Genomic DNA, 72,089 nt, shown 5'->3' on the forward strand with positions numbered 1-72,089 from the left:
GATCACTGAGAGTTCGAGGCCACCCTGAGACTACATAGTGAATTCCAGGTCAGCCTGAGCCAGAGTGAGACCCTAAGTCGAAAAAAAAAAAATTGAGTTGAGGGGGTTGTCTTCTCTCACCTCTGCTTTTTAATATAGTACTGGAAGTCCTAGCTCAAGCAATAAGATGGGAGAAGGAAATAAAAGTGATACAATTTGCAAAGGAAGAAGTTAAGTTAGCTCTATTCGCTGATGACATGATTGTATATGTAAGAGACCCGGAGACTCCATCCTAAACCTCCTGAAGGTGATTAACTCCTATGGCAAAGTAGCAAGATACAAAATCAATGCACAAAAATCAGTAGCATTTCTATATGCAAATGACAAAGATACATAGAAAGAAAGAAGGGACATAGTCCCATTTTCAATAGCAACAAAAAAATAAAATACCTTGGAATAACGTTAACCAAGGAAGTGAAAGATCTATACAACAAAAACACAAAAACACTTAAAAAAGAAATTGAGGAGGACTTGAGAAAATGGAAAGACCACCCATGCTTCTGGATAGGCAGTATTAACGTCGTGAAGATGACAATCCTACCAAAGGCAATATATAGATTTAATGCCATTCCAGTTAAAATCCCTACAGTGTTCTTCACAGAGATAGAAAAAATGATCTCAAATTTCATATGGAAAGGCAGAAGGCCTCACATATCCAAACATATCCCCGGCAAAACAAATACCTCTGGTGGCATCACCATACCTGATCTAAAGCTATGTTACAAAGCCATAGTAATAAAAACATCACGGTACTGGCAAAAAAACAGGAGTATAGACCAATGGAATAGACATGAGGACCCAGACTTTGGGTCAAGCAACTATAGCTACTTGATATTCGACAAAGGCATGAACAATATAGGCTGGAAAAAAGACAGCATCTTCAACAAATGGTGCTGGACAAACAGGATAACCACATGCAGGAATCTGAAAGGTGATCCACACATTTCACCATGCACTACACTCAAATCCAAATGGATTAAAGACCACAATATAAGACCAGAAACTCGAATACCACTGGAAGAAAATTTAAGAAGTACTTTCCATGATATAGGAATAGAGAAAGTCTTCCTGAACAAAACCCCAGTAGCTCAGGATCTTAAACAGTCACTCAACCAATGGGATCATGTGAAGCTGAAGAGTTTCTTTACAGACAAGCATACAGTAAGCAAAGCCAATGGATTACCTACAGAATGGGAGAAAATATTTGCACGTTATCCAACTGATAGAGGCGTAATCTCTAGAATCTACAAAGAACACAAAAATCTAAACAGTAAGAAGTCAAACACCCCACTCACAAAACGGGGCAAAGAGCTGAACAGGCAGTTCACAGAGGAAGAAATACAAATGGCAAACACACACTTAAGAAAATGTTCATCATCCCTAATCATCAGAGAAATGCAAATTAAAACAATTATGAGATTCCACCTTACCCCAATAAGGATAGCAAACATCAAAAAATCAAACAAAAATAGATGCTGGCAAGGATGTGGAAAAGTAGGAACACTCATTCACTGTTGGTGGGAATGTAATATGGTACAACCACTTTGGAAAGCAATAGGGAGACTCCTGAAAAAGCTGACTATAGAAATACCAACAGACCCAGTTATTCCCTTACTGGGCATCTACCCTAAAACCTTCAAACCACAGGCCAGAGAGATTTCCTCAACCATCTTTGTAGCGGCTCAATTCGTAATAGCTAAGAGCTGGAATCAACCCAGATGTCCATGACTAGAAGAATGGATAACTAAGATGTGGTATATATACACAATGGAATTGCATACAGCAGTAAGAAAAAATGACACAAAGAAATTTGAGAAAAAATAGTTGGACCTGGAACAGATCATTCTCAGTGAACTTACCCAATCCCACAGAAAAAAATCACCACATAGTCTCACTCATCTACAGCACCTAATCTGAATCTACCCAAGATACCTTACCTACCCAGCAAGCATCTCATGGACTAGACACTAGGAGGAATGGGGAGGAAGGTGAGGGCATCGAAGGGGTGGGAAACACTAATCTAGACCCAAACGGCAATGGTACCATAAAATTCTACTTCCTAAAAGGCAGACCAAATGGCTGAACCTTCACCAGGCCCTTTAAGGAAACACCTGAACCACAAGACACTGGAGAGGGTAGGATCAAGTCTAACCTAAATCCTCTACATCTTCCCTCCCTCCCTCTCCCTCTCCCTTTCTCTCTCTCTCTCCTCTCTAACTACTATATATTAGTTACTTTTTTTTCCTCATTTTCTTACAGGGCACTGACCTGTAACTCCCAGTACCAGCATGGGGCTATCACACACAATGAGCTTTTGATCAGAGCAACCTACAAGGTTTCCTAAAAGAATGACAGATCTCTGTCAGAGTACTTGATGACCCACCAAAGGTTAGTGGTAAGACCCTATTGCTGAAGACACCATATGCAGCTGACACGTAAAATGGAACAGCATGGCTGGAAGCCAGGAGAGAGTCAGTCCCCACATAGTCAGCGTGTCTAGTGCCAGAAGGTGCTACATGGGCGAATGGGGGAAATGACCAATATCTGTCTGAGAAATTCATGGTCTAGCCTACTTAGCAGCAAATAACCTGTTGTGATGCCCACACAAGTGCAATAGTGTCATACAGCCATGGTGGGACACCAACTGCTCTTGATTCGGCTAACTGATCCCCTCAGTGGTACGAGACCCATAGCTGGAGCTGGGAAACAAGTCAGAACCATACCCAAACATAAGTCCACTCTCTAATACCAAGCTACCATCAATCATGGGCTACAAGAGGGCCTACACCTATTAAACTCTCTACAAAAAAAGTAAGGGCTATCTCATTTGTCCTGGTGCTAACTTACTCTCCATTGGAGAATCTGCTTCTCCTTTTCAGATAGATGTAGATCCTAAGGAGAGAGCCTCCATCATACCTCAAAAGGGCCCTGGCTGAAACTAAGGAAAATTGGTGAAACAAGCAAGGGTGCTGTTTTCCTGATGAACCAGATACCAGCACAAGAGGGAAGGAGACCAACAAAGAGAAAAATCAACTCCTACCAAATCAGAGAGCCAGAGCCTCAGAGGCCCCCAAAACACCTCATCACTGAAGTAGACCAAAAATGAACCCAACATGGCTCAGGGAAATTTTGTGGAAGAGGGGGCGGAAAGAACGTCAGAGCCACATGTTGGGTCACAATATGCAGAGACATTTATCTTACACATAACTGTGGGCTAACTCCACAATGCACGACCCATATACCTCAACAAGGGGGGACCAATGGGGAGGGAGTAGGTCATGGATGAGACTAATAATGGTACCAAACTGCCTGTATTTGCTGAATAGAAAACTAATAACACATATATAGAGATATATAGATAGATAGATATAGATAGATAGATAGATATAGATATGTGTGTATATAAAATTTAAAATAAGTAATAAAATAGCCTGTAATATATGAAATAATTATCAATGATCATAAATATATAAAATAAAGACATGTTAGAGTAAAAATTACACATAAAACCCAACCATAAAATGGAGAGTTTCTGTGTGTGAAAATATTGTCTTGCAAGATGTTCATTTACTTTTATGCTTATCTTCTGATTCTCATTCCTTTTTTATAAAAACTTCCCAAAATTAATGACAGGTATCAAACCATAGTTCTAACAAGCTCAGAAGATTAATATAAATTAAGTCATAATAAATAAATAATTAGGCTGGATGTGGGGCCATACACCTTTAATCCCGGCACTCAGGAGGCAGAGCTAGGAGGATCGATGAGATTTGAGGCCTCTCTGAGACTACATAGTGAGTTCCAGGTCAGCGTGAGCTACAGTGAGACCCTATCTTGAAAATCAACATGATAATAATAATAATAATAGAATATAAAATAAATTCTTATTTTTTAACTTTAATTAATCTCATATAATGTAAGTTGAAAAAATAATGTTAACAATAACGAGGTTTTTGGTAACGATAGTACATAGAAAAGTGAAACAAATTTCAAGAAAATGATAAGGTAGAGGAGAGAGGAATTGAGAACACACTGTAATAAAGTGCCTGCAGTACCAGTAAACCCATACAATGTAATTTGAAAGTGGACTTTAATTAGACATAGCTATATATTTCAAGCACTAGGGAAACCTTCTTTTTTACAAGAAAGCAATTGTAAAGAGGAGAGAAAGAAAAAAAAAACAACAGAATGACATAAAACAATAAACCACAAAACAGGAAGGTAAAAAAGAAACAACGAACAAATGGATTTAATAATAAAATAAAGAACCACAAATATGGGAGAAATTAACCCAACAATGTTTGTAATCAGCTTAATGTGAATTGTATAAACATATGAATTAAAACATGAAGACTCTTAGAATGCATTAAAATGGAAGATTAAACTATGTGTTACTTATAAGAAGACAAATTTAAATGTACAGCTACAGCTTGGATAATACTAAGAGATGTAAGAATGCCATGCTAACAATCAAAAGAATGCTGGGCTGCCTATATTTATCTCAGACAAAGAAGACAGAATAAGAAAGATTGCCAGTGATCAAGATTATTACATGATGCTAATGGAGACAAGATTTTAAGAAGACATAAATACAGTAAAAGTGTATGAATCTAACAACAGAGTGCCATGTGGAGATTCCAACAAGCCTCTGTCAGTAACTGATACATGTAGCTGTCAAAATCAGTAAAGACATAATTGAACTAAACAAACTCAATAAATTGATTTGATCTGGTTAAATCCATAGACTACTTCACCCAGTAATAACAGCATACACATTCTTCATAAGCTGACTTGGAATCTTCATCAAGACAGGCCACATTATAGTTTGCAAAATACACCTTCAGAATCAAAAGAATAGAAATTTTCCTGGGCACTCTACTTAGGAAACATGAAAAAAATGGTATACTTTGGAACTGGAGAGATGGCTCAGCAGTTAAGGTGCTTGTGTGCAAAGCCAAACAACCCAAATCCAATTCCCCAGTACTCATGGAAAACCAGGTGCACAAAGTGGCACATGCATCTGGAGTCTGTAGTGGCTGGAGTCCCTGATGTGCTCTATCTCTCTTTTATTTCTCTTTGCTTGCAAATAAATAAATATACTAGTAAAAAGAAAAGAAAAGAAACATATGAGTATGTCTGTATCTTTCCACAATGTTAGAATTTATTGTTCAACATCAGTTTACTAGTTATGTCAGTTTTCTTGATTTGAATTCAGCAAGTATTCTTCATTTCATTGAGATTGGGTCATTGACAAACACAGGTTCTTTTATTAAAGACATAATTATGGATGTTGACTCTCAAGTCACATTTTCTTCTTCACAGGATGATATACAGATTTTAAAAATGAGCAAGTGAGGTTTAAAGCTGCTATGGGGTTCAAAGGAACCTTACTGAGGACAAGGACAGAAAGCTGATATGGATTTAAAAAAAGAGTCACTGCAGATGCTTAGATAAGATATTAACATAAGGAGCCCTGTCACAGAACTGTTCAGGTTCAGCGCTGTCAAAGTGTGAAGTTCCTTCCAGGCAGAGTTGGTTGCAGGTACAGGGCTAGGTGAAAGCAGTGGGTCTGGCTCCCTAGTTTGAGTAGGCCACTGAGCTGAGGCCAAGGTCCAAGGACAGAGCTGGGAGTTTGTTGTCTAATGATCCCATGAGGCATACTCCAGATGGCTGGTGGCAGCCAGTAAGCTCTGCCATGCCACAGTGTTAGGTGTCCCTCCTTTTGATATGATCCAGATGAAGAGTGTTGCATAATTTGTTGGTTTCATATGCTTGATAACTCACAGACCTGGTTCCTTGGGGAGGGCTTTGATACATCTATGTGGCCATGTGTTTCAGATTTAATTTGATAGGTTCATAGGCAGTGTGTTTTTATTTTTATAAATATGTTCTGTATCACTCTGTCGGGAACTGAGATGGACAGAAGGACAGATAGTGACTGTTTACTTACACACACAAGATGTAGAGTCATTGGACCCCAGCACTCAAAATAGAGCAAATTGGTGCTTTGTAAAATGGAGTCACTTAGGTCATGGAACAGCCTAAAAGCTGCTGCTCTATGCAACAGAGTGACTCTGAGTGGGTTACAGCCTGGTCTCCACAAAGTCAACCAAACTATTTTTTTTTTATTTTTTTGGTGGGGGTTTCAAGATAGGGTCACACTCTAGCCCAGGCTGATCTGAAATTCACTATGTAGTCTCAGGCTGGCCTCAAACTCATAGCAATCCTCCTACCTTTGCCTCCCAAGTGCTGGCATTAAAGGTGTGCACCATCACGTTTGGCTAAATTATTTATTTTTTAAAAAAATTATATTTTTTGCACCGCAAAGGACACAGTGAAAAAAGCAAAGAGGCAACCTACAGAATGGGAAAAAATCTTCGCCAGCTATATATCTGATAGAGGATTAATATCTAGGATATACAAAGAACTCAAAAAGTTAAATAATAAGGAATCAAACAAGCCAATCAAAAAATGGGCTATGGAGCTAAATAGAGAGTTCTCAAAGGAAGAAATACGAATGGCATATAAGCATCTAACAAAATGTTCTACGTCACTAGTCATCAGGGAAATGCAGATTAAAACTACATTGAGATTCCATCTCACTCCTGTCAGATTGGCCACCATCATGAAAACAAATGATCATAAATGTTGGTGGGGATGTGGAAAAAAAGGAACCCTTCTGCACTGCTGGTGGGAATGCAATCTGGTCCAGCCATTGTGGAAAACAGTGTGGAGGTTCCTAAAGCAGCTAGAGATTGATCTACCATATGACCCAGCTATAGCGCTCCTAGGCATATATCCAAAGGACTCATCTCATTTCCTTAGAAGTACATGCTCAACCATGTTTATTGCTGCTCAATTTATAATAGCTGGGAAATGGAACCAGCCTAGATGTCCCTCAACAGATGAGTGGATAATGAAGATGTGGTACATTTATACAATGGAGTTCTACTCAGCGGTAAAGAAAAATGAAGTTATGAAATTTGCAGAAAAATGGATGGACCTGGAAAGTATTATACTAAGTGAGGTAACCCAGGCCCAGAAAGCCAAGCGCCACATGTTCTCTCTCATATGTGGATCCTAGCTACAGATGACTGGGCTTCTGCGTGAGAATGAAAATACTTAGTAGCAGAGGCCAGTAAGTTGAAAAGGAGACATAAAGGGTGGAGAAAGGAAATGGCAATCTTACCTAAAGCAATCTACACATTTAATGCAATCCCTATCAAAATTCCAAAGGCTTTCTTCATGGAAATAGAAAAAACAATCCAAAAATTCATTTGGAATCACAAAAAACCTCGAATATCTAAAATAATACTGAGCAACAAAAAAAATTATATTTATTTTATTTATTTGTAATCAGGGAGAGATAGAAAAAGAATGGGTACACCACGTACTCTAACTGCTGCAAATGAACTCCAGATGCATGTGCTACTTTGTGCGTCTGGCTTTATGTGGTACTAAGGAATCAAACTCACATCCTTAGGTTTTCCAGGCAAATGCCCTTAACTACCTAGCCATCTCTCCAGCCCCAATCAAACTATTTCTATATAACACAAAGAAATCAAACTACAAAGTAAAATATACAAAAATATAACTAGAAGCTGGGCGTGGTGGCACACTCCTTTAATCCCAGCACTCATTTGGCAGAGGTACGAGGATGGCTGTGAGTTCGAGGCCACCCTCAGCCTGGGCTAGAGTGAGACTCTACTTCAAAAAAAAATGTGTATATGTGTATGCATACATATACATATATATATATATATATATATATATATATATGATTAGAAAAATCTACCCCAATCTTAGAATATTAAAGAATAAAGTTATAAATTATGGGTCAAGTGAGAATTTTTAAGAAACATTAAATTTGTTTGAACAAAATGAGAAAATAAAGCTCATCAAAACTTTTTCGTTCTTTCTTTTTTTTTTTTTTTTTTTTTGGTTTTTCAAGGTAGGGTCTCACTGTAGCCCAGATTGACCTGGAATTCACTATGTAGTCTCAGGGTGGCCTCAAACTCACAACTATCCTCCTACCTCTGCCACCTGAGCACTGGGATGAAAGGCGTGCACTACAGCAGCCAATTTAAACCCATCAAAATTTATATGATATAAACAGGTGCTGTGGTATACGCCTTTCATCCCAGTATTCAGGAGGTAGTGGTAGAAGGATCAGATGAGTCTGAGGCCACCCTGAAACTACATAGTGAATTCCAGGTCAGCCTGGGCTACAGTGAGACCCTACCTCAAAAATTAAAAAGGAAATTTTTATATGATGCAATAAAATCAGCAGATACACAGATTTTTATATTAGTAGAATGAGAATTTGAGGTTACAGGCATAACACTACTTACATCTGTACCAAACCCTAAAATACCTATGCATAAATCTCAAAAAATATGTACTCTATGTGAGGAAAGTACAAAATCTTGATGAAAGAAATAAAAGATCTAAATAAATGAAGTGATAATTGGTGCTCCAAATAAGAAGACTCAATATTATTGAAGACTTTACTTTATACCCTCATCTGTACATTCACTATAGTCCAACTGAAATTCAGTGTGTTATTTAGTGAATATTGACAAACTAGATTGTAAAGCTTAGGTAGAAAGTCAAAATTACCAGAATAGCTGTGATAGTTTGAATAAATGTCCCTCCCCCCCAGTGGATTTAAGAATTTATTAAAACTTCTTTGATTTCCAGCCACTTGGCTGGAGGCAGTGTCACTAGGTAGATTTTAAGGTCCACCCCTAAGGTATTGTGGTGGATTTGAAATTCCAATCTAAAAATATGCCTAGTTCTACCAGGAGTTCCTAAAGTGTGCTGTGGGGTGTGGCTATTTTGTTTTTGTTTTGTTTCATTTGTAATATTTTATCCTTATTATTTATTTATTTGACAGAGAAATAGGGAGAGAGAGAGGGAGACAGTGGGTGTGCCAGGACCTCTAGCCACTGCAAATGAACTCCAGATGCATGCGCCTCTTGTTCATTTGGCTAACATGGGTCCTGGGGAATCGAACAGGGTTCTTGGGCTTTGCAGGCAAATGCCTTAACTGCTAAGCCATCCATCCAGCCCTTTTATTTTTTTATTTTCATTTTTGGTTTTTAGAGGTATTGTCTCACTCTCACTCAGGCTGACCTGGAATTTACTATGTAGTCTCAGGGTGACCTCAAATTCACAGCGACACTTCTATCTCTGCCTCCCCAATGTTGGGATAAAAAGGTGTGCGCCACCATGCCTGGCCCATGGTGTGGCTTTTTTTTTTTCTCTTTATCTCTGCTTGGAACTGTGAAAGCAGGCTTCAATAAATCCCTTCCTCCATAACTGTGTTGGGAAGTTCATCTCAGCAACCTGAAACTGTCTAGTACAATAGCCAACAAAATATTATAGGAATACATCAAAATTGGAGGGCAAACACTGGGTGAGCTCATCATTTCCTCTAAAGCCATAATGATAAAGGCAATATGGAGTTCACTGGAGAATGGACACTTGGATTCATAGAACAGAACATGGCCAAAAGAACAGACAACCCAGTGGAGAAACTATGGTCTTTCCAACAATGGTTTAGTATGATTAGATATCTATAGGCAAACAAAGCTGAACCAAGATACAGACTACATATAATCCATAAATAGTATTCAAAGTCAACCATAGGTCAAAATGTAAAATAGAAAGCTATAAAACTCTAGAAGACAATATAGAAGAAAATCTAGGTGAATCTTAGTTTAGCAATGGTACGATGGTACAAGCATAATCCATGAGAGAAAAAGCAGATCTCTACCTTCCTTCCTTCCTTCCTTTCTTTCCTTCTTTCTTTCTTTATTTTGATTTTTGAGGTAGGGTCTCACTGTTGCCCAGGCTGACCTGGAATTCACTATGTTTTCTCAGGGTGGCCCCAAACTTGCAGCAATTCTCTTACCTCTGCTTTCTGAGTGCTGGGATTAAAGGCACGTGCCACCACACCAGTCATTTTAACATTTTTGACAGTACTAAGGATTGAACCCAGTGCTTTTCACACTAAGCAAGTGCTATACCATTGGGCTATACCCCCAGCCCAGATTACCATTTTTTTTCCAAAGAAAAACCTCTACTCTGTGAAAGGTGTTATGACTTGGATGGGGGAAAAGCCACTGACTAAGGAAAAAAATTACAAACATATCTGATGAAGTGCTAGCATCCAAAATATATGAAAAACTGTTAAAACTCATCAAAAAGAGGACAATCTAATGAACATGAGAAAATATTTTAGTGTATACCTTACAAAAATAGATATATAGGTAGCAATTGCACATGTGGAAAATGATATTAATGAATAGTAAATTAAAACATTTGAAAATTGGGCATGATAACTTATACCTGTATTCCCTGCACATACTCAAGAGGCTAAGATAGGAAGATTACTTGAGTTCAAAGCTAGCCTGGGCTACAGAGTGAGTTCCAGGTCAGACTGGGCTAGAGTGATAACCTGCCTTAGAAAAATACAAAAACAAGATTTACATCATACCTCTTAAGAATATGTGGTGGCTTGTATGTCAAATGCCATTACCCTAGTAGCCTCAATGTTTGTGATTAATCCTCTGACCTGCTCCCCAGCTCGTGGGGCATTTGGGAGGTGAAGCCTTGCTGGAGGTGATTTATCACAGTTGATAGACCTTGAGTCTAGCTACTGGGTGATGGAATGGTTCACTCAGTTGTTTTTCTTCCTGCTCTGTTACAAGATGTGAGTCAGCTTTCTGCTCATGCCATGCTTTCCCTACCATGATGAAACTGCCTCTCAAAACTACAGATCTAGCGGGGCATGGTGGCACACGCCTTTAATCCCAGCACTCGGGAGGCAGAGGTAGGAGGATTGCCATGAGTTCAAGGCCACCCTGAGATGACAGAGTTAATTCCAGGTCAGCCTGGACCAGAGTGAGACCCTACCTCGAAAAAAAACAACAACAACAACAAAAAAAAAACCCTACAGATCTGAAGTAAACCCTATCCTCCCACAAGCTGCTTCTGGTTGGATGTTTTGTCTCAGCAACATGAAAGAAATTACTACAGACTGGCCTAAAGTCAACACACTGGCAATCCCAAATGCTGACAAGGTTGTGGAATAATGGGAATAAAGTCTAATTTATTGCTTCTGAGAATACAGAATATAGATACTTTGGATGAGTGTTTGGCAATCAATACAAACTCAGATGTTGTTTTGCCATATAATGCAGCAGTCATGTTCCTGGTAGCCATCCAAATGGCTTGAAAGCTAATCCCCCCCAAAATAAAATAAAAATAAAATAAACCTACACAAGAAAGTTCATAGCTGTAATCAAACTGAAAGCAACTAGGGTGCCTTTCAATAGTCACATCAATAATCAAATTGTAGTGTATCTATACAATAGAAGATTATTTCTGAATAGAAAGAGACAATCTATAAAACAACATAAAAGGATATTAAATACATGTTACTAATAAAAAAATCCAAAAAAATCAAAAAAATAAATAAATAAATAGATAAATAAATAAATAAAAATCCATGTAAAGGCTATATATATATATCCACAACTACATGAAATTCTGGAAGTAGTATAACAGGTTAAAAATTTAGGGCTGAGCAGGGCGTGATGGTGCACACCTTTGGAGTTCAAGGCCATCCTGAGACTACATTGTGAATTCCAGGTCAGTCTGGGCTACAAAGAGACTTTACCTCGAAAAAGAAAAAAAAAAAATAGGGCTGGAGAGATTGCTCAGTGGTTAAGGCCCTTGCCTGAAAAACCTAATGAATGCAGTTTGACTCCTCAGTACCCATGTAAAACCAGATGCAAAAAGTGGCACAGGCATCTGGAGTTTCTTTACTGCGGCTGGAGGCCCTGGCAGGCCCATTCTCTGTGTGTGTCTCTCCTACTTGCAAACAAATAAATAAAATACTAAAAAAGGGTAGTTTTGAATGGATGGGGGTAGTGCAGATGACTAACATGGGAGACAAACAAAACAGTTCATGGGTCTTCAGTTAGCGAGCAATGGCAAGAGGACCTGTGGTACTCATGTTTTTTTTCTCTCTCTCTCAAATATTTTTTTGAGATATTATCTCTCAAAATTTCAAAAGAGGGCAAGGCAAAGTGAATTTTTCAGAGAGGTTGGTGTGAAGAAGTACAATTTTAGCAGAGTCCTAAAGGGCACATAACAGTTCCAGTGGTGGACAAGGCAAACACATTTCATCTGTGATTGAGGCATGAAGAAGGCTTGGAGGGTTCAGGTTTCAAAGGACCTGGAACTATCACAGAATGGGTCAATGAAGACAACAGACAGTTAGTTAATGGAAGGTAGGGGCCAAAGCAGGGCTAGGAATGCTGAAACACCATTCCAAATTTAAATAACTAGAGGCACAGAATAGGCTAGCATTCATGTCCTTTGTTCCAGACACTGTGATAAGCACTTGTGACAAGCAGTAAATAATTTAAAAATATTCTCTTCTTACTAAATTTATATTCTAGTGTGGGAAAAGGGAAAAACAAGTAATATTTGCTTTGTCTTTTCAAAGAGAGTAAAGAAACTACTGTGACTGGATGCAAAGAATGGGGAAGGAAGACCATGAGGCAGAAGAGAGGATTGAAGCCAGAATGTGACAGGCATTCAGGACAGAATAACTTAGAAAACCAGAGGATGACGTTCAATAAAATAGTGATAGAGTGACACCTAAACAGGATCATTCTTTTTTTTTTTTTGGTTTTTCGAGGTAGGGTCTCACTCTGGTCCAGGCTGACCTGGAATTCACTCTGTCATCTCAGGGTGGCCTTGAACTCACGGTGATCCTCCTACCTCTGCCTCCCGAGTGCTGGGATTAAAGGCGTGCGCCACCACGCCCGGCATAGGATCATTCTTTTTTAACTAATTAATTTATGTATATTTGAGAGAGAGAAAGAGAGAGAGAGAGAATGGGCACGTCAGGGCCTCCAGCCACTGCAAACAAACTCCAGATGCATGCGCCCCTTTGTGCATCTGGCTAACGTGGGTCCTGGAGAATCGAACCTGGGTCCTTTTGCTTCGCAAGGCAAATGCCTTAACCACTAAGCCATCTCTCCAGCCCCAACAAGGTCATTCTTTTGTGCTGGGAGTTGACTGAGAGCAGGACACAAATGGCTATAGGTAAACCATAATCCAGAAAGAGTGTCTGGACACTTAGATCATGGCTTGAAGCAGGACAAGTGGTAAGAAATAAATTCTAGATTCTGAAAGGATTTGCAATTGGATTAGATGTCTGAGAAAATAAAAGACAAAATGAGGGCTGGAGAGATGGCTTAGCGGTTAAGCGCTTGCCTGTGAAGCCTAAGGACCCCGGTTCGAGGCTCAGTTCCCCAGGTCCCACGTTAGCCAGATGCACAAGGGGGCGCACGCGTCTGGAGTTCGTTTGCAGTGGCTGGAAGCCCTGGCGTGCCCATTCTCTCTCTCTCCCTCTATCTGCCTTTCTCTCTATGTCTGTTGCTCTCAAATAAATAAATAAAAAATGAACAAAAAAAAAATTTTAAAAAAAAAAAAGAAAAGACAAAATGACTCCTTTTGGGCAATAAGGGAGCAAAAAGATTTTAGTCCCTGCCATGCAAGCCACATCAGGCAGAAACAGGAAGTATATATGGAACTGTGAAATTGTAATCATATGGAACAAATTCTTGAAGAGATACATGAAGACATTCACAAGGGTTTTCACTGCAGTGTGACATCAGGGTGTATATGTCTCATACTTAGGGATATGTAACTGTGATGTCTATGGCATATGCAGCAGTTATAATCAAAAAAGGTGTCCACAAAAATGGGAACAAAGGTTAAAAAATAAGTCAAATTGAAGCAATGGGAGAAAGCATTACAGTCCTGAAGACCTCTCTCTCTCTCTCTCTCTCTCCCCCCCACCATATGTGTGTGTGTAAATGATTTCATGTATGGAAGAATGGGAAGATGAGGTCAAACATCAGTGAATAGTAAACAAGAGAAGGGACTTATAATAACAATGTGCTGAGAATTGAGGGCAAAGTTATCTCTGCACCTAAAGTGAAGTAAGAATGAACTGAGAATCCCCTTAAAAACCTTAAGGAGAAGGTATTATGGGATCCAGAAAGTGTGCGCAGGACATGAAGTCATGAAAGAGTATCTTAGGACAGACGGCAACAGTTGTGAAACACTGACATACTTGAATGCTGTAGACGAACCACATGTCTTACCATGGAAGATATAATCTTGCTAATCAAGGGGACCTCTTTTATTCTTAGGAGGTAAAGATAAGGTTATGCTCCGTGGTAGTCAGCTCCACATTGTTGGGCAAACATCCAAGCATACACAGTTATGGGAGGAACAGGTTTCTTTCAGGTTTACAGGTCCAGGGGATATTTCATCAACTGTGGAAGAAGCCAGCTCACTTCCATAGATCTAAGCAAAGAGAAACCACCAAATAGTCAGCAGCACCAGCAAGCACAAACCTCAGAGCTCAAACTGCTCTATCCATACCTTTGGATTAGAAGTCAGACCACCTACAGTGCCATCACCTCCAGCCAGTTGCTTGTAGGAAGCTTGGCCTTAATTAAAAATACCTGATGGGGGAGGAGAGGAAATTACCATATCTTATTTTCTGTAAGAATGGAAGCTGTCAAGAAAAAGGTAAAAAAAAAAAAATACCTGAGGCTATGGGGGGAATATATATTCACATTCAAACCACAACACACTCCCATCCAGCCTGGTGGGATTCCCTTTGAGCCCTTAATAGGGCTTAATAGGGTTTTCACTTATTGCAGCTATACTAAGTCCTACTCCAATGGGTCATTTCCACTGAGTAGAACGTCAAGGACAGTGGCCCTTTGTTCACTGACTTAAGCCATTAATATTGCTGCAGGGATGAGAAGAGACTTGGAGACCCAACATGCCTCTCATAAGACATCTGCCTTGGGCAATTCACCATGCCTCCAACTTCTGTAGCCAACTAGCTTTTGCCTGTAAGTGTGTGCCTGGAACCAGCTCTCTTCTCTGGCTTCCCTCTCACACCCCAGACTTGTTCATTTCATACAATCACAGGTGTCCAACCCTTCACAGCCCTTATCACAGTTGTCTCTCCATATTTACTTTTTATACATTTTTTCGGGGTAGGGTTTCACTCTAGCCGTGGCTGACTTGGAATTCACTCTGTTCTCTCCGGTTGACCTCAAACTCACTGTGATCCACCTACCTCTGCCTCCCAAGTGCTAGGATTAAAGTCATGCACCACTACACCTGACCATATTTTCTTTGTTTTTATTTTCTTTCTCAGGGCAGGGTCTCCCTCTAGCCTGGGCTGACCTGGAATTCACTATATAGTCTCAGGGTGGCCTCAAACTCATAGCAGTCCTACCTCTGCCTCCCAAGTGCTGGGACAAAAGGCATGTGCCACCATACCCGGCTATATTATTTTTTTTCTTTTTTGGTTTTTTGAGGTAGGGTATCACTGTACCTCAGGCTGACCTGGAATTCACTATTTAGCTTCAGGGTGGTCTCGAGCTTGTGGTGATCCTACCGCTGCCTCCCGAATGCTGGGATTAAAGGTGTGTACCACCATGCCCAGCTATATTTAATTTTTTGATGGCTTATTTCCCTCGACTCCTGTAAGCTCCAAATTTAATGTTGTTTGTTTTTTCTCACGACTCTATCAAGGTAAAGCACATAGCACAGGATTTGGCACATGGTGGAAGTCATTGAACTTGTTTGGATGCAGCCCTGTAGTCAAAGAGAGTAAGGGTCAAAGTAGATACAAGGGTCAGTACAGAAGGTGGGATAAGAAAGTTGATTCTACTCTAGAGTGAAGGGGGAGAGCTGCAACAAAAAAAGAACAATGGTGTGTATGCACAGGCTTCATGAAAACTGTTATACACATGCTTACCCTTTGGTACAGAGTGCAGGAGAAAACAGGAAACAGAAGTGAACTGTAAAGAAACTAACATAGTTCAACACATCCCCCCCCCGCAATAATGCTAAGTAAAAGTATGAAATTGAATTGAAGAGAGTCAAGTGTGTTGGGTCTGAGGAAGGCTCCTGGTGCCAGACCCACCCAACCCACATTCCAAGACAGGTATGAATGAATTTTGTGTCCAACACAAAATTGTAAACTTACTTAAAACATTTTGAGATTTTTCTCTTTTGTACTTTTTTCTAACTTTTGCCATTTTGGAGCGTGAACTTTGTAGAAAGAGAGAAATGACAATGTCTGTAGCGATGTCAAATGGTCAGCCACGCCAGGAACATTTCCAGAGGTTGGAGACGCCGCATTATTCCTCCAAGGGCACAAGATGTATCCACAGGACCACCCCAAATCCCTTGGGGTCGGGTAGGGATTTACTCTGCCCTCTAAGGGTCTTAGAAATCTGGTTCACCAAGGATTCCCTGTTCCTAGTTCAGTCCTCTGCGATGGAAGTGATCAGTTTTCTCCCCCCATGTCCACCTCTGCTCAACCAGGCTCTGCACTACTTCGGAGAAAAATCAAAGCCCTTCCAGACCTAGCCCCGGCCGCTGGTGGACCACTGGTTACCACCGATCGCCCCAGGAGGCCCTTTCCCACGTCCTGGTTCCCACCTCTACCGCTATGCAGTCGCGTCCCAGCCGGGCGACCTGTCACCGCCCTTTGAGCCTTCGCGCTCTTCCAGCTCAGCCCGCGCCCGCCCAGCCCGCTTGCCCTGAGTCTGACCAGTCCCGCTGGGCAGGTTCCCAGGACAGCGCATGCGTGCGCTCCTGGGGCCGTAAGGAGGGCGGAGGGAGAGGGCGGGGCCGGGGGCCGAGCCCGCGGGGGGGAGGGGCGGCGGTCACGTGACGTGGCCTCACTGTTTACACGAGGAGCGGGCCGAGCCCTCGGCCTCAGTCAGGCGCTCGGCACCGTTTCGGTTTCACTTCCGGTGAGGCGGCGAGCGCGGACGGCGCGGGGCCGGGGACGGGGACGGCGGCGCCGCTGCCGGGGGGCGTGCAGCGGCGGCGGCGGCTTCGGCGGGCCTCGAGCGCCTGCAGCCCACCTCTCGGGGGCGGACTCCCGGCGCCAGGCAGCGCCTAGACGAGAAGATGGAGGAGCTGGTGGTGGAAGTGCGGGGCTCCAATGGCGCTTTCTATAAGGTACAGGTTTTCCCCGGCAGGCCCCGCTCGCCTTCGTCCGCTCATCGCCGTGGGCGGCCCGCAGGCCGGCGGTGGGCTGCTCCGAGCCGCGCCCGGGAGGGATGCTGTCGGGGAGGGCGCCCCGGGCCCGGGCCTGCGGGCAGCCGCAGCTGCTGGGCTCTGGCTCCCGCTCCCGCTCCCGCCTGAGGCCGGCGCCCCGCGGCATGGGCTGGGCGAGGCGCGGGCAGCGCGGGGCCCTTGCGCGGCCGAGCTCCGCCGGCGACCGCGCCGCGCCGAGCCGTGCTGTGCCGGGGCCAGGCGCCCCGGACATCCTCCACGGAGGCTGTCGGGCCTGATGTGGGGGCTCTGGAGCGAGGAGCCCGGGCGCTCAGCTTCGCCACCAGGCTCCTGGCGCCCGCCGTGGGCTCCCGGCTTCCGGGCCAGCAGAGACTTTGGAGAGCTCCTCTGCTCTGGGCCAGGGATGTGGAGGGACGCTAGGAAGAAGCGGTAGTCACAATGGCAACTGAGGTTGAGTCGTCTCTCTTTGTGGATTTCATAGGAGATGTTTAGACCCAAAAGTTTCGGGAAGACCCTAGCAGACAGATCCAGGGGATGCACGAAAGAAGTTGGCCATTGGCAATCTTAATGGCCCCTTCCCTTTCGATAAATGGGGTACATTCAGGAATACAGACGGCTCAGCGTTTGAAAACATGAGCCGGTCTGCTGCTTAAAATAATTCTTTGTGCTTAAGTCCTCAAAGACCTGAATATGTGCCACGAACTTCAGGAAATTAATGGGGACTATATGATTACTAAGGGGACTTTTCTAGGGAGTGTTTAAATTTGTTTTGTGCCCTTAAGAACTTGAATGTATTCACTTTGACTTCTGAGTGTTTCAGTAGACCATTGTTGGGGTTTTAAATAGGCTTTTATGGAGTCACTGAAGTTTTTGTCGTTGTGCTACACCATCCGATCTCAGCTGCTATCTTTATTTTAAAATGAAGATTAAAATATTCACATGTAGCAGGGGTGAAGTTCTTGCTACTATTTACTATGAGTATAGCAACCATTAATTCTCTCTTGAATGTCTCTAACCACTGCAATACCCCACCTCACTACCAATATTTCAGCAACAGAAGGTACACGTGGAAGCAAGGATGGCAATACCTATTACCATTACCCAATATTTCTTTTATTTATTGCAGAATAGCATGGAAGTTTCAAATGGGACGTGTTTGGTTAGAGGAAAGTGACTTTAATTATACTGTGCTTTACAGATAGATATATTTCATAAATGAGTAAGTATCTGAATGATTTTCTACTTAATAGCAAAAGATAAAAACCTCTTGTAAAAATAAATGAAGTAACTCGGCCATTCTTGATCTTATCTAAAATTGTTTTAGGTTCCTTCAGTTTGTGTAGAACCATTAGAATTAGAAACTTTCGGTTACTATAGTTGGGGTAATAAGATGCATTTGAGCTAGGGATAATAGTTAAATAATATCTTAGTTGATCTGTAATACTGGCGTAGATTGGAGGCCACTGTTAGTGACTTTTAATGAAGTTGGCTGGCCATAGAGGGCAAGTAGCACATCCCAGTCTTGAAGGATTTATTGGTGCCAGTAATTGTGCTTGCAAACCAACTGGGATACAAGAAAGCCTTCTCTTAGCTGTTACTTCCCTCCACTGTGTTTTGACTGTTTTCTAGCAAGTTGCAAAGTTTGAAGATGAATAAAATGAATAGATTGTGGATTATCTTTTGAATCCACAAGGGAACAGTTAATACTTAAACAAATGTATTTTGAGGAACCACTGATATGTTTCAGATTGTTTTAAATAAAATCTCAAGTAGTTTGTATTATTGAGAAAATATTGTCTATAATGAAATGGTTTGAATTTTACATAACAGACAATAAAACAGAGTGATAAAAATAAAGCAGAAGTAAAAACTGAGTGACTTTCTGGTATAATGGATGTCAGGATGAGAAACAATAACCAACAAGAAAAGAGCATCGGTGGAGAAATGTTACATTTATGGAGAAATAGGACCCTTGTTCATCAAATTTATAGAAATGCATTTAAAAACTAAACACGTTAAATGGAATTGCATTAACTTCAGACTTTGGTGTGCTTACTAGAGCCGCTCTGTTCTGAAGGCTAATTCTCCATCTCCCAAGCACATTGTTAAAGTTTGCACTTACACTGTGTAAAATGTATGCTAGGAATACTTTGATTCTTTCTAAGCACCAGATTCAGAATTAACAAAACCATAACACCTTCTGTGCTTGGAGGTTGAATCAGTTCTCTACTAAGCCCCCCCCCACACACACACACCTTGGTGTTTATCCTTAAAAACTTGCAAGTTATGTATAGTAACCACTAGAGTCTATACTTGTATGTGTAGGTATTTTTATTTAACTTGGGAGAAGCTGATCACATGTGTCACTTACTGTGCACTATGTGTGTGCTATTTAAAATATGAAGACATTGGTTTGTATCTCATAGTCTTTACAAAGCATTGCATACACCAGTAATGTTGAAATAGGCTTTTATTGTAGGGTCCTCAGCTCCAAGTATACTTTTCTTTGGATAAGAGTTTTGATTTGTTGAAAATTATAATTATCACTTTAGATCTAGAATGGGTACCATTCCAATATGAAAGTATTCTATATCCTGTGATTTCTAGTTATGTACAAGTATGAAAATAGTCATATGTTGGAGACATAAAATACAAAACTTGTGTTTTTCTCAAGTATTATGGCTTATATCAATACATGATCATAATTGTAGTTTTATTAATTCCCATTTTTGTTGTCATATTATACTTGACTACTGGGGTTTGGTAACATTTTTAAAATATTTATTTGTGCATGTGTGTATGGACACACCAGAGTTGTCTTGTTGCAGTTGAACACCAGACTGATTTGCTTTACTTTTTGCATTCAGGTTTATGTGGGTATCTAGGGATCTGAACCCTGGACCAGCAGGCTTTTTGTAGCAAGTGCCTAGCCCCACTAAACCATCTCCCTAGCTGCAAATATCTTTAGTTTTTAAGTTTGGCATCTGAACAATGATTTTGTTTGTGAAGTTTTGTTACCATAGATATTAGGTAATCAATGTAGAATGTACAGAGGTTTTTTTGAATGAAGATAATAGTGACATAACACGTTATTTTAGCTGTCCTGCCTGTATTACATGCAAATGCATACGTTTCTTCAATTTATAAACTTCTGTGTGATACAAGTAAACACACTCATGTTTTTTATGCATTTCAGAAAACTTTTCATAAGGGGATAATTTTGCCCAATGAAACAGTGAATTAGTAAAGCCAACCACATTTATCTTCTAGAATCTTCATACTTTTTTAAGATTTAGTATATTTGTGGATGCATGATATTTTCCCTTTTGAACTATGTCTTTGACAATCCCATACTCAAGAAATCTGAGAACCCCCATTTCATTAAGTGCGGAATTCAGTGGTGTAGTTTTTAGGGTTGTGATTCTGACTTGCTCTAGGCATGTGCTTCCTGAGATAATGAGGGTCATGGCATGGTACTAGTTACCATGTGTTGTGCTTTCAGGGAACCAGGCGTGGTTTTAGGTGCTTGGCCTCTGTGATGTCCTTTAATCTCCCCAACAATGATAAAAATATTGATTTTCTCATTTGTAGAATAAGGATGTAGATTCATGGGAAGTTTAGATGAGTAATTTGCTAATAAGTGTCAGAGCACTGAAATTTAGGATTTGAGGTTAGAAACCTGGCATCTGACTTTCTAAAGTGATGTGCTTTACCTTGAAGACATTAAGTAAATTTTATTTCCTGCTTAGTTTCCAATGTCATCATGATTCTTGTTTGTAGTTGTTACCAGGACACCGCCTTAGCATCCCATAACTACAGCTCTACAACCAATTTTTACTATTGACACAAAGATGCCGCAAACCATACAGCTTTTTTTTTTTATCAGTTTCCTTTTATTAAGCTTTTGCATTTGAAGTGCTATCCTATAATTCTTCCTGTGAGTACTTACTAGACAGTTTGCCTTTTCACTTAGCTTTGGAGCTACTGAAAAGCTGCAGTATGTGGTCACAAAGTGGGGGGGGGATCTCACTTGAACTGTTCTCCTGCTCTTGTTGTCTTGGGTGAATTGTATTTTCTCAGTCATGTGATAATGAACCTTCTATACATGTACTGTGGTTGGAAGGTCTTGGGTTTGAATCCTATTACGCATTATCTCTAGGAAAGGTATTTTGCAAGTCTGTGAGCTTTCTCTAGTGAGCCATGGGTTCTACTGTATTTAATGAAGTTGCCGCTGACCTGTTGTCCTCAAGAACCGTTCTGGGAAAAGTAGCTCCCTATTTTAAGAAACTTTGCTATATTAAGCTAAGAGGTGGAAGGTTGGAGTGGGGGATTCAAGTTTAGGGGTGGATTTTCTGTCACTGGTATACAAGTTCTATAAGGATTGAATTAGATAGCTGTGTTGCATGCTCTTGTGAGTATTATCTTGTGATTGCCTCTGACCCAGTTGTCATGAATAGGGTATCCCATAATGACTCAAATTTTCTGTTTCTTGCCCTGGTGAAAATTACCCTGCATATGCTTTTAACTGTATTTTATCCCTTTTCTCAAAACCCAAGGTGTTTCATCCCTTTGTTTTTTGTTGTTGTTATTTTATTGTTTTTTTTTTTTTAAGAATTTATTTGAGAGCAACTGAGAGAGGAAGATGCAGATAGATAGAGAGGGAATGGGCGCTCCAGGGCTTCCAGCCATGGCAAATGAACTCCAGATGCATGTGTCACCTTGTACAGCTGGCTTACGTGGGTCCTGAGTAATCGAGCCTCAAACTGAGGTCCTTAGGCTTCACAGGCAAGTGCTTAACCACTAAGCCTTTTGTTTTTTTGAGGTAGGATTTCACTCTAGCCCAGGCTGGCCTCAAACTCATGGTGATCCTCTCAGAGTCTAAATTAGCTCTTAATGTTCAACATCTTTGTAGAAATACCCTTTTCATTTTCTAACCTTTTTTTCTGGTTTTTCAAGGTATTATGTCACTCTAGCCAAGGCTGACCTATGTAGTCTCAGGCCAGCCTCAAGCTCACAGTGATCCTCCTACCTCTGCCTCCCAGTGCTAGGATTAAAGGATTAAATTAGGCATGTGCCACTGTGCCCAGCTTTTCCATCCTAATTTTTTTTTTTTTTTTTTGGCTTTTCGAGGTAGGGTCTCACTCTGGCTCAGGCTGACCTGGAATTCACTATGTAGTCTCAGGGTGGCCTCGAACTCACTGCGATCCTCCTACCTCTGCCTCCCGAGTGCTGGGATTAAAGGCGTGCGCCACCACGCCCAGCTCATCCTAATTTTTAAAGACATTATTAGACTCTGAGATATCTGTAGTCATGGCTTATGTCATTATAAAGAGTGGCTCACTCTTCTGTCTCCTCAGGGAAATATTAGCCATATTGAGTGAATGGAGAACTTCAACCTTTGGTCATAGCCTTAAGAGTTCTTACTTTCCCAGCTCCATTAGAGATATTTTGTTTTGTTTTTTCAAGGTAGGGTCTCATTCTAGCTGAGGCTGACCTGGAATTCACTATGTCGTCTCAGGGTGGCCTCAAACTCATGGTGATCCTCCTACCTCTGCCTCCTGAGTGCTGGGATTAAAGGCATTTGTCACCATGCCTGGCTTTCCATTAGAGATTTTAAAGTGTGGAGAGGGTTAGTTAACCATTCCTAACTGCAGGAGCATTTGTGGTTTATGAAACTACCCTCCATGTAAAATTCCATTACAGTTAGGAAAGATGTCAATCACATTTTATGTTCCAGACTGCATATCCAAACATATCCAGTGTCTTCCTTCCAAATAACAGAGTCTGAAGTCCTAATACCATTTCTTGGGGACTCCAGAAACTATTTTGTAGAAGAGACAAGTTTCAAAACCTAAACTTGTCTCATATCAAACTCCCCAATCTGTTAAGTTCACTGGTCCCAGTACTTGTCTTACCTTAGATTCACTGAAGCTTTCTTTAAGATTTTATTTTTATTTATTTATTTATTTATTTGAGACAGAGAGAGGGAGCGACAATGGGCACACTAGGGCCTCTAACCACTGCAAGTGAACTCTAGATGCATGTGCCACCATGTGCATCTGGCTTATGTGGGACGTGGAGAATTGAACCTGGGTCCTTAGGTTTCACAGCCATGTGCCCTAACCACTAAGCCATCTCTCCAGCCCTCACTAAAGCTTTCGTCACACTGCCATCCAGTGGGCTGCTTTGAAAACATGGCAGGAATCATCTTAGCCTACCTTCTGTATAAACACCAACTTGGCTTTATGGGAAAGTTTACTGAAAGTCTAGTTTTCAAGTAGGTAGATGCAATCCTGGCTCTCTGGAAGTGTCTGGAGAATGAAGATAGGATTGTATTAGGGTCAGGGAGGGGCAGGGGCTTTAAAAGGAAAGTTATTGGAAACATGAAACATGGAAAGATACAGGACCCTTGAGGTGAATTTTTGGTAAAAGGCCTTGGAAATGATTGGACATATTTGCCCCTAGTGCCTGTAGGCTAGCACCAGTGATGAGGTACTTTGATGTCACTTAGTAATATAGCAGCAAGAACGTATTTTATGTCTGCTGTATTCACTTAATAGGCAAACAGTGAGTAAAAATGACTGATTTTGAAACAATCATGCAAATTATGTATAAAATAAACACCATTAACTCAAATGCAGTGGCCCTGTTGGATTGTGATGATTACTCAAACATTTCTGACACTATATTCAGAATTACATTCAAAGCCCATGAAAGCATACCTTGCTGGTTTTTCTCTTTTTATACTAACACTTGCAAATCTTGCTCCTTTATGGGAATGTGGGATGTTTAACAAATAGGTAAATATATTGGATAAGTACAATTAACTGGGCAATGATTTTTAGGTAAATAGAGAAAAGTAAGGATATAGCAATAGTTGTAATGCTGAGGCCAATTTGTAGAGTGCTTTGGTGGTTGGTCTGGAAGAAATCTAGCTGTTGCAAATGGTTTAAATCATCATTATCTGCTGTGGCAGTCACTGAGCATATGGGGCTCTTGAGCACTTGGAAGATGGCAAGAGTGAATGCGAGACAAGTAGTATAAGTAACCACACATAGCCTGTAGTTACCAGTCCACAATGCAGTGTTAGGCACGCATCATCATTGGAAGATACTGCTTCACCTTTGGCAAGAACAATTCTCCACATAGTTGTAACATTCTCTTATGTGACTTTAGAGCTTGACACTTTCTGTAGGCCCAGTACTGAATGCACAGGAAAAAAAAAACTAACGTTACTGCCCAGGTATGCAAACATTACACACACATGTACAAGGATGAAGACAGAGCATTACCTTTGTTGGTGAATAAGGGACCAGTCATCTAGTGGAAGTCTTGACTGTGTGTTTATGTGGTGGTCTGATACCATTCCCCAAAAGTAGATGATTAATTTGTGGCTTTTTGTTTTGTTTTCTTTTTTTTCCAGTTACAGTCTCACTCTAGCCAAGATTGAGCTGGAAATTCACTATGTAGTCTCAGGGTGGCCTTGAACTCACGATGATCCTCCTATCTCTACCTCCCCACTGCTGGGATTAAAGGTGTTTGCCACCACACCTGGCAATAGATGATTAATTTGGTATTAGCTAGCATGTAAGGATGTGAGAAATGGAAATGAGATATAAACTTCTACTGTTCCATAATTTTATTTCTTAACTGATGAAATTAAGCTGAATGACAAAGTCCAAAAACTTTTTGTTCAAAACCAGACCCCTTTGTCATTGCAATAATAGTGAGGCAAGCAATTCCTTAGTACACTTAGAAATTTAGTATGTTGTAAAACATTATGACTAGTGCTAAACCAGAGTTGGTAAAACACGCTGCGGAGGGCCTGAGAAGAGAGTTCAGTGGTTAAAGGTACTGCTTTCAAAGCCTGATGGTCTGAGTTCAATCCTGAGTAACCACATGCAGCCAAATGCATAAAGTGATGCATGCATCTGGAGTTGATCTGCAGTGGCTAGATGCCTTGGTGTGCTCATATTCATTCTCTTCCTTTCTGTTTCTCTCTCGCTCTCTCCCTCATCCCTCCTCCCTCTCTCTCCCTCTCCTTGCAAATAAATAAATTTTGGGGTTTTTTGTTTTGTTTTGGTTTGGTTTTGGTTTTTCGAGTAGGGTCTCACTCTAGCCCAGGCTGACCTGGAATTCACTATGGAGTCTCAGGGTGGCTTCAAACTCATGGCGATCCTCCTACCTCTGCCTCCCGGGTGCTGGGATTAAAGGCATGTGCCACCACGCCCAGCGAATTTTTAAAAGTACGTGCTGTAGAAATACAAGATCAGAATGAGAAAGAAAATATAGATTCCTCAGCCTCTAATCCAATAACTATAAGATGTACATACCTAACTTAACCAAAATAAATAATTTAGCTACCATAATTTGTTGTGTCCATTTTTTCTTGTCTGTGACAAATACTCAAGAGCACAACTTAAAAGGAGGACAGATGTATTTTCACAGCTTTAGCTCATGGTCTGCTTACTTCTCCTTTGCAGTGGCCTGTAGTGGTCAGAAGTCAATGGCTGCAGTGGATGAGTGACTCTGTTCATCCTGTTGTTCAGGAAAAGGGGTGTGGGCAGCATTAGGTGGCCAAGGTGTAAGGTATAGCTCCTAAGCACAAGTCCCTGGTAGCCTACTTCCTCCAATGAGGCCCTACTAATTAAAGTTTGTAGCACTTCCCAAAATAGCGCTACAGGATGGGGGCCAAGTATTGAACAACACTTGAGCCTGTGAGAAAAGTTTAAACCATAAAATTCTATCCTTGTACCCCAAATTTCGTGTCCATCTAATAATGCAGCATGCATTTAGGCAGTCTCCAAGAGTTCCCCATGTCTTAATAGTTCCAGTGTTGCTCACAGATCCAAATCCAAGCTAAAAGAAAATCACATATTCCCAACCTATGGAATGGTAAAAATGCATTCCCAAAGTGAAAAATAAGACATAGAAAGGAAGGATAGAGCACATGACTGAAAACATCTTCAGTCCAGGATCTGTGTGATGTGAGGACCAAAGGGCTTAGGTGCCTAAAGCTCCCACTGCCTTTCTCTTGACAGATAGTCCACATTTCTGGACTCTCCAACTTGCAGGGAGCTCTGCTGCATCCTAAGTTTCACCAGTCCAGGTTCCACCCCCACACAAGAGCTCCCTACAGATACCCTGGTCCTGCGCCACAGGCTTCCTGGGCTCCAGAGTTCTCTTTGCACACAAGCTTCCATAGCTGCATGGCACTTCCACCTGTGTGCCTGGGGAAGCAGCGGCACAAGGATGCTCTGAGGGTGCTGCCCAACCTGCAGCGCTTTGTTTAAGCCTATGGCTGTAGCCCGGTCGGCCTGGGCTGCAGAGCATGGAGAAATGAACCCTGGGAGGCAACTGTCTCTCTTGATGGCACTGCATGAGCAGCATTCCCTGCCTTCTCAAGGGATAGCCTTTCAAAGCAGTTTCACCGTTTGCACCCTGGAGCCCAGGATTTTTTTTGGGGGGTGCCCAATTTCTGAGATGCCCCTAAGTATTGTTTCCTTTTTTTTTTTTTTTTTGGTTCAAAGCATTTGACTTCTATTTAATGGTGCTAATAATCTCTTGAGAAACCATATTTTAAATCTCATTTTAAACATGCTGTCTTTTTTCCCCTTCAAATCTTCCCAATACTGTCTTTGCTCCCAATTTTCACCATACACTTAGCTAAAAGCAGCCAGCAATACCCATGCTGAAGCCTGAATTAGGGGCTGCCTTGAAATTTCTTTCACCAGATTAGACAGCTTGTTATGTTTAAATTCATCATCCTACAAGGTCACAGAGACAAAATGTTGCAAAGTTCTTTTCCACAATGTAGCTTGGGTGACCTCTAGTTCAATTGTCAATATAATTCTTACTGCTTTATGAAACCTGAATAGCCTTGACCACACTGTCCACATACCTTTGGGCTTTCTGGTTTTCTGAACTCCCATAGGAATCACCCATTAATCTCTGCTGGTGGCCGCCTGTGGCTTCTCTATTCCACATGTCCTAGTTTTTCCAAATTCTTCCCACAAGCCAGTTCTGCATGGTGAGGTAGCTGCAGTAGCAGGTCAACTTCTCTGGTACTGGTGTTTTGTGATGGTGTTTTCACTGCTGTGCTAAGTACCTGCAAGAGCATCCTAAGAGGCAAGAGTTCACTTTAGTTCTTGTTTGCGGAGATCTCAGCCCGTGGTTGGCTTGCCCCATTGCAGTGGACCTGTAGTGAGTAAGACTATCATGTTGGGAGAATGGATGTGAAGTGGCCTTGCCCAGTTACTGAGAGCTAGGAAGCCGAGAAAGACAAGCGGGAGCTGCAGACAAGGCACAGCCCCACAGGACACCCCTGTGACCCGCCAGCTATAAGATCCGCCCTGGGAGTTTGTGACTAAGCCTTCAACCTTTGAGGCTGTGGGAATATGTTTAGATTTAAAGCATCGCATCCCTCTCACAAGGTAGTTTCTTTCTTTTAGCTTCCCTTTATTTTTGTTCATTAAGAATCATCTGTTAAGTTACTTCCATGGTAGTGTTTTCCAGGATGCTGCTGTTGCCAGAGTAATTCATGCCAGGGCCTGAGCCCCATAACTAGGCTTGGCCACCCACTAAATAAAGAGACAAGTAATACTGAAAAGCAGAGGGTGATTTTTCAATGTGACCACATTTAGAAGAGGAAGAAATAAAAAGGTCCAGTGACCACCACCCTCAGTCCATGTTCCGTTTCCTGATAGTAGGTTCCGGTTTCCATATAGGCCAAGAAGTATGCCAAAGTATGCAGTCCTGGTCAAGGTGTAGTCCTACCCATTACTGATATATCATTGTCTGGGCTCCAGTCTCTCTAGTAAGGTGGTCTGACAAATTGTCTGAACTGTTTGACATCTGTTCCTGGGATACAGGTTCCTCCTCTGGCTGGCACCAGGCTTCAGTCTTTCACTTCTTCCAGCATGAGACTCCTTGTGAATTTTCAGTTTTGGAGGGAACATTGTTCAACAGTCTCATAGCCAAAGGGAGAGGCAGACATGTCTCTCTTGATTATTGCCTGCTACTATAAGGGTGGTATTGCCTTGGCTTATATAGTTTTGTTTTCAATAGGAACAGTTAAAACAGTCCTTTACATCAGATTTTTTGTTTGTTTGTTTGTTTTTTGTTTTTCGAGGTAGAGTCTCACTCTGGTCCAGGCTGAACTGGAATTAACTATGTAGTCTCAGGGTGGCCTCGAACTCACGGTGATCCTCCCACCTCTGCCTCCCTCCCAAGTGAATGCTGGGATTAAAGGCTTGCTCCACCATGCCCAGTAGCCTCAAACTTTTAAAAATGTATATTTACTACTGTAATTTGTTTGTTGAAAACATTTATTAGATGCCAACCGTATAGCTCAAATTTTGCTAATTAATAAGGATCTATATGTCAAAGATTAGTCTTAATCCATACTTCCTTTCCAGCAACTGATATAAATATCCAACAGTATGAAGACTTCCTATGTTTTACCCTAAGAGTTTTATAATTTTAGCACTTAAGTTTAGCGTTCTGGTGCATGGTAATTAATTTTTCTATGTGATATAAACTAAATGTCTTGACATTTTTTATTGACTTCTTTAATTTTTTATATCTTTCCTTCCTTCATCTGTTTTCTTTGTAAGCAGGGTCCCATCTAGCCCAGGGTGACCTGGAATTCACCATGTAGTCTCAGAGTTGCTCGAGCTCCCTGGGCTCCTCCTACCTCTGCCTCCCAAGTGCTGGGATTAAAGGCGTGTGCTGCCACAACCAGTTCTAAGTGACTTTCTTGCTTCCCTTGTAGTTCTGGTGGGATGTTTCTCTATCATCCACTGTCTTTTGTTTGGTTTATTATTCTTTATATTTTAAGGTCCGATCAAAACCTTACCTACTTTAGTGAATCTCCTTTTATCCATGTACCACCACTACCCATCATGGACTTTTCCACGGGAGTGCAACATCTCAGACGGTAATACACTTAGTAACTCTTCATTTAATTCATATGAAGTACTCAGGAGATCACAGTAAAAGTACTACCACCTCAAGAAGCATACATACTCTTGTCAATGAGGAAAAGTAATAGAGTGGTGGAGTTTATAGTAGGGATAAGTAGGCAACTATGATCAAGCAAAACAAGAATTTCACTTAGACTTACGATGTTTTCCATATTAGGTAACATCAGAATGGAAACCTAAAAAAACAGTAGGAGAGAAAGAGAGATGGATGGATGTAGAAAGACCAAGGACAATGGGCAGGGCAGCATTTGTGGGGAAGTTTCCGCTCTGGAACACACTTTTAACTTTCTAGCATTCATCCTCAGCACTGCATTGTCATTTTCATTTGCCTGCCTCTAAGACACTATCTTCTGATACAGTTCTTGTTTAGGATGACTGTGTGCTCCAAGGGTTTAGCATGTAGTACAAGGCAATATCAATATGGTGGATGAGTGAACATCGGAAACCGATTTTTCAACTGTCCGTTTTATTTATGTATTTATTTATTTATTCATTTATTTATTTATGTATTTATTATTTCTTTGGTTTTTCGAAGTAGGGTCTCACTCTAGCCCAGGCTGACCTGGAATTCACTATGTAGTCTCAGCCTCAAACTCATGGTGATCCTCCTACCTCTGCCTCCCCAGTGCTGGGATTAAAGATGTAAGCCACCATGCCCGGCCATTTTATTCTTAAGCAGTGTTTTATATCTCTAAAGTGTATCTTAAAAACGGTCTTTTATTTTAAACATTAAATTGTCTTGTTTTTCTTACAGGCATTTGTAAAAGATGTTCATGAAGATTCTATAACAGTTGCATTTGAAAACAAGTAAGTGTCTTAGAATATCACTTCAATGTCCAGGTATTTTGTATTAGTGTCTTTGTTGCTCTTTATGATTTTCAAATTTAGTTTGATCATAAAATAAAGAACATTAGCTGGGTGAAAACACAATAGTACACATTGGAGGGCACAGTGTTTTCACTAAGTTTGTCAAGTACTATTAAGGGCTGTTTTAATAGTAGCCATTCAAGATACTAATGTGTATATGAATTCTCACCAAAGGGGAGGTGTGGCCCAATTTAGGGTTTTGCTGGACTGTGGTAAATGAGTGCCTGTTAGATATGAGTTTTTATGTACCAAGAGAATTAATAGAACATCCTAAGCAGGGTGAAAATCTGTAGAGAAGAAAAGTAGATCAGTGGTTGATTACTTGATAGTGGTACTTTTAGGAGCTGGGCAAGAGGACACAGCTAAAGAATACAGAAATTTTTGTGGTGATAAAATGTTTTAAAATTCACTAATAATGAGTCAGGCATGGTGGCACATGCCTTTAATCCCAGCACTCAGGAGGCAGATGATGTAGGAGGATAGCTGTGAGTTCAAGACTACCCTGAGTCTACATAGTGATTCCAGGTGAGCCTGGGCTAGAGTGAGACCTTACCTCTAAATAAATAAATAAATATTCCCTGATAATGATTGCAAATATGTGTAAACTTACCACATACCATTCAATTGTACATTTGAGCAGGTGCATTATATGCTTTGTAAATTGTATCTCAGTAATGTGCTAAAATGTAGTATGGGATCCATCTGTCCTAAACAGCAAACAAAAACATCTTGCTTGTAAAAAAAATTTAAGAGCAGGCCTCCATTTCAGTGTCCAGCAAATCTTCAGAGCAAACTGTCAGTGTCAGTGTATTGAGCTAACAGCAGGACCAAGTAGTGCCTTTAGATGGCGGAAGACACGGTCAGGACTGATATACAAGGATGAGAGTTTTAAACCCAGCTTCCTATTCTAGACTAATCATATTAGTCCATAAGACGTTTGAGTAATTGAATTCCTTTATCTGAATCTATAAAGCCAAACTAGAGTTTGACTCTTTGCTATTTCAAGTGTCTGTAGTTGTATAAGACACAGCAGCACTACATTTCTACTGTAAGAGGCTTTGATAACTTGGAGAGTATTTTTTCTTATAATTACACACTATCTGCTGCTATCCTTCTTCATAAAGGAAACATGGTTTCTTTCTTTCTTTCTTTTTTTCCTTCAAGGTAAGATTTCACCCTAGCCCAGGCTGACCTGGAATTCACTATGGAGATTCAGGGTGGTCTCGAACTCAGAGCAATCCTCTTATTTCTTCCTCCAGACTACTGGAATTAAAGGCGTGTATCACCATGCCCGACGAAACATGGTTTCTTTTTTTTTTTTTTTTTTTTTTTGGTTTTTCGAGGTAGGGTCTCACTCTGGTCCAGGCTGACCTGGAATTAACTCTGTAGTCTTAGGGTGGCCTTGAACTCATGGCGATCCTCCTACCTCTGCCTCCCGAGTGCTAGGATTAAAGACGTGTGCCACCACGCTCGGCTGGTTTCTTGATATAGGAGAGTTACCTAGCTTTGCTACTCTTAGTTTCTCCTGCTGACCTTTAATGTATGAAGCCAACACTCATTTATTTTCTCTTATTTATTTGAGAGAGAGAGAAAAAGGTAGACAGACAATGTGTGTGCAAGGGCCTGTACCACTGCAAACAAATTCTAGATGCATGTGCCCCCCTTGTGCATCTGGCTTTATATGGATACTTGGGAATAAAACTTGGGTCCTTAGGCTTTGCAGGCAAATGCCTTAACCAGTTGAGCCATCTTTCCAGCCCGGCATTCATTTTTGTATGCATAGAAGGTGTCTAGTTTATACTTTGATTTCTCAGATCATTTCTGCGATTATAAACCTGGGATTATTTCACCTGTTGGTCCTTTATTTATTTAATCTGCATGAGGATTTTCTCTTCAAGCTATCATCCTGAAAGTTTGATATAGAGCAACTGGGTTCCAAGGCTGATGGTGAGCACATCACCAGGGAAGGCACTACTTTTTCCTTTGCAGGATTCCTTTCTGGCCTTTCTTTAGATGGGGAGGGAGGGAGCACATGACAATGGGAGGGGGTGACAAAATTAAGGAAGGAAAGAGCTAGCAAAAATAGTTGCTTGTTTTGGGTGCTTTCTGTTGACCTTCCATACCTCATAATTTTTGAATAATATATTTGAATTTCTGTATATTTAAAGAATTAAAATAATTTCCCTTTGAAGCCAAGAAAATTATATTTTGAATTACATGCCTTACAAGTGAAATTTACCAATAAATAAATATTCAAAGCCACAAATTCTTAATATATGTAAAAAGGATTTTCTGAAGTAAAGACATTTTTGAAAAAAAAAACACATGGTTTTCAAGTGTGTATCATAAGGTCATAGGAAATGTCCAGCCTAATTTTAGCCCTCACTAGATTTTCACAAATTCTAAAGTGTTTTTCCTCTTATATAATTGCTCTTCTTTAAAGAAAAAAAAAACAGCATTCCAAATTAGGATTTTCTAAATTACAGGCATTGATATTTTAGCTGGAAGTGTGGCTTAGCAGTTAAGGTACTTGCCTGCAAAGCCAAAGGATCCAGGTTCAATCCCCAGGACCCACTTAAGCCAGATGCACACAGTGATGGATGTATCTGGAGTACCTTTTGCAGTGGCTGGAGGCCCTGGCAGGCCCATTTTCTCTCTCTCTCTAGCAAATAAAAATTTTAAAAATATTAAAAAGTACTTTACATCTTTAAGAGTATAGAGAGTAATATGGTATCTTTTAAAGCTGTTCCATGTTATTTGAACTTAAGAAGCATAGAGGACCTAATTGAGTTCCTGTAGGTTGTCTCCATGGGTTTCTGTGGTTTAGGAGGCCCACCAGTTCCGTGCATGCTGATGCGTCATACTGACCAGCATCCAGCTGCCCATGGCAAGAGTTGACCACCTCGTGGGATCTAAAATGTAAAGGGGAAAGTGAGTTGTGAGTCGCTAACATGTGGACTGCCCTGTTTGAGGCTTGAAGGGCAGTTTCTGTGGTTGGTGGAATGTGATCAAAATTTCTTCACAAGTAGAAATACGCTGATGATGTAACTAACAATTAATGATAACTAACATTTAAGCATCAAAGAAATTTCAGTCATGGACTTTTGGTTTTAAACTCTTAGAAGTTGAAATTATTACAAAAAGACTAAAAACTCAATTTGGATCTGTTATGTTTAGAAAATATTCTCCCCAGAAGTGCAAGCTGCTATGCTGCATGTTGTAGATTTGGTTGAGATGTCTGTATGTTGCCATTATGCCCACTCAGCAAAAAGTGGTCATAGCAAAGCATTTGCATCTGTAACCAGAAAGAGTCACACTTAACCAGAAGTTGATTGCAGCATGGTCGCTGTTTCATTTAAACACAAAAGCATGTTGACTAATTATATGTTTCCTCATTTGCAGCTGGCAGCCAGAGAGGCAGATTCCATTCCATGATGTGAGATTCCCACCACCTGTAGGTTATAACAAAGATATAAATGAAAGTGATGAAGTTGAGGTGAGTTCCTTCGGCCACATAGGAATTAGTTTTGAAGGAGTTGATTCATTTAATTTGCCTGGGATTTTTAAATATGCCTTGCCTAGAATGCTGTTTAAACTCTTGAGTATTAGAGGTGGAGTGTGCTCATCTAGATGATAATTGGAAATGATACATGGTACTTACCTTTGGCCATTTCCACAGCACTCAGGATATGTCTTTAAAATTCACTGTCTGAAGTGTATTTTCCACCCTTTCCTTCAATCTCTGAATCTTTGTTTTAAAGTTGTGTTTACTGAAACTGTTCCATGTATTGAAAATGGATTCAGAAGGTAAATTTTGCAAAGGAAAGAATTCTAGCCAGGCATAATGGACCGCTCCTATAACTCCAGCACTGGAGGTGGAAGCAGGAGGAGGAGGAGTTCAAGGTTTTGCTTCAGTTTATACACTGTCTTTTCTTTCTTACCTACCATTTCACACACTCCACACAAGTTATGTTGCTGTCTTCTCCAAAGTATTTAGCATCTTTTTTTAATAAAGTTGAAACTCCATGCATTATTTGTAGTATGAAGAAAGGAAATAATTACTTGTTAGAGGTAAGAAAAATGAAACTAGCTTCTTAAATGCTGCTTTTCTGCTTTGGTAACCTAAGGTGTATCAAAAGCGGACAGTGTCTCAAATCTCATTCTAGATAGAATCATGTCATGATAAGTAAAAGTCACATGAAGGGGGAAAGGATAAATGCAAGATCATATATAGATAGGAATGTTATTTTAGAGACTATAGTCAGAGCAGGTCTCTGAATGGCCAAGTCTATGTTATTCTCTCTACAGTTTAAATCAAAACATGAAATAAGGTGGGGGGGGGGTTGTCAGAAGTGTGCCAGATGTCTACTAGATACAAGGAAGTGGTCTTGGCTTTGTAAGAGATCTTAATAGGAAATAGAAATGTCTGTCCTTCAAGATCTTGAGCTGGCAGCTTCCCTGGGAGACAACAGGCTGTCTCAAAGCAAAGATCAGATTTGCTTTATGTATCTGTCATGAATATTCATGATACTATTTGATAGAAAGGTAAAGAAGATCTATTTTATTTTTCAACTTAGTCAAGCTCAATATGATGGCCCCACAGAGTGGTATAACAATAGCTAAGGTTCTTTCTGTGGTTAAAGCAAAGCTGAGAGTGATGATGGAAGCAAAAAGGGAAGGTAGGTTAAGTTGTACTTAGTCACCATGTTCTGTAACTATTAGGTTCAATTTTAAGAGGGAGATGAGCTGAAGTCTTGACTTGCTTAGATTCTGCCTCTCTTCTCTCTTTCATTTCCACCCTTTTATCACCCCTACTTCTTCTTCTGTGTAGTTCTTTTTCCATATATGTGTATATATATATATGGAAATATATATATATAGTATTGTCTCTTCCTATTAACTTCATTTGCTAGTGTCTTAACAAAAGGTTCCATGTTCCACCTAGGAACTTTGAAGTGGTCACCAGAGAGACTGGGTGAAGAACTGCTCCATAGTATGGAAGAGAGCAGGAAGGTGGTATCCAGAAGATTGACAGCATTGATTTTGTCCTTTTTAGTGGAAATGGAGCAGGAGGCTGAAGAGTAATCTCCAGGAGACATGAGCGGAAGGCCAGGGCGGAATCCTGAGTGAACATTCAGTGACTGTGTAGTAGGCCAGGGTCAGGAACTTCTGATTCATTTTTGCTTATTAGGATACATTTTATATGTAGTTTTTGTTGCTAAGTCCTAAGGAAAATATATCCATATTTATGAAGGGTAGCTTTTCCTAAGTATCCATGTTCCAACTACTAATTATTACTTAAGAACAGAGAAGTAAGACAACTGCATTTAACAGGGAGCTCCCAGACATTTTCAGGTACTTTCTAAGTATGTATCTTTGTCTACCTCAGGCACATAGGCACAGGTACAGTTTGGTTAAAGGCATGTAACATAATCACTTGAAAGATACTTGGGTTATTTAATTTTTTTCTCAGTACTTGATATCTACAGATATGTAAATTATGCTAATCATAAAAATTCTGTTTTGTAATTTTTATATAGGTTTATTCCAGAGCCAATGAAAAAGAACCTTGCTGTTGGTGGTTAGCTAAAGTGAGGATGATAAAGGGTGAGGTAGGAAAATGCATATTTAATTTTTTTCTCATATTATTTCCTTCTTGTAAACCCAGGTACTACATTTTTTTAAATTGCTACCTAATTTTAATCATATTTTCACTATATGTATTTTAGTTGATTAAAGTTTGTTCTTCATAGAAAATTTATGTTTAAAATAACAGTAGGAGCCTGGTTTGGTGGCACCCACCTGTAAGTCCCAGCATTTGGGAGATTCAGACAGGAGGAGTAGGAGTTCAAGGTCATTTTCAACTACATAACAAGTTCAAGGCTAGCCTGGGCTATATGAAACCCTATATCAAAACATTGTGTCTATGTTAGGTATAACTTTTTATGCTTGCTTTAAAGACTGAAAAGGAATGAAGTTTGTGTATTTCTCTCAGTTCTATGTAATAGAATATGCAGCATGTGATGCTACATACAATGAAATTGTCACAATTGAACGTCTACGATCAGTTAATCCCAACAAACCTGCCACAAAAGATACTTTCCATAAGATCAAACTGGAGGTGCCGGAAGATTTACGACAAATGTGAGTCAGTGTACCATAAATACTGAGAAATAGAGCTGATGAGCAATTAATTTCAAAAGAATATAAGGTTGAAAATAGTACAGGTTGGTGTTTACATTCAGTAAACTTTGGCAAAACACAGAAAAAAATGGTTTGATTGCAAAAGTAGTGGGGCAAAACCATGTGTCTTTTCCTAGTTCCATAATAAAGCCAGCCATGTGCTTTTTCTACTTAGTTGACTAATTAGGTGCATAAATAATGTGTGTAGTGTACATTTTGTTCTCTAAGGTACTTTTTCAGAAACTTAAAATTTTTGTAACTGATGGAGCTTGATCCTTCAAAAGTTAGGTTCTAAATTGTAAAGAGTTTTTCTTACTTCTCCCTTTTAGCTAAAATATTTTCAAATAATTAATATTAAGTTAAAGCTTCAGAAGTGTGGCATTATCCTCTCTGTTTTATAATCCTTGCTTTGCAATGATGGTTGAAGATTTTTTTGAAAAAAGAAAGATTTCATCAAGGGGATTTTTTGATTTAAATTGTAGCTCAAACAGAATACATGGATTTCATCTTTTTGGATTCTAGAGGTTTCCATATGCAAGCATTTGCCCCTTCTCATTAATATAACTCCCTTCTCTGTCAAATGGCTGTTTGTTTTTTGTATGAAAGAAATGCTGTCAGGCATGATGGCACACACCTTTAATCCCAGAACCTTGCAGAGGTAGGAGGATTGCTATGAGTTTGAGGCTACTCCTGAGACTGAATAATGAATTCCAGGTCAGCCTGAGCTAGAATGAGGCTCCACCTTGAAAATAAATAAACAAATAAATACCAAAACAAAGCCTAGCCTGTTGGTACATGCCTGTAATCACAGCATTTGGGGGTAGAAGCAGGAAGGTCTGGAGTTCAAGTTCATTCTCTAATACATATGAGTTCTCATCAACTCTGGGCTACATGGACTTTATCTCAATAAAAATAAATGCTGAAACAAAGTCACACACCCTGTAGCTATCTCTCTGTTTTCAAAGGTTGTATCAAGAAAACTACTGAGTTATTACATGTACTCACAGTTGGGACATCTACAGAAGAGATTGGATCCCCTTGGTATGTTGTGTATGGTAGTCTAAGATGAACAGTAAGCCTTAAAGAGGCTAATTGTTGAGCCAGGCATGGTGGATCCACTCAACTGTAATCCCATCACTTGCAAGATGAAGGCAGGGGGAACTGGAGTTCAAGTCCAGCCTCAGCTACATAGTAAGTTTGAGGCCAGTCTGGGTTATATGTTGAGTTCTTGTCTCAAAGAACTCAAAACACAGCATAACTGTTTTCCCTTTATTGTATCAAGTACTTAATTTGATTATTTCAAAGCTGGGTAGAAGAACTAAACTTTTAAGTGGATGTATTACATAAGTGAAATTTAATATAAGTCCATGAATCTTCTAAATGTAAATCTGTCGGCATATATTTCTGAAGTGATTGATAATCATTTATCTTAATGGATATTTTTATTTCTAGGTGTGCCAAGGAATCAGCACATAAGGATTTTAAAAAGGCAGTTGGTGCCTTTTCTGTAACATATGATCCAGAAAATTACCAGCTTGTCATTTTGGTAAGTGTTGGTTGAGTTGTCCAGTTTTGATTTTTTTCCACATTGGGGATGTACAGTAATATTTTTAATTTGAATCACATAGTCCATCAATGAAGTCACCTCAAAGCGAGCACATATGTTAATTGACATGCACTTTCGGAGTCTGCGCACCAAGTTGTCTCTTATGCTGAGAAATGAAGAAGCCAGTAAGCAACTGGAGGTATGTCCTCTTTCCCTGCAGCATTAGTGATGCTGTCCCAGAATGATAACTAGCTTGTCACTTACTTACTACTGCATAATTTTCTGTAGTGTCGAAAATTAAATTGTACAAAGTTTACTCGTACTAAAATCTTCATGTCTGATGTTTGAAAATTAAATCACAGTCATGTATTTCCAAGAACTTCAGGCAATTTATTAATTATTACTACCCTTATAAAGGTTTCATAAAGCCTGGCAATGCTTCTTTGTAACAGGATATCACTAAAGCAGTGGAGAATATTTCATATGTAATCATATTCCTTTCATTAAGTTTATCTCCGTTTAAAGGCTATAGAACTTTTTCATTCTAATTAGTTGTCACTCTAAACTTCTGTCTTCAGATTCCAGAGGCTATTTCCAAGACTTACTGTTTTGTCTCCTAAGATGCATTTTATCTGCTTTAAAAATATATATATGTAGCCGGGTGTGGTGCTGCACGCCTTTAATCCCAGCACTTGGGAGGCAGAGGTAGGAGGATCGCCATGAGTTCGAGGCCACCCTGCGAATGCAGGGTAAATGCCAGGTCAGCCTGAGCAGGAGTGAGACCCTACCTTGAAAAAACAAACAAACAAACAAAAAAACAAAAATATATATATATATTTATTTATTTATTTATTTATTTATTTGAGAGAGATATAAAGAGGCAGAAAAAGAGAGAATGGGTGTGCCAGGGCCTCTAGCCACTGCAAATGTACTCTCGACTCATGTGCACCTTTGTGCATCTGGCTTATGCTAGTCTTGGGGAATTGAACCTGGGTCTTTTGGCTTTGTAAGAAAGTGACATAACCGCTAAGCCATCTATGCAGCCTCTTTATTTGCATTTTATTAATCCTCCAATAATTTCCATCACCATATATTTCTTTTTACTGATAACTACTACTGCTATCCATTACCATAGAAACTAAATGGTTTTCATTGTAATGTACCAACTCAAGCATATTACCATCAAGTTGCAGAGTTAATCATCATTAGTTTCATTAGAGGAAAAACATCAGTTGATGAGGCAAAGAAAAAGAGCTTCAAAGCAGTTGAAGAGAGAAGGCAATCAAGGCCATGCTCTTAGAAAGCCCTGTGAAATTTGCTAGTGTTCAACTTGGTGTGGGATTGCTGAACTCAGATGGACAAGGAGACGTTCCTTTGTTTTCCTTGTAATGGCCACCAAGATTTATTCTTGATGATTCCATGTTCACAATTTTGTGGTTTCCTTAGTTATTTTCTCACAACATTTAGGTCACAGTGGCCTTCTTAATTTCATTGTATTTTGTAAATATACTCACGCGCCTTTTCTTAAACATCTCATTCTTCTGAAATACTCTTTACTTCACCTTTGGTTTACTATGTGTCAGTGAGTTGCCCCTGAGTGCAACAAGCTAGACTCAGGAATGCAGACAAATAATGGCTTCTTATAAAGTCCTAGGAAGACTTTATTTTTGACTACTGTAATAGTTAGAAATGGCTGTTGTGCTCCTCAAATTGCTTACTGTAGAATACTCATTCAGATAATCAGGTGTTTTGACTAATGAGAAACTAGTATGTATTCCTGTTTTTCTTACTATTAATAATTAATAAAGTTCACATGTCCCTATAAGAAATTTTCATGTTTAACTTAAGCAACTACTATGTTTGGTTTTCATTAACGGCATGGTAGAGCTATACATCACATGTTGATGTGCTACTTAAACCCAGTATTATCTACAAGTTTCAAGAATTCATCATACTTCTGGATCTAGATCACAAAGTCTAACAGACTGTGACCTCATCTGTAAATAAATTTTAGATCTTGTATACTCTATAATAATTCATTTACTATATCAGCAGGTTTTGTGGCTCCTTTCCTTAGATTTAAATAACTTGAAGCCTGTCAGCTTGTGTGAGATGGTTTGGATTGGGGGCATTTGATCTGCTTCTTAATTATTACATTACAGATATCATTGATCAGCCAAGACAGCCATGCAAATAGGCTTTCTAGTGTCAACAAGCTCTTTTCTGTTAAACAAAAATTGTATTAAACAAGATAGACCTTCAATAGCTTAAAAAGTACTTCTGTGAATTCCAAAATTAGTTATCAACAGATCTAATTATAGGCCCATGTTACACAGGGTCAAGATAATTTACATGGATGACTTAAATATAGTTGGTCCTAAGAGTTGATAAAGCTTACTCATCAGATGTGCATTTCTCTTCAGAGTTCAAGGCAGCTTGCCTCAAGGTTTCATGAACAGTTTATTGTACGAGAAGATCTGATGGGTCTAGCTATTGGTACTCATGGTGCTAATATTCAGCAAGCTAGAAAAGTACCTGGGGTTACTGCTATTGATCTCGATGAAGATACCTGCACATTTCATATTTATGGAGAGGTAAATATTTTTCCAGATAGTCCCACCCCCCAAAAAATCTAAATTTCAGCTAGCTAATCTTTTGTCTTGAAATTTCCCACCTTCTTTAAAATTAGGATCAGGATGCAGTAAAAAAGGCTAGAAGCTTTCTGGAATTTGCTGAAGATGTCATACAAGTTCCAAGGAACTTAGTAGGTGAGTCATATTATATACACTACATATATCAGCCGTGTATATACTGCAAAAATGAAATTCAGGTAAACTGTTACTGACAAGTTTTATAAATGATATAATGTGTTTTGATCATAATCCCTTCCCATTATCTTTTCTTGCCCTTTTTTCCCATATCCCTTCCACTTAACCTCTTCTTCACAGCTACTCCCTCTTGTACTTTGAGGTCCTTTTTTCTGTTGTGTATTTGTGTGCCCCTTTCAGTTTAGTTAGGGTTTACTGCTCATATAAGCATAGATGAAAGATTTTTTTTTTTTTCGAGGTAGGGTCTCACTCTAGCCCAGGCTGACCTGGAATTCACTGTGGAGTCTCAGGGTGGCCTCCAACTCATGGTGATCCTCCTATCTCTGCCTCCCATGTGCTGGGATTAAAGGCATGTGCCACCACGCCCGGAGTAGATGAAAGATATTTTACCAAAGCTAGTACAGATTGCCAGTGGTTATACCACTGCAGCAAATGTCTCCCTTTTCCCCAGAAACCATTAACAGCCAATAACTCCTCAGGGAGGGATGGAAGCCTCATGCCCTCCTCCATCATCCATAACAGACTTTTTTTTATATCAATATGACTTTTTTTTCCTATTGCTAAAGATTATTGCTTAGTTGAATCATAATCTTTGAAATACAGTCTTCTACTGTTGTGTCCAGAAAGTATTTTAAGTAGCATTTTAAGTTAAGTACTTAAAGATTACATTTTCAGAAGATACAAGAGATAATGATTGTGATGGGGAGGTAATATGATGGAGAATGGAATTTCAAAGCGGAAAACGTGGGGGGTGGGGAGGGAGGGAATTACCATGGGATTTTTTTAATAATCATGGAAAATGCTAATAAAAACATTAAAAAAAAAGAAGATACAAGAGAAATTGCTTTGCTAGTTCATACCTACCAAGTCTTAAAGGATATATTTTATCCAGTTCCCCCACAGTATGTATGAAACTTTTAAATATTTTTACTTATTTATTTATACATGTTTAGGAGGAGATGCCAGGGTCTCTTGCCACTGTAACTGGATGCATGCACCACTTTTCCATCTGCCTTTATGTGGGCACTGAGGAGTTGAATCATAACATTGAATATGTTAATATTAACTTTTAATTGTTCTGGGTAGAAGACCTAAATGTTGGTTACTTTAGTAAGTTGGAAAACTATCATGGAGTCAATGGTAACTCCTTTTTACTTGACTCCTGTTGTTTCCTAACTATCACCATAATGAGTGCCAACAGATAACTAGGATTTTTTTCACGAGCACTTGCTTTGTTGTGTGTGTAGCTACTAAAATGAGCTCTATGAGAGCTCCCCTGTGATGCTGGGAATGTGGCGAGTTTATAGAAAGCATTTTCATGTTATGTTTAGCAAGGTAGGTCTTTAGTGATGTCATCAGTATTAAATGCACTTTCTAGGAGTTTCTTAGTATGGTTTATGAAAGCTATTTTTCACAAATACTCTTCTGTAAATACTGATTTATTTTTTCTTATAATTTTCTTATGCTTCACCCACTATGAAATTATTTAGCTACTTAATCGGCAAAGCTGAGGATTGTCAAGATCTTATCTTAACAGAAATATGATACAAATACTACTTTTTGGTAACCTAGTTATGCCCTTAATTTAAAATAAAAATCATCATTCATGAAAATATAATGATTATAAATGAGAAACAGACTGCAGCAAGAATGTCTTAAGTTGTGCTCCATTACAACAGTCATGGAACTGTCTATAAGAAAGCTTCTTACTGGATTCCTATGTAGGATTAGCTCAAAGCCGCTTTTGAACTGCAGTTTTCCCAAGTCACACCTTAGTAGAGGTGATAGAGCACATACATGGACGTGGTGGAGATGGCCACTGGCAGTGTATTAGTCCTTTGGTTGAGTCCTTGGTGTCAGGTATGGATCATGCCAAGATTTATAGACTTAGTGATTTTTGATTTGTAAAATCTTGCTTTATACTACGGTGTGATGGTTGTAAAAGCAGTCATGTCTCAGTTTTGTTTGTGATTGCGATTTCTAAAATGACCAGAGAATCATTTTTCTTACTACTACTACTTAATGTCTTATTAAAAAGTACTTCTAAGCTTTTTGTTCTGTTTTTCGAGGTAGGGTCTCACTCTAGCCCAGGCTGACTTACAGCTCACTATGTAGTCTCGGAGTGGCCTCGAACTCATGGTGATCCTCCTACCTCTGCCTCCCAAGTGCTGGGATTAAAGACATGAGCCACCATGCCCAGCTAACTTCTAAGCTTTTTCCTTGTGGTTTTGACTTATCAGAAGGTACGATTTCTTAATCTTTTGTTCCCTTTACCCATCAATATACTACTACAAGTTGTAACTAATGCACAGAAATACACTGGCCTGAAGAAATTGTATTCCATTTAGATACATGGCTAGCTTCTTTGAAACCTGCGTATCTTTGACCAGGTGTCATACAGAATTCTAAAAATAATTATTATAGATAAATAAGGAGATTTGAGTCAGGTAAAGATAACAATTGAAAAATTAGCAAATATATCTATTATCTATCTTATTATTCCTTTTGTAGAGCAATACAAAGTGAGAAATACCACAGCGCCAGTTAAAACATACTCTTATGTGAAGTAGTCATCTTGGAATTGCTTTAAAAATTCAAAATTACCCAATCAGTTCACAGGTATTAATCAACTGTAGTACTTGACCAGTGGAGTTTGAAGGATAACCTAATCAAGGAGACTAATTTAACTCTGTATTCTTAAAGGTTTCTGCTTTGAATCTTATAATTTAATCTGTATTTATGAATGTATAAGAGCTTTCAGTGGAGTGTACTTGTAGGGTTGTGAGATGTGAGTTTTCTTTTTTCTTGGTTTTCTAGCCCAGACTGACCTGGAATTCACTATGTAGTCTCAGGCTGGCATCAAACTCATAGCAATCCTCCTACCTCAGCCCCTTGAGCACTGGAATTAAAGGCATGCTCCACCACTCCTGGCTACTTTTCTCAAGCATTTTATTGACAACCTCCATACATACAACCAATATACTATGATCCACTCCCACTACCCTCCCTTTTCCTCCACCTCTAAATCCCCTCCACTGAATCCCTTCTTTTCAACCATAGTCTGTCTTCTATTTTGGTGTCATTTTTTTTCCTCTCCTATTACAAATGTCTTGTGTAGGTAGCATCAGCCAGTGAGGTCATGAATGTCATGGCCACTTGTATCTGGAAGCAAAGCACGTCTACCTTCCTTTTACTCTTAACATTCTTTCCGCTACCTCTTCTGCAATGGTCTTTGGGCTTCGAAGTGTATGATGGAGATGTTGCATAATACATTTTTAAAGCCAAACATGAATTATTTATTTCACAGGCAAAGTAATAGGAAAAAATGGAAAACTGATTCAAGAGATTGTGGACAAGTCAGGAGTTGTAAGGGTGAGGATTGAGGCCGAAAATGAGAAAAATGTTCCACAAGAAGAGGTATGTTACAGTGCCTGTATTCCTGGCTTGTCTAAGAAAAGTAGGCTTCGTGCCTTTTAGTCATGTGATCTACCACTGAGCTATGCCCCTAGACCATGAATGTATTCTGGTTATCAGACATGCCTCTCATACAACTAATGGCCTAACTAAAGACAGAGCTTGTATCTGTTCTCTAATGCTAGTCTTTGGATTACTTGCTTTAAGTTATTTAAGCTTATTTTGTGATGTTGAAGTGGACAGTCATTAAGTTTGCTAGTATAAAGCAGACCTCACTGAGTCAGGCATTAATGATAATTTAATGGAATAGTGTATGCTTTTGTTTGGGGATTATGTGATAGGTGTGTTCATTCCGTGTGCTTCAGTTTTTTCTCTAAACAAATGATCACAACTTTTTCATCTGTAAATTTTATAGCCCTCACTTATTTTCCTTGATATATGCTTACTGGTAGCAGCCTTTGAAGTGCTTGTATTAGGTTTGTGAAGTGAGGACATGCCCTCTGCATAGCACTCTCCGTACTGCCCTTGCACCATGCCGTTTTCTCATGTCTTCTTGCCCTTTTTTGAGAAAGGTCATTTTAGTTGAAGTTTTGGTTTCTGATTGCATAATTTTTATATCCTGTGATTTTAATAGAAAAATTTTAGTGATTCACATTTTTAAATAATTAATAGAAAGAGGTGAGTTTTAGATATTCTGTTTTTTCTAATGTTTAACTATAAGTTACTTTTAAAATATTGAATGGATGTGTTTAACAAGAAATAATCATTGGTGCTGGGCGTGGTGGCACACACCTTTAATCCCAGCACTTGGGAGGCAGAGGTAGGAGGATCGCCATGAGTTCAAGGCCACCCTGGGATGACAGAGTTAATTCCAGGTCAGCCTGGACCAGAGTGAGACCCTACCTCGAAAAACCAAAAAAAGAAAAAAGAAATAATCACTGGTGTAATAATGTAATTTAATCTTAAAATGGTACTTTTATCTTTTGTCTTTTTTTTTAATCAAGGAAATTATGGCACCAAATTCCCTGCCTTCTAATAATTCAAGGGTTGGATCTAATTCTTCTGAAGAAAAAAAACATTTAGATATAAAGGAAAACAGCACCCATTTTTCTCAGCCTAACAGTACAAAAGTCCAGAGGGTAAGAATTAATTTGTTACCTTGAATTACAAAGAAAGTATTTCTTTGACTCAGGTGCTGCATTGGTATTTGGGGTGTTTTCTCTGGTTAGATTTGTAGGCTACTGATATTATGTGTTTTCACATGTGACTGCTACCTTATGAGATACTATAAACCACAGTAATACATATTTTTCAATTTACTCACAGTGACAGAGATCTTATGCTGTAAACATAACGGGGTTGTGTTTTTCTGTTGAGGGTGGACTTTCTTTTCTCCATGCTAAAACTCCTTAAATTTTTGCAGGTGTTGTAAGTGAAAATGTACCTTCTGTTAGATATGTTAGTTGCTACTTAAAAACTGGTTTTCACTATTTAACCTAACCTAACTATTTAGAAGTGGGTTTAGAAATCCTGCAGTGAAAGTCCTGCGTTCAGGCTTCTGTGTATCATTTGTTATAGTTAATGACATCACTTGCATTCCTTATACTGCTTTAGGTGTTAGTGGTTTCATCAATTGTAGCAGGGGAATCCCAGAAACCTGAACTCAAGGCTTGGCAGGTAGGAAACCATTCCTTGAAAAATACATTTTAAGTTTCTATTTTATATATACGTTTATATTCCCCTTGTTAAAAAAGACTGCAAATGAGCATCATGGTTGGGGGCTGGTGGAGAACAATTTGTGGGTACTTGGGAAAAATCTCACAAACCCTCATTGTTACTTACGTGGCTTTCTCTTCCTTGCCCAGTGTCAGCTCTCCCTAGTCTGCCCCTTTGTGCTGTAGAGGAGTATGTGGAATTCTTGGGATGGTGGTGTACTCAATTGTTTCTGGACGTATACATTAGAAACCTGAGTTTGGGCTTGTTCTGCCCGGAGTGCTCTTTTTCCTGCATTTGCCAACTTGTTATGATCTTGTTCTGTGTGAAGCTTTCCTGTGTACCTGCCACAGGCCCCTCCCATTCTGTTCTCCTGTGTGCTCCCCAAGTGTCATATTTGTAGATGCCTGTTTGTTGATCTCTTCAGCCACACTGTAGCTCCTTGAGGTCATGGCCCTACCCGACATGCAAGAGCCATTCATGAAAACCATGTTATGGCTCTGAAGAGGTGAAAAGCAAATGTGCCATTTTACACAGAGCTATAACTGCAAGTGGAATGGGTATTGCACTCTACTTGGCAGTGTAGTTCTTATGCTAGAATAGGAATCATTTTGTCCTGTGGTCAGTATTTTCTCTTTATTTCACTGTAATTTATTCAGGCCCCTTGACCAGGTGCCTAAATTAGAATAGCCCTTGGATATGTTGTAAGAAAAATAGTTTAAAATGATATTCTTGAAATCCAGCCTAATTAAATCTGTGAACAAAACTTAAAGCTTACTCATGTAATTATTGGGAAGCAAGTACCATTTCATAATACAGTGTTTTGGGAAATAACATGGTTAATGGTTTTGTCATGAGGTCAGGGAAAACGCATTACAGCCAAAGATATTTGGGGGGAACAACTAGTTTCTCTGCGTGTTTTCATACTTTATTATTTAATGAAAAAAAAATCCTTATGAAGCTTTCATTGGCACCTGATTCTCCAGGCAGCCATTGCTACTGTAGGTAGCTGGGAGTGCCTTGCCTGTTGAGTGAAGGGCAGTCTGCAAGCACCATGTTCTGATAGTTGAGTCTTGCTCTCCATCAATAGCTACTTTCATGTACAGGTAAAAAAGAAGGTATTCCCACCCCTTCTTCCCATCAAGCTGCTGTATATTGAATGCATCCCAGCAGTAGCCATTATGCACAAGAGAACGTTCTTAGGAAAGAGTGAAACTTGGCTTAAGTGACACAGAGCTTCTTGGCTTCTCACACCCTTTAATTTTGCCAAATACTTGTAAATATACGTACATCAAAGCTACTATAGTACTTTTTGTTAATTATTTGTGAATATGAATAATAATGTATGTTTTGTAATAGCAAAATACTAAACTATTGTCAAGTTTTAATACCTGTCATAATTTTACTTTCTTTGTAAAACTGGATAGACTTCCCTATTGCATGTGAAAAGAGATAGTTGTTTGGTTTTTTTTTTTTCCCCCTCTTTTATTCCAATGAGAAGTACAAATAAAAATCTACCCCAAGCCAGGCATGGTAGCATATGCCTTTAATCCCAGCACCCAGGAGGCTGAGGTAGGATGATCATCATGAGTTTGAGGCCAACCTGGGGTAAAGAGTGAGTTCTAGGTCAGCCTAGGCAAGAATGAGACCCTGCCTCAAACAAACAAATCTATCCCTAAGTTAAATTCATATATAGAGATCAAATTTTTCTTATAATTGAGCTTTTTTAAGATTTTCAGAATACCTTACTTAAAATTGTTATCTTGTTAAGTTTTATGCTCATAGATGTGCCTAGAATTTTGTCATGCAGAGTACTTACATTTTAATTTATTCTATTTTTTTTTTGTTCCTGATTTGAAATCTGTTGATTTGGTTAGCAAAACTGAGTCTTTTCTTTTTTAACTTTTTTATCTCTGATACCTAATTTTGAACTTTTTAATGCATTTGATTTAGGCAAAACTTGTAATAAGCAAATTAGAGTTTAAAGTATTTATCTTTTCTGTGCATCTCATGGTAAAACCTGTGTCATTTTGAATTAGATCTCTGTGATTTTGCCAAAATTAAGTAGTAGTCTTTAAGACATCATCTGATGTATTAAAGGAGTTGGAGTATTAATCCTTCCTTATTCACAGTAGATGTATAAAATAAACCAACTACTTTTGTGTTTGCACATTGATTTCTACAGTAAGCAGACGTGTGTGCTTATTGTTCACCAGGCCCTTTTGCTAGGGAATTAGTCATAACTTGTGTTTTTCAGATGAATCCCCAGTAAGTTTTAGGCTCATTGTTAGAATTTCTTTTTCAGGGTATGGTACCATTTGTTTTTGTGGGAACAAAAGATAGCATCGCCAATGCCACTGTTCTTTTGGACTATCACCTGAACTACTTAAAGGTAAGAATAAGATGACTTTCAACTCTAATCTTTTTGTAATAAAGTATAAAAACTTTCCAAAACTAGAATTCATTCTCAAATCTGCATAACAATGAATGTCCTTATAGAAATAATAAAATACTTCAGCTTATATTTCTCTTAAAAATATAAGTCATTTTTTCATTATAAATTTTAGGACTAATATCCCAATTTTGAATAAATTTCTGTATTTCTGCTGCTTCTGTTAAACACTTAGAATCAATTTAGATAATCCTACACATAGTTTCTTAATCCAGTTGATGCTTTTTAGCATTTGTGGATGTTTTCCAGGTTAAATTTTGTGTCTGTAACATATGCCTGTGTTGTCTCTTTCATGTCATTTATCAAGGAAATCCTGGCATTTCATGAAGATATGTTTAAGTGTTTACCCTTCATATTTTTCTATAGTGTGTTATTCAAAATATAAACTACTTGTGTCTTCTTGTAAATACTGCCTCTACCTTGTAAGCTAGGAAGTAGAAGCCAGGAGGCCACAAGGTATAGAGGAGAAAACAGTGGATTGACAGTGAACTACTTGCATAACTTGAGGCAAGTCACTACCATACACTAAGTGTTCTTGTGAATTCCTTTTGGCCCAACTATTTTATAACTGAATAAAATAAAAACTGTTTCAATTTTTTAAATTTCTTTGTTGTATATGTATCAAAATAATAATATAGCAGTTATTAAAAAATGCAAAAACCAAAAAAAAGTACATTTAGATTTGTTTGCTGGCTTATAAAGTGAATAACTACTAGTATATATATGCTGGGCATTTCATTCTTTCTTAATGGTGGTCAGTAAGAAAAACGTGAAGGTTTCATCCAGCAAGGTTTGCATGGATAGGATGCCACTTTGATTTGCTTTTTTCTTTTTGTTGGACAGTGTGTTTTATGTTTAATATGTTGTTTGTGTTCTTTGTAGTCTTAGCATAAGTAATTGTGAAGAGATAAACAATTGCCTTGTATACATCCCTCATTCTTTCAATTAATGTTCTTAATTCTTTTGATTTATACATCTGTATTGAATATCTTGTTTGGCTATCACCAGCTGTCCTGTTGCCATTCCTTCCATCACCAAATCATCCCTTGTTTGGGCCTGGCATCTCACCAAATCATGATGGCTTGGCCTAAATGGAGTAATCCTGGAATACTGTTCTATTTTGCAAGATCTGTGCACACAGTCCATGAGCTGGTTTTGTCATAATTTTGGAGGAAGCCACTCTCTTGGCTCCAGTCCTTACTTGCTCCCATCCAGTATATTACAGATTCTGGTTTAAAACACAGGAGGAAACTACAGATCCTTCACCTGACCTTCCTTTCCAGATGCCAGAACCAAGATTTTAAGAATATGGGTTGTCAGGGGTATCTACAGTAACCATTTCGTGTAGAACAGTCTCAATGACAGCGTCCTCCTGACTGACACATCCAGTATTTGATGAAGTTGCAAATCTGATTCCCTATAGCTATGTTCATAGGTAGATTGGAAAAGCAAAGTGTAAAATGAGATTTTTTTTTTATCTTGATTTGAGAGAACCCAAGTTATGGGCAACCCTGTGTGTAAGATAAGAGTCTGTTAGTGGATCCTGGGATTACATTTTATTTAACTCAGTTTATACTGTTTGTTCTACTTGATTTAGCAGAGTTGTAGTATTTAAAGGGTTTTTCAAGGCATGACATGAGACTGAGGAGGTGTTTGATCAGTTACTAGTTCTTTTCCCCTTCATATAAAGTATGTTAGTAATTTTAATTCATGGAAAGTAATTGGTCCTTAATTGTATAATCACATCCAAAAAGAATTTGTTCTCTTACAACTCAATGCTTTGTAAATTAAAATATTAACTGGAAAAGTAATTTCATTGAGACCCTTTGTAATGCATGATTTTGTTGTTGTTTTTTCGAGGTAGGGTCTCACTCTAGCCCAGGCTGACCTGGAATTCACTATGTAGTCTCAGGGTGGCCTTGAACTCATGGTGATCCCCTACCTCTGCCTTCCAAGTGCTGGGATTAAAGGCATGCACCACCATGACTGGTTAACTGTTATTTGGGTTTTGGGGTTTTTTTTTGTTGTTGGTGGTGGTGGTTTATAAGGTATGATTTTTAAGGTTAGCTGCTTAAATCCTAAATGTCATTTATCCTTATTCATACATTTTTGTATTATTTTATTCAATATTCTATCAAGAAGTCTCCAAATGAGCATATCTCAACCTTAGCCATAGAATGATGGGATAGTAGTGCCAAGTCACTCAACCTTAAAATTTATTCATAGTAATTTTTAATGCTGAGTGTTTTTATGTCTAATTCTGGACATCAATAACTGTTATCAATAGTAACTTTCTTTTCAGGAGACCTTTCAATTTTCTGATGATTCTGTATTAACAGTATTTACTGTAAATTTAGAACTGAAATTGAAATATTTACAGTATACCTTTTTATCTGATGAAAAGGAGAAGGATATTATTAAGTAAAATGTCAAATTATTTGTACTGTTATCTTGTATATTTTAAATAGGAAGTAGACCAGTTGCGTTTGGAGAGATTACAGATTGATGAGCAGTTGCGACAGATTGGAGCTAGTTCTAGACCACCACCAAACCGTACAGATAAGGAGAAAGGCTATGTGACTGATGATGGTCAAGGAATGGGTCGAGGTAGTAGACCTTACAGAAATAGGGGGCACGGCAGACGCGGTCCTGGATATACTTCAGGTACAAACTAAGCCTTTTCCTCAGTAACTTTTTCTGTTCCTAGACTTACTAGCTGCTAACCTCTAATACTCATTAGAAGCCCATTGTAACAATTTCTCACTACATGGTTTCCAACTCAGCACTGGGTCATCTTGTGTTTTACTAGACATACAGAGTAAAGTCCTGACCATGACTCACTTAGTGCACAGGGCAGTTGAGTTCTGTCCATGTTCTAATTGAAGATAAATCTGCTTGAGCACTTGTGTGTTGATGACTTAAGACCTCTCCTGATTTTATTACTGTATAGCCGAAACTTTTTTCATTTGTGTATTGTGGCTCATTTTTTGTCAGGCATGTGCTGGTCATACTTGCTGGATGGACTGTGTAAATCAGGGGTCTGCATCCTGTGAGCTCAGAAGGTGATTTTGAGTGGCTTGGCCAAAGTCAGCCCTAGGCACAGTCAAGAAGTAGGCGAAGTGTCTCTTTGCCTTCCCAGCTCTTCTGTCCTGCTTCTTTCTTCTCTCTCAATAACTTGCAGTGAACCCAGCCCCCACTTACCAGTGCCCACTGTCTTTTCTTGCTCAACTGTGTATCGACTATGTAACTTGCTAATGATGGTGTAAGGTATAATCCATCTCACAAATATTTGCATTTCAAAAGGGAACTCTTTAAGATGGAAAAGCCTTCAAGATCCACAGGAATGAAGCTATAATGGTGAAGCTATAAATTGGTCATTAGCTCCAACAGAGGAAGAGAGAGAGGTAGTAGAGTTGATATTCTAGAGTGGGGAGAGACACCCACTTCTAAGGCCAACCTTGAACCTAACCCGTAACCCCTCTCCCAACAGTTTGTTCTTTTTTTGACCAGTGAATGTCCACCTCACTGTGGAGCACTTTCCCCCACTCCCATGTCATTAACCCCCTCAGACATAAAAAGTATTTTTACAGTAATCCTTTATTAATGATTAATAATCCAAGTGGGAAATGGGAGGGAAGATTTTGGACCATACACCAGTGCATATCCTCCTTCATTGGACATAATTCTACAAGGAACCCTATCCCAAGACAGATGCCTTCATTGGTCCTTTTCTGAGGGGGCCAAAATGTGTACATCTACCACTGTCTGTGGGTCAAGTGGTGTTAAAAACTCTATAGTAAAGATTTTATTATCAAAATATTGGATTATTGCAGACAGCTTTTCCTCCAGGGACTGCAGTTATTTAAAATATGACATACTCAGGACTGAACTATAGAGAGCTATAATTTTTTCTAATATGAACCAAATTTGCTTATAGCCAAAATAACTTCAGTTATTTTAAAGCCCTTCATCTTGAATTTAAAATCATTGGTTTTACTAAATAGAAGATGACTATACTCTATGGTGGGCTTCTAAATTGGGAATAATATTGAATTACCCCTGAAACCATCTCTGGAAGCTTCTATTAAGTTTTTAAAGTCAGACAATGGTATATAACTTTTAACTCTCGATAGGAACTAATTCTGAAGCATCAAATGCTTCTGAAACAGAATCTGACCACAGAGACGAACTCAGTGATTGGTCATTAGCTCCAACAGAGGAAGAGAGGGAGAGTTTCCTGCGCAGAGGAGACGGTCGGCGGCGTGGAGGGGGAGGAAGAGGACAGGGAGGAAGAGGACGAGGAGGAGGCTTCAAAGGTACTGTGGTTTTCATTATTGAGAAATCAAGGGTACGGGGGGATTGTTCACAATGACAAGTCTTATGGATACAGGGGCATCTATCAGCCCCCCATGTGCCCTGATCTGTGTTGATCATCAAAGGAGGAGAGGATTGCCCTTTCATTTATGGAGTGGCAAAGTGTTGGCCTGCCTCACAGTTTATGTAGAATATAGAAATAAACACTGATAACTTTTAGGATATTTCTGATTCTTAGTAGTAAGATAGATTATAAAACTGCAATTGATGAGCTCTTAATTACATTTTAGTTTCTATGCAGGGGTAAATAAGGATCTAACAATATAAAGCTTCCAGTAAATATTTAGAGTCAGTAACTGTTAATCCCTTTTTTGTTGTTTGTTGGTTTTCTTTTTTAAAAAAATTTTATTTATTTATTTGAGAGCAACAGACACAGAGAGGAAGACAGATAGAGGGAGAGAGAGAGAATGGGCGTGCCAGGGCTTCCAGCCTCTGCAAATGAACTCCAGACGCATGCGCCCCTTGTGCATCTGGCTAACGTGGGACCTGGGGAACCGAGCCTCGAACCGGGGTCCTTAGGCTTCACATGCAAGTGCTTAACCGCTAAGCCATCTCTCCAGCCCTGTTTGTTGGTTTTCTGAGGTAGGGTCTCACTCTAGCTCAGGCTGACCTGGAATTCACTATGTAGTCTCAGGGTGGCCTCGAACTTACCGCACTCCTCCTACCTCTGCCTCCCGAGTGCTGGGATTAAAGGTGTGCTCCACCATGCCCAGCTGTTATTCCATTTTATATATATATATATATCTCCCTATAGGAAATGACGATCACTCCCGAACAGATAATCGTCCACGTAATCCAAGAGAGGCTAAAGGAAGAACAGCTGATGGATCCCTTCAGGTAACACTTATTGCTTCTTTCCAGCTAAATTGGTTTAATATGGTAGCTTGTTTATATGTTCAAAGAGTGCAGATTTGCTGTATATGAAATATTTTCTCTTCAACATAATTGTCAGCAGTCTTTACTTCTTTGGAATAGATATACAAGTATAAGGATTTCTCTAAGTATCTTGAAGATTTTGACAGCCAGAGTATGACTTTTATATGGTATTAGTGGTTCCCTGACATGCTAGGAAAAGTGATATTCTGGATATACTAAGTGGCTTGAACAAATCCTGTAAGTCCCTTAAAAATGCCAGGGATAGGGTGTTGTTTTTGAGTAAATAGTAAGGAATAGAAGGTGTCTGTACATAGGGCTTGTGGTATTCAGTTAGTATCCATGTTCATTCAGCTGTTTATTTACAGAAGACATTGTCTCTTCTGAGGATCCCTTCTCAAGTAGCCACTACCAGTGCTGAGCTAGTTGTTTAGTAAGTTTAAGTTGCTGAGGCCTTCATGCACCCTTTGTTCTCACCAGATCTCCCAGTAACTCACTGAGGTCAAAAGCTTTATTGTCCAGCTTATTGGTGAGTTGACTGCAGTTCATTCCATCGGCCTCATTCCTTTGGCTAACAGATATATGATGCTCAATCCTGTTATCAGAATCTTAGAATGTGTTTTCTTTTACTTCATCTTTAACTTTTAACTAAATTTTTAAACCCTAAAGATAGTGTTCCTGTCTAATTATGGATTGGCTTAGAACCAACACACATGATAAATGAGGTATTTTTTTATGGTACAGGCAGCCTTTTGAAGACGTTTTTCCATTGTGCTTTTAAGGGTCATCCATACTTGTTAGGTCCATAGTCAATTATCTTTCATCTAGCAATCTGTTAGTAGTGCTCAGCATTGGTAATGAAGAGATTATTCTCCCTTGTAATACTGTTAAGTTGCATTAATCTTTATATTCTCCTAGGATTCTAGCTTGTCTAGGACTTGTTTTTCCAATTTCCTCCACAATTCTATTCATCATTCCAATGGCAGGATCATCTGCATCTTCTGACTGCAGTATAGGCTACTGGAAAGCAACATTCTATTATGACAGTGATGCAAAGTGAGACACACTTTATGACAGAATAGTCCTCAGAATTCATAGCATCTCTGAGCAGGTGTTAACTACTGGCAACTTCTTAAGGACAAGCATACTCTTAAGACAAAGGCAGTACACAGTCTACCAAAACTTAATTCTATTCATGGGCAATGTAAAGATGCAAACAGAAGGATAGCTCATAAGCAGATTAGTGCATTCTCATCTTTGTAAAGCTGCAATAGGAAGGCACTGCTGAGTGTCTCATCTCCTGGCTGTAACCAAGAGTTTTGCAGAATAAGCCATTCTTTTTGAAGTCTAATGTTAGCATGAACTATGCTATGGGATATATGTATGCTTGCCTACACATATGCTATGCTCTATTCTCTACATATGGCATATGTATCTTCTGGTAACCAATGCTAATAATTTAACAGTTTTCACTGTCTTATTCAGCTTAGAAGATTGCAAGGTAGGATAATACAGAATACAAGTTTTGATGTAACTTTGAACCAGCTTGTTCCAGTGAAAGAAGTGCTCGAAAAGCCATAAGCCAGTAGAGCCTTCTGTGCCTTTACTTCCTGTAGTTCTGTTCTCATCTCACGGTTACGTTCGTTCCAGGCTTACATTTCTTGTCAGGCCACTTACAGATTACAGTAGGATCTGGTTTGTGTATGTGTAACGACTATAACTTGTTTGAGGTCAGAGTCGACTGCAATAATTAAAGCAGTATCCACACTAAAACATTACAGAATGCCTCCAGTGAAGGTAACCGACTGCGCACGGGGAAAGATCGCACCCAGAAGAAAGACAAGCCAGAGAGCATGGATGGTCAGCAACCACTGGTGAATGGAGTGCCCTAAACTGCATCGTTCTGAAGTTACATTTCCTATACCATTTCCGTGATTCTTATTCCACGTTAGAAAACTTTGTTAGGCCAAAGACAAATAGTAGGCAAGATGGCACAGGGCATGAAATGAACACAAATTCTGCAATGAATTTTATTTTTTGGTATTGGCCATAAGCAACATTTCAGATTTGCACAAAAAGATCATGAAATTTGAAACATTGCTTTTAAGTACACTTAGCACTTCAGGGCAGGATTTTACTTTTATTTTTTAAAGTACTGAGCAGTGTTGTTCTTTATTAATTTGTACAATTTTCCTGCAGTGGGCGATAACTTGCCAGTACATTTCAGTGTTTCTGAATGACATTTGTGGTAATCATACCATTCTTCGGTCTTCACTCCCATGTAGGAATTTAGGAATTTCCATGAAATGCTGTGCCATTTCACGTCCTGTGTCAGTTTACGTTTTGGTCCACTTTTCTAGTATTTTGGTGGATCCTGAAACATGTGTGATGTGACATTTGTCATTTTCATTAGCAAAAAAAAAAAAAAAAGTTGTATGATCTGTGCCTTTTTTATATCTTGGCAGGTAGGAATATTATATTGGATGCAGAGTTCAGGGAAGATAAGTTGGAAACACTAAATGTTCAAGATGTAGCAAACCCTGTCAGACAATAGTACTTTCTAGAAGAATGCATGCTTCCCATATTTGTTCCTCACATAAACATCAGGTTAGGCAGTATAAAGAATAGGACTCATTTTTCATTCCTGTTTTATTGCACTGAAGTATAACATAGTGTTATTGGAAGGGATATGTAACTTTTCTGTAGAGACAGGAGAAGAAATAACTATCTTTTCATTTGAGAGAGGCTAAAATGTTTTCAGCTGGTTGCAAGTCTCCCTGGTCGAAAGTCAGTAGGACATGCCTGCTCTTTGGCCTGATGACCAATTTTAATTTAGAGCCTTCTTATTTTGCCCTCCCAAATTTTTGTGAAGTTTTGCATATTTTATGTCCAAGTTTTTTTTTTCAGGGGGAGATATGAAGGTCATTTTTCATAAACACTTAATAACCCTGTGAAGTACAGGTACTTTGTCTAAGAAACATTGGAAGCAGGTTAAATGTTTTGTAAACTTTGAAATTTCAAGTCTAATGTATAAGCAGAATTGAAAAGCAGACTAGGATTAGTTAACAATACTTTCTTTTTTTTTTCGATGTGTTGGGTTTTGTTTTTGATTTTTTTTTTCTTCTTATGAACGAAATTTACTAAAGAAAAATATGTGAAGGACCTTCACTCTAAGATGTTATATTTTTCTTAAAAAATAACTCCGAGTAGGGGTGCCACTGAATCTGTACAGAGCAGTACAGACCGAAGTTCTGCCTCGGCTGTACCTTGTGAGTTTGTTTCTTTGAATTTTCATTTTACAGTTACTTTTCCTTGCATACAAATAAGCATAGAAAATGGCAACAAACTGCACATGATTTCACAAATATTAAGAAGTCTTTTACAAAGTATTGCCAAACATTGCTGTTGATTTCTAGTTATTTATTCTGGGAATGTATAGTATTTGAAAACAGAAATTGGTACCTTGCACACATCATCTGTAAGCTGTTCGGTTTAAAAATACTGTAGATAATTAACCAAGGTAGAATGACCTTGTAATGTAACTGCTCTTGGGCAATATTCTCTGTACATATTAGCGACAACAGATTGGATTTTATGTTGACATTTGTTTGGTTATAGTGCAATATATTTTGTATGCAAGCAGTTTCAATAAAGTTTGATCTTCCTCTGCTAAATTGATGTTGATGCAATCCTTACAATGATTGCTTTTAAAATTTTAAGATAGAAAAGAAATCTATAGAAAGTGTTCTGTTACAAAATGTAACTGTTACCATTGGAAATTTCACATGTCATAGAAAGTTAGCCGTTATCTACCAACTTTCAAGAACTTAATCTTGTAATAAGGTGAAAAAAACAACAAAATGGTACAAAATTACAATGTACCGTTACAATATGCACTAAGTCTCTTTTTTACAATGAATTCAGCAAGGCGCTAACTTGCTTAAATGTGAATTACTAACTTCTAAAACTGTAATTTGATTCACATGTTTTCAAATGGAGTTGGAGTTGATTCATATTACAATATTTGTGTGCAAAATGTGTATGTTTTTTCAGTTCAAAGTCATGTTTTTAAAATCTTATTAAAGTTTCAAAAATCTGAAAATTGTTTATCTTATCTAGATGTAAATTTTTATTAAAAAGTTGCACTTATGAAAAAGCAAAAATTAGTCTGACAGATGTTTGCTCCTGACTTTAACGTTCTACAAAAATTACTGGCATGTGGTGGGGAGGGGGGCTATCATTCCGAGAAAAGTTGCCTTCCAAATAGTCTTTTAATCTGTAGCCTACCTGCCTGGAATTCAGAAGTCTTCCTGCCTCAGCTTCAAGAGTGTTGGGATTTAGTGTTCTTAAAAGGCAAAAATGTTTGTAAGCCTGCCCACCTGAGTTCGATTCCCAAGTAGTCAGGTAAAGCTGGACATAAAGTGGCATACACATCTATAATCCCAAAATACAGCAATGTGAGGCAGAGTCAAGAGAATCCAGAAACTGGGAGCATGGGGGCCACTTAGATTGGTGAACACAAAGTGGGGAAACCAAACAACAATAATGGGCCACTCAGACTTCCACACGTGTGCATTGGCATACACACACCCAGACACAGATCACACATACAACATTATTTTTAAAGGCAAAACTGAAAACACTTACTTGGAATTTCCATGATCTCACTTAGGAAATTCAAGTATGTTAATTGCATAGGATGCCACTAAACCATACTACACTAACTGCACATGTAAGTATATCCTGCCATTTGAAAAAATATTTTTTTGTTTATTTGAGAGCGACAAACAGAGAAAGAACAGGGGTGGGGGGGTGAAGAGAGAATGGGCGCGCCAGGGCTTCCAGCCATTGCAAACGAACTCCAGACGTGTGCGCCCCCTTGTGCATCTGGCTAACATGGGTCCTAGGGAATCGAGCCTCGAACTGGGGTCCTTAGGCTTCACAGGCAAGCGCTTAACCGCTAAGCCATCTCTCCAGCCCCAAAAATATTAAGTGTGCCTATGTCACATAATGTTTCAGTGTGAACCTCTCAACAATAACATTTAAGGAGACTGTCAAGGAATTGGGTACTTTTGTCACTTGAGGAAACATACAGGATTAAAATATATAAATGGAGAAGGTGATGGTGTCATGGTACTTCAGGTGGTAGACTGCTAAAGTAGGACAATATCTGTTATTGTGTAGGAGAAGGGACATCTTTTTCATTACTTTTTACTGGAAAACTCTGTTGGAGGTTTTTATAAATTTCTAGTATTTCTCTCTGGCACTGCTGGTTCTGGGCCCTGAGTTTTCTCTAGCCAGCACAGTGGTGGGTAGATAAGAAATTTCCTGAAATAGGTTGGTTGCATTGTCCTTGCTTCACAGGGCAGCAGGAAGGTTCGAAACCCTCAGCATTCATTCAGAAGCATTCTAATCTGATCATGAGCCTAGGACACCCAGTCCATATGCTGTTCTGCTCTATATCCAATCATTTGCAAAGAAATGCTGCCTTTGTCTTCTGTGCCTCAGGTGCCCCAACAAGCAGCATTGAAAAATTGTCATTTGGTATACACCTTTAATCCCAGCACTCAGGAGACAGAGGTAGGAGGATTGTCCTGAGTTCAAGGCCACCCTGAGACTTCATAGTGAATTCCAGATCAGCCTGGACCAGAGTGAGACCCTACCTGGAAAAAAAAAAAAAAAAAAAAAAAAAAAAAAACCTAAAAAAAAAATTGTCATTGCCTGCAGTTAGCCTTCATTGCTGGGAAGCTTTAATGGGTGCCAGGTTTTAAACCTTGGCCATGGAGATGCTGTTTGAAATATTTTCTTATTCTTTCCAAGCTTCCAAGAAAGTCAAGAAGTTCCCATTTTTATACCAAGAAATTTTATGTTAGTAGTGAGAAGACAAAAGAAACCTTTGAAAATTTCACTTTGCTAAATCATGAAAGACTAAGCTTCACAATTGAGTGTTTGAAGGTCTTCCTGCCAGTTTGTTTACAGGGTAGGTTGAGGCAGAGGTAGGAGGATCACCATGAGATTGTGGCCATCCTGAGAATACACAGTGAATTCTAGGTCAGCCTGAGTTAGAAAGAGACCCTGCCTTGAAGAACCAAAAAAAGAAAAAAAAAATGTCAACACAAAGTGGTTACAAGGAATTCTAGGAATTAGAATATTGCCATTATTCAGTATCATGCAGAGCTTGGATGGCTTATAGTGGGAGGGAAAATGACACATTTGTCCAAGATCAAAGTTCCTTTGGTAGCTTCTGAGGCATTCTTGTCACATTTCCATGGAGGGCAGAAGTACTGGGGCTCAAGGGGTCATTGCCATTGGAACTTGGCTGTGCAGCATAGTTACTACAAAATGCAAATGAAAGGAAAGAGGTACAGTAGGAAAAAGGGAGCTGGAGCCCAGATGTGACTCTGGATGAGTCATTAGATCTCTGGCTTTCAGTGCATCCCTTATGATAAATGGCTGCTAACTGTCCTAACTCCAACAAAGGTGCTTATGCGATAATGTGTTCGTGTTTCATAAGAACAACAAAATATGAGAGTGAAAGTTTGAATCGTTGCCCAGTTCCCATCTGGAGTCGCCTAGAAGACAAGTCACTAGGATGGTCTGAGGACTTTTACATCACATTATTTGGGGTGACACCATTCCATGCACTGGGACCTCGGACTAAATGGAAAAGGAGTAAGCAAGCTAGGTAACATTCATCTCTGTTTCCTGGCTGGATTTTTCATGTGGCTGACTGCTTCCTGCTGCTGTCAGGCCTTGCCCGTCCCAGTAATCTATCCTCTTGAACTATAAGCTAAAATAAGCCCTTTCTCACTTAAATTGTATCTTGTCAAGGATTTGGTCACAGCAACAAGAAAAGAACTATGTTATCCACAAACATGCACCAAGTTAGGTGATTACAGAAAGGAAAGGCACACCTCAAATTGGAGCCTTGGATGGAGTGAGTAAGGGATTTCTCACCTCAGATGAAGTGAAGTCTCCCTAAGGCACTCAAAAGGATCAGACAGGAGAAATAAGCCTGCCTGAGGACATCAAATTTGAATAAGGAAAAACTGTTTAGGAGGCTGTAAGGCACTATGTTGAACTTCAGTGAGGTTTGAAAGAGTTTTAAACCATCGAATTTGCACTTCAGACTGAAGAATCAGGCAGGCATGAGCAAACCACGACTTCAAGAGTGTAAGGTTTGGGAGTGACCAAGACCACAGAGACCACTCTGAGGCAAAGATGGAAGCTTTTATTCGGGGAAAACAGGAGCTGCCAGGACTAACTCTCGAGCAGAGCACCGTCAACTTTGAGATTATGGGAAATAGCTAGGGTGTGAGACCAGGACAGTGACCAGGTGTCCTGAGAGATAAGGGGGCAGGAAACCTGGACCTGGGGCATTATTAGGCCAGGAAGGGATGATGGCTGGGTGGTTCCTTGAGGAACGTGGATGACCCGCTTCCTTATGTCTCTGTCACCCTCCTGCTCTGACTCCATTTTTGTCCTGACCCAGCAAAGAGCTTCTTCCAAGTTTCCCTGGAAGTAGCTAGCACCAGAAGGAACTGGGAGCAAATACAGCTTGCTGGCCCGGTTGACCAATATGACTGCTTCCAGTGTAAAGCCCACCTCACACAATGTCACACGTGCTCACTGCTCATGCTCCTGACAACTCTGCTGAGGGCATCTAAGCCCAGACTTTGACATGCAAACCATCAGGCTTGCTTTGTAGGAGATAGACTCACAGGGAAGACATGTCCTTCCCTCTTCCTTCCTTCACTAAACCTCCCCAGGTTTCTGAAGTTCCCATATACCCTTCCGACCTCACTAGTGACCAGCTCAAGCCACAGTGGCTGCTGGCCCCGAATCCTGCAGCTGAGGATACAGTGTTTACCATCTCCCTGTCCCCACTCCTTTTCTAAAGCCATTCATCTCTGAACCTACCATAAACTCTTTACACCATGAAAAGTCATGGTCTCAAAACGTCTGTTTCCAAACTATTCTAACGTGTGGCATCCTTATCATTTTAGACTCCTTCATGAACAAAGAACTAGGGCCTTTAAGATGCTTTAATGCCCTGTTGATCAGGATGGTAGGAAGGAAAGGAATAAAAAGGGTCATTTACAAACAGCTGCTTGAAGATCTGCTTTCTTTTGGTAAAAGTGGCATAATCCTTTCTGATGCACATAGTGGGTGTCAACTGTGACTGCAACCTTTTGAGACATTGAACATGGAAATGGTGACATCATGTTACACCATAGCATGGCTAATGGTCACTCTACTTACAAGTGGTTTGGACACTGATTGATACATCCTTTGATGTAGGCAGCAGGAAAAAAAAATGCTATTTCACAGCCTGGCATGGTGACTCACACCTTTAATCTGAGCACTTGGGAGGCAGAGGTAGGATCACCATGAGTTGAAGGCCAACCTGAGACTAAATAGTGATTTCCAGTTCAGCCTGAGGTAGAGACCTTCAGAAAAAAACAAACAAGCAAATCCTGTTTTACACCTGATTTTAGAGACACATGCCTTTAATCCCAGCACTTGGGAGGCAGAGGTAGGATCACCATGAGTTTGTGGCCAACCTGAAACTACATACTGAATACATCCTGAGCTAGAATGAGACCCTCGGAAAACCAAAAAAAAAAAGAAAGAAAGAAACGAAAAAAATCCTCTTTTACAGCTGGGCATGGTTGGCACTCGCCTTTAATCCTATCACTTGGGAGGCAGAGGTAGGATCATCCTGAGTTTGAGACCAATCTGAGACTACATAGTGAATTCCAGGTCATCCTGAGCTACAGTGAGACTCTCAGGGGAAAAAACAATTTCCTGTTTTACAGCTGGGCATGGTGGCACATGCCTTTAATCTGAGCACTTGGGAGGAAGAAATAGGATTACTGAGCGTTCTAGGCCAACCTAGAGTAAATAGTGAATTCCAGGTCAGCCTGAGGTAGAGTGAGAATCTTGGTAAAAACAAACAAACAAAAAAAAAAACCTGTTTCACAGCTCGTGTGTTGGTGTATGCCATTATTCCTAGCACTTGGGAGGCAGACATAGAATCACCGTGAGTTCAACCTGAGACTATGTAGTGAATTCCAGGTCATCCTGAGCTATAGTGAGAGCCTCGGCAAAACAAAAACAAAAACAAAAACAAAAAAAAAAAAACCTGTTTTACAGCTGGGCATGGTGGCACACGCCTTAAATCCCAGTACTTGGGAGGCAGAAGTAGGAGCCCACTGAATTCAAGCACATTCTGAGACTACATATTGAATTCCAGGTCTGTGTGAGCTAGAGACCCTCAGGAAAAGCAACAACAACCAAAATACTGTTTAACAGCTGGGCATGGTGGCACACACCTTTAAACCCAGTACATGGGAGGCAGAAGTAGGATCACCCTTAGTTCTTGGGCAACCTGAGACTACATAGTGAATTCCAGGTCAGCCTGAGCTAGAGTGAGAGCCTCCGCAAAAGCAAAGAAAAAAAATACTGTTTTACAGCTGGACGTAATGGCACACTCCTTTAATCCCATCACTTGGGATCTCACTGGTGAGATTTTCTACATTTTTTTTTATTTCATTAACTGTGTTCTTAATTGCTAGTAATTCTGCCTGGTTTTTCTTTGTTATTTCTATTTCCTTATTTATGTCTTGTATTGACCTCTTTACTTCATTAAATTGGTGTCCTGTGTCTTCTTTGATTCCTTTAATTTCTTCTTTCATTCCTTTGATTTCCTCTTTGAGTTCTTTGAGCATATTAATAATCATTCTTGTGAATCTTTCTCATTCATTTCCTCTAACTCATTCTCACTGGAGGTCATTTCTGATGCATTAATATTTCTTGGTGGATTTATATTGTCTTGATTTTTGGTGTTTCTTATGTTATAATGTACATATTTTTGTATCTTAGATTAATTTAATGCTTGGATTTTATAGATAGCTGGAGTATTATTAGATATATCAATTAATCTGATGTTATATATCTTCAGGGTAGGAACTTAAGGTGCTAGGTGTGGATGTCAGGACTCTCAGAGTATCTACAAAAGTGACCCTAAGTGTTGGGTTTGCCTGTTATGAGAGTATTCAAGTAGGCTGAGTGGAACAAAATACAAGCAGATTATAAAATTTAACTAAACAATGTATGCTTTCAATTAAAAACAGTACAGAGTATTTATGCAAGAGTAGGTATTATGACAACCAGATCTTCTAACTGTCCCTTAGGGTGTGTAGTGCCCCACACCCTTAAATCTGAAAACAACCATATGACCCAGCTATACCCCTTCTAGGCATATATCCTAAGGACTCATCTCATTACCTTAGAGATACTTGCCCAACCATGTTTATTGCGCCCAATTCACAATAGCTGGGAAATGGAATCAGCCTAGATGTCCCTCAACTGATGTGTGGATTTTGAAGATATGGCACTTTCATACAATGAAGTTCTACTCAGAGGTAAAGAAAAGTGAAGTTATGAAATTTGCAGAAAAAAATGGATGGATCTAGAAAGGATTATACTAAGTGAGGTAACATAGGCCCAGAAAGCCAAGCATTGCATGTTCTCTGTCATATGTGGATCCTGGCTACAGATGACTGGACTTCTGTGTGAGTAGGAAGAAAACTCAGTAACAAAGTCCAGTAAGCTAGAAAAGAGATATAGAGCCAAGAGAAAGGAAGGGAGAGCGGTACTTAATAACATGGTATTGTATATATACCGTCCAGTGAGTTGTTGGCCATAGAGATCCCTGATGCCCCCGAAACATTGTAGGCCATTGCCAAGGCCCTTGGTTTCCCACCAGGAATAGATGGTAAGACTCTATTGCTGAAGACTCGACATACTTGGGCAGCAAGGCCACTGAGAAATCCTGCTGTAACTGAGCTGATAACCCCCATGTAGACCAGCTGACAGAAAGCTGGAAGAAGTCATTGTACATGCAATTCAATGATGGAAAGAGATACCACCAGTGAAGATGCTCAACAGTGGACACCTCAAGCCTTATAATTGGCCAGCCAGGCCAAATGAGCCAAGAGTGCAATAGTGGCACGTCTGTCATGGTGGAAACCAACTGTCCTCTAATTGGACTGGAGGCCTGCTCCATGGGAGGGAATACATCCCTGATACTCAAAACTTATAACAGGGGTAGTCATGAGTCCTAGGGGTATAACATCTGCTGCGGTCTGGCTAAATGTATATCCTATGCTTATCAAACTGCCCAGTAAGCACTTCTCTTAATGTTCATACCCTTATATTAATGCTACTCTCACTTTTGTAGAGAATCTTCTCTTTTCAGATGGCAGTTACCTTGGGATAACTCAGAAGGCATCATAGTGCTGGAAAGAAGTGACCAGAGTGCTCAGTACTGCAATATCTCTATCACACCTTCCAAGGCTCAGGGTCTAATGCAGAAGAAGTGACAGAAAGAATGTAAGAGCCAAAGGAAGGGTAGGACTTCTTACAACATGCTCCCCTCAGACACAAAATGTCCTGGATATCCATGACCTAATAGTGCCTGACACTACCTACACAAGACCATCATAAAGCAGGAAAAGATCATGACATCAAAATAAGAGAGAGATGGATTGAGATGGGGAGGAGATATTATGGAGAATGGAGTTTCAAAGGGGAAAGTGGGGGGAGGAAGGGTATTATCATGGGATATTTTTTATAATCATATAAGTTCTTAATAAAAATAAATTAATTAATTTTTTAAAATCCTGTTTTACAGCTGGGCGTGGTAGCACATGCCTTTAATCCCAGTACTTGGGATACAGAGGTAGGAGGATCACCATGCATTAGAGGCCAACATAAGACTACACAGTGAATTTCAGCTCCTCCTGAGCTACAGTGAGACATTTCGGAGGGGGGGAATCCTCCATGTGGTGGCACATGCCTTTAACCCGAGCACTTGGGAGGCAGAGGTGGAATTACAGAGAGTTCTAGGCCAACTTGAGAGTAAATAGTGAATTCCAGGTCAGCCTGAGCTAGAGTGAGACCCTTCCGAAAACAAAATAAAACAAAAAATATCCTGTTTTACAGCTGGGTATGGTGGCACATGCCTTTAATCCCAGCACTGGGGAGGCAGAGGTAGGATCACCATGAGTTCGAGGCCAACCTGAGACTACATAGTGAATTCCAGGTCTGCCCTGAGGTAGCATGAGACACTCAGAAAATCATTTTTTAAAAGTCTGGTTTACATCTGAGCATGGTGGCACACGCCTTAATCCCAGCACTTGGGAGTAAACAGTAAATTTCAGGTCAGCCTGAGGTAGATTGAGACCCTCAGAAAACCAAGAGAAAAAAATTCCTCTTTTACAGCTGGGTGTGGTGATGCATACCTTTAATCCCAGCATTTGGGAGGCAGAAGTAGGATTGCAGTGAGTTCAAGGCCAACCTAAGTCTACATAGTGAATTCCAGGTCAGTCTGAGGTAGATTGAGACCCTAGGAAAAAGAAAACAAAACAAACTCATTTACAGCTGGGTGTGATGGCACACACCTTAATCCCAGCACTTGGGAGACAGAGGTAGGAGGATCAGGAGGATCACCGTGTGTTAGAGGCCAACCTAAGACCACGTAGTGAATTCCAGGTCTGTCTGAGGTAGAGTGAGACCCTCGGAAAACCATTAAAAAAGAATCCTGATTTACAGCTAGAGGGAGAAGCTCTGAAAACAAAACAAAACAAAAAATCCTGTTTTACAGCTGGGTTGGTGGCACATGCCTTTAATCCCATCACTTGGGAAATAGAGGAAGGATCATCGTGAGTTCCAGACCAACCTGAGACTACATAGTGAATTCCAGGTCAGTCTGAGCTAGAGTGAGAGCCTCGGGAAAAGCAAAATAAATCAATCAATAAATAATCCTCTTTTCCAGCTGGGCGCACGCCTTTAATCCCAGCACTTGGGAGGCAGTGGTAGGAGGAATGCTATGAGTTCGAGGCCATCTTGAGGAGACATAGTGAATTCCAGGTCAGCCTGAGCTAGAGCAAGACTCTACCTCAAAAACCCCAAAATAAGTAAATAAATAATAATAATAATAATAATAATAATAATAATAATAATAATAAAAGTATAACTTGGTGCTGGGTGTTGATGACAATACCTTCAATCCCAGTATTTGGGATGGAGGCAGGAGAATTAGGTGTTCAAGGTCATCCTGTATCCTACACAGCAAACTTGAGGCCAGCCCGTTCTTACATGAAACATGGACTAATAGTCCTATATAGGCCATTAATATCACTCTAAGTCTCATGGAAGCAACACCCATCACAAAAGAAGAATGGAAAAGACCACAAGAGGAAAATGGGGCTTGCTATGAAACTGTCCTCCAACTATGGCACAGATATTATACTCATAGATTTACAGCAGTTATGGACCAATTGTTTTGTAGGGGATCAGCCCTCCCAGCATGTTGGGGAAAGGATCCCAGGGGCACAATGGAACCTGGTGAGGATGATGAACCAACTGGGGAATGCTCCCTCTTTAGACTGGTAAGAACCAAGATTCATGTTAAGATCCCTGCTGCTGATGGCAGAGGGGAACTGTAAGACTTCCTTGAATAGTGTCAGTGTTAGATGAAACCTAAACTCTGAGACACTGGTGGGGAGAGCAGCACAGGGGTTGGATGTGGCTAGATTCAGGGTACTGCTAAACAGATGAGGGATGGAGTGCGCCAGGTGCACTGTGGGGCCCGGGTGCCATGGATTTGAAACCACTGGGTTCCAAGCAGGGTTGCTGGACACAGAAGAATTCTGGGTTCCAGGCTAAAGGCACCTGGAATGAGCCCTGGTGGTCAGTGACCTGGCACTTTGGTCAGAGGTGAAAATGATCCTAAGCAGCCCTGCTGCGTGTTGGGGTTCAGGCCACTTCCCAGCACTAACGAAAATGTTGGCCAGTTCAAGGAAGTGAGCAATAATGGAAAATTCACGGCAAGTTTGTGCTGTGGCCACTGCCTACCACTGGTGCCTGTCCAGCTGCACCTGGAAGGGGCAGGGCATTTGGAGACAGGGTCAGTGGGGCTGTCTCTGGGGGACTAGCAGGGCCCTAGACACCTGATGGGCCAGTTGTGAACTGCTAAAAATTTTATCATGGACAGATGGAGGATGTCATATGAAAATATTGTTTTCCAGCTTGGTGTGGTGGCACTCTCCTTTAATCCCAGTACTTTGGAGGCAGAGGTAGGAGGATCGCTGTGAGTTCAGGGCCACCCTGAGACTACATAGTGAGTTCCAGGTCAGCCTGGACCAGAGTGAGACCCTGCCTTGAAAAACCACAAACCTAATGATGTTCAAACATTCCCATGACCCAAGGTCTTTTAACTGAGCCGTAATATCAAAAATAACCTCAAAAACCCCATAATGGCACAGAATAAACATTCACACCACAAAAGATGGCACTGGACATATTAAAGAAATACTCAAGCAATACATGATTTAAACAGGGAAAACATCAAACTGTAGCTCCAAGTCCAACAACTCTAGTCAGTGACAAATCTCCAAGTCTGATAATTCTAATCAGCAACAAGTCTCTGGAGTTCCAATTCCACCCCTCCAGCTAGGCTACTCGCAGTCCTGGAAAACTTCATCTGGGGCCGGCAGCTTTCCTTAGCAGTCATCTCATGGTCCCGGCACCTCCACTGGGTCTACACTGCAATCCACAGTTCATCCTCATGGCCCCATGGGGTCTCCTTGCAGGCAATCTCACTTCACACTGCCCATGGCCGTTTCCAAAATACAAGACCATGTTGCAAATTCAATGACCTTCTCTTTTCTGCATTTCTTATAGTCCACAATACCAGGTAGGGTAAGCAGACTTTGAAGAACAGGACACTCCTTGAGCATTCAGGCCTCTTCAAAAGACTACATTAGGGCTGGAGAGATGGCTTAGCAGTTAAGCGCTTGCCTGTGAAGCCTAAGGACCCTGGTTCAAGGCTTGATTCCCCAGGACCCACGTTAGCCAGAGGCACAAGCGGGCACATGTGTCTGGAGTTCGTTTGCAGTGGCTGGAGGCCCTGATGTGCCCATTCTCTCTCTCCCTCCCTCTCTCTCTCTTTCTCTCTCTCCCTCTCCCTCTCTCTCTCCCTCTTTCTCTCTGTCTGTTGCTCTCAAATAAGTAAATAAAAATAAGTGAAAAAAAGTACATTATCTCTGTTGTCCTGATGCAGCTCAGCTGGCCCAATCTCAATGGTTTTAATCTCTCAATTGCATCTGAACAGGCAGCAGTTTTGGCCTAAAGATGTCATTTCTGTGCCATATCCCTCTGTTCACACCAGTCCGTTTCTATGCAGTGCAACCTTGCACAACTTCTCAAGACACATCCTTAATAGCAAGCCTCACACAAACTGTTTCTAGCCCAGTCCAGGCAATGTTCTTTCTCACTCTCATAAGCCAAACCTCATAGTCCATAGTTCTTAACTTCATTCAAGTCTTTCAACTCTGACCAGAACAGTCCATCAAGCTGTACTTACAGCATTGAAAGGTGTCTCTTAGGCCAAGGTTTCAAATTCTTCCACATTCCTCTTGAAAATCAGCTCCAACAGGTCAAAGCCACACAGACAGGTGTCTAGCAGCAACCCCACTTCTGGTATCAAGATTATTGTTGCAGTCAGGTTCGCATTGCTGACAGAAATCTCCCAACCAAGAACAGCTTTTGGGGAAAAGGGTCTTTTTTGGCTTAGAGACTCGAGGGGACACTCCAGGATGGCAGGGAAAACAATGGCATGAGCAGAGGGTGGACATAAATTCCTGGCCAACATCAGGTGTTCAACAGGAACAGGAGAGTGTGCCAAACACTGGCAAGGGAATACTGGGTATAACACCCATAAGTCTTCCCACCAACAATACTCCGCCTCCAGGAAGCAGTAATTCCCAAATTTCCATTAGCTGGGAACCTAGCATTCAGAGCACCTAAGTTTATAGGGACACCTGAATCAAACCACTACACCAGGCTAACCTGGAATTCACTATGTAGCATCAAGCTGGCCTTGAACTCACTCACAGTGATCCTCCTTCCTCAGTCACTCTAGTGCTGGGATTAAATGCATTCACCACCATACCCGGAATGGAGAAAGAGAGAATTGCATGCCTTGGCCTCTAGCTACTGTAAAGGAACTCCAGATTCATGTGCCACTTTGTGCATCTGGCTTTACATGGGTACTGCGGAATTGAGTCATTAGATTTGCAGCCAAGCACCTTAACTGCCGAGCCATCTGTCAAGCCCCAAGAATGGATTATTTATTTATTTTTATTTATAATAATAATAATAATAATAACTATTATTATTATTTTTGGTTTTCTGAGGAAGGGTCTTGCTCTAGCTCAGGTTGACCTGGAATTCACCGTGTAGTCTCTGAATGGCCTCAAACTCATGGCAATCTTCTTACCTCTGCCTCCCAAATGCTGGGATTAAAGGCATGTGCCATCACACCGAGCCAAGAATGGATTTTTAATGGTTATAATAAAATGAAATTCTAATCGATGGTTCTCTGTAAATTCATAAGCAGATAAAGTGGTTAAATCTGAAATTCTTGGTTCAATCAATGTGATGTTTAATAGAAGACTGATTTCATAACAGTTTTAATAGAAATGATGACTAATAACATTTTTGTTGATGGTTATAATACGATAGAATGGTTGCATAGTAAACTAGAAATGTTAAATGTTCTGGGATATTTGATATAGAAAGATTATTTTTTGAATGGTACATAAATTAGAAGGTAAAAATGTGTTAAAAGGTATGAGTAAGTTGAGTAGATGAATTAAAGACATGCATAGATATGCTATATGAGATAAATCCCAAAATTAACAAAAAAAAACCTAAATTCAATTGCTCTTTAGAGAGAGAGAGATAGAAGAATGTTTTTCAAGGTAGACCCAGAGAAAAATCTTGTTACCTTAGTGTGTTACTACTTCAAACTCCCCAAGTCTGATTGAGAAGCACAGACTTAATCTAAATTCAGCTTCTTTCTAGAGAGGCCTAACTTGGCTAGACACGGGTAAGACCCTGCTGCTTTGGTGTAGCATAAACACAGTTGTAGTTCTCATCAGGTTTTGTATTCCCTGGGTAAGAACAAGGCAAAGACAATCTCAACATAGAATGGAGAAGTGGCAAGGCATCAATATGCCAAGATAACCCTGATTACATCTTCCTTTCTCCTTAGTGTCTGAGAGTTGCTAAGAAGGCATTAGTTGAATAGAAGCCAGGGATCTAGAAAGATGTCTCTTATCACCTCCCTTGAATATAGGTGCAAGTCTCAAAATGAAATGGGTTATTGGGATCTTAAAGTGATTAATCAAGTTAAAAACTCCTTAAAGTAGAAAATACAACCACTAGATTTGTCTAGGGCTTATACCAGACAAAAATAGGTAATCCTTACTTGGTACTGTAAAGTGAACAAAATGTTGTATTTCTCTACATTTTTTTATACCTGGCTTAGAGAAAAATAGAAGTCACTTCTTTGTAGGAGCTCATAAAAGAATGGAATGAAACACTGTTTAAGCAGATGGAGATAATAGATAAACAGGAGATCCTGGGATGAATAGCATTTCCTGGGGCTTGCATTGTTGAGGAAACTCCTTAAGATAAGTGGGACTCTTGGTCACAGGTCTACCTGGCACCCCCCCCCCCCAGGAAGCCCTTCCTGTAACTGACCAACAGAACAAATTCCTTTTTTTTTTGTCTTTTATGGTTGTAACTGTCACATGTAAATTGTGATTTCTGGTTTAGCTCCCATCCTGGTTTTTTTTTGTTTTGTTTTGTTTTTTGGTTTTTGGTTTTTCTCTAACATCATGTGGTTATTTCCAAGAAAAGCTAACACTGCAAACAGTTCAGGGGTGCTTCCCCCCTAAGATTACCTCTGGGGTGCAGATTTGGTATACCAGACATTCTTCTTTTTCTTTTCTTTCTTTTGTTTACCCAATAAAACTTTGCCTCACATTCCTTGAGTTGATAGTCTTACTTGTGTGACAGAGACCCCATAGCAGAGCAAAATGTTAGGTTGTTCATGTTATAAATTTCCATCACCATGCCTCAAAATGTCAATGTTAAAGCTTCAGTTTTCTAATGTTAGTTTACTCATGATTACAGTTATAAAAACTGACCTTAAAATTATTAACCAAATTAGCTATTGGAGAAATTAAGTTCTTTATGATTTATGATTATGATTTTTGAGGTAGGGTCTCACTCTAACTCAGGCAGACCTAGAATTCACTACACAGTCTCAGGGTGGCCTCAAACTCACAGTGATCCTCCTACCTCTGCCTCCCAGAGTGCTGGAATTAAAGGTGTGTCCCACCACGCTGAGTGGCACTGGTTTTTATATCCCTTCACAGCCTTAATAAACTAAGGTAACAGTTACGGTGATATCATCTACAGGGTTCTTTTTCCTACAGAAACAGTAAGGCAGTCATTGGGATTTGCCCAGAGGTAAGATTTTAGAGCAAGTAAGAGGTTTTTATATAATATTTAGCTACTCATTTTACTCTTGACACACTGTGAGCTAGTCAGAAGAAGGGTGTCAAGTTCACAGGTGGATTGTGCGGTAATGAAATGTAAGTGTTCAGATTCACTGTGCACTGTTTCTGTTCTATTATCTGTGCTCATGCTGCCTGTTGGTTATTTGTAACTCATTATGTCTTTGAAGACAAATATGGCTTTGTTCCCCTTCTAAGTTCAGCATGGTATCAGCTATTAATAGCAGCCAT

General features: G+C 39.8%; 1 protein-coding gene across 7 annotated transcripts; it reads left to right on the top strand.

The window, feature by feature from the left end:
* Positions 1-17,011: 17,011 nt before the first annotated feature.
* On the top strand, positions 17,012-55,881 carry Fmr1 (FMRP translational regulator 1). Of its 7 annotated transcripts, none has more exons than XM_045140409.1 (17): positions 17,012-17,130; positions 29,926-29,978; positions 33,441-33,534; positions 35,579-35,650; positions 36,034-36,182; positions 37,674-37,767; positions 37,850-37,966; positions 40,191-40,361; positions 40,457-40,535; positions 43,903-44,012; positions 45,014-45,148; positions 45,624-45,686; positions 48,028-48,114; positions 50,643-50,838; positions 52,308-52,490; positions 53,303-53,385; positions 55,203-55,881. In XM_045140409.1, exons 1-17 carry the CDS (start codon positions 17,080-17,082, stop codon positions 55,311-55,313), a joined length of 1,848 nt encoding a protein of 615 aa, XP_044996344.1. In that variant the 5' UTR covers positions 17,012-17,079; the 3' UTR covers positions 55,314-55,881. The 7 variants fall into 7 exon arrangements, with proteins under 7 accessions (XP_044996344.1, XP_044996345.1, XP_044996347.1 ...); XM_045140410.1 differs by having other exon boundaries at positions 52,344-52,490; XM_045140412.1 differs by having other exon boundaries at positions 52,383-52,490.
* The last annotated feature ends 16,208 nt before the right edge of the window (positions 55,882-72,089 follow it).

This window comes from Jaculus jaculus, chromosome X (assembly GCF_020740685.1).
Source record: "Jaculus jaculus isolate mJacJac1 chromosome X, mJacJac1.mat.Y.cur, whole genome shotgun sequence".
NCBI classification, from domain to species: Eukaryota; Metazoa; Chordata; class Mammalia; order Rodentia; family Dipodidae; genus Jaculus; species Jaculus jaculus.

What these genes read in the sequence shown, in the direction of transcription:
- Fmr1 (XM_045140409.1), top strand. Translation starts at nt 17,080, where the DNA reads ATGGAGGAGCTGGTGGTGGAAGTGCGGGGCTCCAATGGCGCTTTCTAT. An exon ending in ACAGTTGCATTTGAAAACAA is followed by an intron (nt 29,979 to 33,440) that starts GTAAGTGTCTTA and finishes CCTCATTTGCAG; the next exon opens with CTGGCAGCCAGAGAGGCAGA. An exon ending in CAGCTGATGGATCCCTTCAG is followed by an intron (nt 53,386 to 55,202) that starts GTAACACTTATT and finishes AAAACATTACAG; the next exon opens with AATGCCTCCAGTGAAGGTAA.